This window comes from Glycine soja, chromosome 10, assembly GCF_004193775.1.
Source record: "Glycine soja cultivar W05 chromosome 10, ASM419377v2, whole genome shotgun sequence".
Taxonomy (NCBI): Eukaryota; Viridiplantae; Streptophyta; class Magnoliopsida; order Fabales; family Fabaceae; genus Glycine; species Glycine soja.
This window is the reverse complement of record NC_041011.1, coordinates 2334356-2405671: the sequence shown is the minus strand read 5'-3', so window position 1 is coordinate 2405671 and position 71316 is coordinate 2334356. Positions and strand designations below refer to the sequence as shown.

At 32.6% G+C, this 71316-nt stretch overlaps 8 protein-coding genes and 1 pseudogene across 11 annotated transcripts in view; 6 read left to right on the top strand and 3 right to left on the bottom strand.

Annotated features, from left to right (window-relative positions):
- The window catches only part of LOC114372228 (RAN GTPase-activating protein 1-like), a 2694-nt gene extending 243 nt beyond the window's left edge, over positions 1-2451 (top strand). Inside the window, exons 2-3 of one of the 3 annotated variants that reach the window (XM_028329696.1) lie at positions 137-204; positions 572-2451. In XM_028329696.1, the coding sequence (XP_028185497.1) occupies positions 583-2187 (1605 nt within the window). In that variant the 5' untranslated portion in view covers positions 137-204; positions 572-582 and the 3' untranslated portion in view covers positions 2188-2451. Of the gene's footprint in view, positions 1-130; positions 205-571 lie in introns of all 3 variants that reach the window. The other 2 variants (XM_028329694.1, XM_028329693.1) reach the window with 2 other exon arrangements.
- An 804-nt stretch (positions 2452-3255) lies between these two features.
- LOC114372612 (chloroplast stem-loop binding protein of 41 kDa a, chloroplastic-like) lies at positions 3256-6065 on the bottom strand. The gene is made up of 6 exons (XM_028330268.1): positions 5593-6065; positions 5319-5440; positions 4863-4965; positions 4616-4754; positions 4022-4299; positions 3256-3572 (listed from the first exon to the last, which is right to left on the bottom strand). Exons 1-6 carry the CDS (start codon positions 5980-5982, stop codon positions 3390-3392), a joined length of 1215 nt encoding a protein of 404 aa, XP_028186069.1. The 5' UTR covers positions 5983-6065; the 3' UTR covers positions 3256-3389.
- Positions 6066-6665: 600 nt separating this feature from the next.
- On the top strand, positions 6666-13899 carry LOC114371241 (probable transmembrane GTPase FZO-like, chloroplastic). Its single transcript, XM_028328697.1, has 11 exons — positions 6666-7275; positions 8232-8764; positions 8879-8947; positions 9501-9695; positions 9832-9963; positions 10060-10146; positions 10260-10700; positions 10797-10961; positions 11246-11476; positions 12873-12988; positions 13519-13899. The coding sequence occupies exons 1-11, from the start codon at positions 6780-6782 to the stop codon at positions 13799-13801; spliced, it is 2748 nt and encodes a 915-aa protein (XP_028184498.1). The 5' UTR covers positions 6666-6779; the 3' UTR covers positions 13802-13899.
- An 8546-nt stretch (positions 13900-22445) lies between these two features.
- LOC114370972 (protein FANTASTIC FOUR 2-like) lies at positions 22446-23851 on the top strand. Its single transcript, XM_028328368.1, has one exon. The coding sequence runs from the start codon at positions 22697-22699 to the stop codon at positions 23537-23539; it is 843 nt and encodes a 280-aa protein (XP_028184169.1). The 5' UTR covers positions 22446-22696; the 3' UTR covers positions 23540-23851.
- Positions 23852-37083: 13232 nt separating this feature from the next.
- LOC114369470 (mitochondrial Rho GTPase 2-like) lies at positions 37084-46433 on the bottom strand. Of its 2 annotated transcripts, XM_028326702.1 has the most exons (14): positions 46084-46429; positions 45671-45803; positions 45432-45581; positions 44750-44926; positions 44395-44646; positions 43696-43764; positions 43509-43564; positions 40256-40337; positions 39351-39562; positions 39132-39201; positions 38816-38928; positions 37793-37943; positions 37496-37682; positions 37084-37367 (listed from the first exon to the last, which is right to left on the bottom strand). In XM_028326702.1, the coding sequence occupies exons 1-14, from the start codon at positions 46308-46310 to the stop codon at positions 37294-37296; spliced, it is 1953 nt and encodes a 650-aa protein (XP_028182503.1). In that variant the 5' UTR covers positions 46311-46429; the 3' UTR covers positions 37084-37293. The 2 variants fall into 2 exon arrangements, with proteins under 2 accessions (XP_028182503.1, XP_028182504.1); XM_028326703.1 differs by lacking the exons at positions 37084-37367; positions 37496-37682 and having other exon boundaries at positions 37815-37938; positions 46084-46433.
- A 520-nt stretch (positions 46434-46953) lies between these two features.
- On the top strand, positions 46954-49736 carry LOC114369199 (pentatricopeptide repeat-containing protein At4g02820, mitochondrial). Its single transcript, XM_028326395.1, has 2 exons — positions 46954-47368; positions 48102-49736. The coding sequence occupies exons 1-2, from the start codon at positions 47075-47077 to the stop codon at positions 49356-49358; spliced, it is 1551 nt and encodes a 516-aa protein (XP_028182196.1). The 5' UTR covers positions 46954-47074; the 3' UTR covers positions 49359-49736.
- A 1924-nt stretch (positions 49737-51660) lies between these two features.
- LOC114370760 lies at positions 51661-54465 on the top strand. Its single transcript, XM_028328154.1, has 5 exons — positions 51661-51837; positions 52093-52185; positions 52953-53115; positions 53730-53819; positions 54019-54465. Exons 1-5 carry the CDS (start codon positions 51739-51741, stop codon positions 54171-54173), a joined length of 600 nt encoding a protein of 199 aa, XP_028183955.1. The 5' UTR covers positions 51661-51738; the 3' UTR covers positions 54174-54465.
- A 1044-nt stretch (positions 54466-55509) lies between these two features.
- Positions 55510-65339, bottom strand: LOC114369898 (basic helix-loop-helix protein A-like). The gene is made up of 8 exons (XM_028327174.1): positions 64766-65339; positions 64284-64538; positions 60443-60539; positions 59910-59924; positions 59655-59711; positions 59000-59507; positions 56488-57044; positions 55510-56268 (listed from the first exon to the last, which is right to left on the bottom strand). Exons 1-8 carry the CDS (start codon positions 64867-64869, stop codon positions 55873-55875), a joined length of 1989 nt encoding a protein of 662 aa, XP_028182975.1. The 5' UTR covers positions 64870-65339; the 3' UTR covers positions 55510-55872.
- Positions 65340-66538: 1199 nt separating this feature from the next.
- On the top strand, positions 66539-69096 carry LOC114370978 (annotated as a pseudogene).
- Positions 69097-71316: the final 2220 nt, after the last annotated feature.

The following is a 71316-nucleotide window of genomic DNA, read 5'->3' as shown; positions in this document are numbered from 1 at the left end:
CCGCCTGTTGCTTCTGTCTGTTTGGTTTACTTGTAAATTTTTAGAAAAATAAAACAATGCTCCGTTTCATGGATTTCTCCCCCGAACTTGATCTTTCTAATTTCATTTACTGATCTTTATCCTGATGAAGTAACAGTAATTTATCATGAATGCTCACCTGAGATGTCATAGATGTTCGGAAATGCTGGATCTGTAAATTTTTAGGTTCGTGCTATCTCGTGGATTTCATGTAGTTTGTTCCTTTTGTTTTTAAATGCAAAAGGTCGATGTAGTTTATGTGATATATTTTTTGGATTTTATACCGTAGTTGTTGACTTTGGCAAATGAATGATTGTTAACTTTTTAGGTTTTTTTGTGGCAATTAATAACCGAATTTAACTACAGTGTATCACAATATTCATATTAGGATTCTTTGATTTTGATTTTATATGGTAGTTATTATTATTATTAGTATTTCAAATTCAAGGTTTTCCTTGAGCAGTTTCTGTCTTCTATTCTATTGTTTTCTGGGTGTAGTGAATTGTATGGTTTTGTCAGAAAACTGTAAAATTGCTGTTATACTTGTTTGCAGGTTGCTTTGTAATGGATTCTACATGGCAGGCATACCAACATCGCCCCCTTACGATTAAGTTATGGCCTCCTAGCCAGAGTACTAGGCTAATGCTTGTAGAGCGGATGACCAAGAACCTTACTACTCCGTCAATTTTCTCAAGAAAGTATGGACTGCTTAGCAAAGAAGAGGCTGAGGAGGATGCAAAGCACATTGAGAATGTAGCTTTTGCTACTGCAACCCAACATTTTGAGAAGGAGCCTGATGGTGATGGGAGTTCTGCTGTGCAAATTTATGCCAAGGAATCAAGTAAGCTCATGTTGGAGGCTTTGAAAAGGGGCCCAAAAGCAAAGGAGGATGGAGAGTTGATAAATGAGAAGGCAGCTGGTGCAACTGCTGAAACTGTTTTTGACATATCTGGGGGTCGCAGAGACTTTATTAGTGGGGAGGAAACTGCAGAACTTCTGAAACCATTGACGGGACCAAGCTCTTATAACAAGATATGTTTTAGCAATAGAAGTTTTGGCTTGGATGCTGCCCGTGTTGCTGAGCCCATTCTATTGTCAGTTAAGGATCAATTGAAAGAGGTAGATCTTTCAGATTTCATTGCTGGAAGACCAGAAGCAGAGGCTCTTGAAGTGATGACTATATTTTCTTCTGCCCTGGAAGGTAGTGTTTTGAGATATCTGAACCTGTCAAACAATGCCATGGGTGAAAAGGGGGTTAGAGCTTTTCGGTCACTCCTAAAATCACAAATTAACTTGGAGGAACTTTATTTGATGAATGATGGTATATCAGAGGAAGCTGCAAAAGCAGTTTCTGAATTGCTTCCTTCCACTGAGAAGCTGAGGGTTCTTCATTTCCATAACAACATGACTGGGGATGAAGGGGCAATTGCTATTGCTGAAATTGTGAAACGTTCCCCAGCTTTGGAAGATTTTCGGTGCTCATCTACCAGAGTTGGCTCTGATGGTGGAGTTGCCCTCGTTGAAGCACTTGGGGATTGTAAGCATTTGAGGAAGCTTGACTTGCGTGACAACATGTTTGGTGAAGAAGCTGGAGTTGCTCTAAGTAAAGTTGTACCTGCATTTACAGATCTTACAGAGATATACCTCAGTTATTTGAACTTGGAGGATGATGGTGCAGAAGCCCTTGCTAATGCCCTCAAGGAATCTGCACCATCACTGGAAATTTTGGATTTGGCTGGGAATGACATTACTGCAAAAGCTGCTGCTTCTGTGGCTGCCTGTATATCATCAAAACAATTCCTCACCAAGTTAAATTTATCTGAGAATGAACTGAAGGATGAAGGTGTTGTTTTGATCAGCAAGGCACTGGAAGGAGGTCATGGCCAATTAATTGAAGTTGATTTGAGCACTAACTCGATCACATGGTCAGGAGCTAAGCTGGTGGCTGAAGCTGTTGTGGGAAAACCAGGTTTTAAGTTGCTTAACATTAATGCTAACTTCATTTCTGATGAAGGGATTGATGAGTTGAAAAATATATTCAAAAACTCACCTGATATGCTGGGTCCTTTGGATGAGAATAATCCTGACGGAGAAGACCCTGATGAGGAGGCTGAAGAAGATGCTGATCATGATGAATTGGAATCAAAACTAAAGGGCCTTGACATTTAGGAAGATTCATAGGAACAAACATGCAACCTTTACTCAAGATTAATTTGTAGGCCATTTAATATTTCCGACAGACATACTTGTTTCAAGCACAATAGCTAGCTTTAATCTTGTATTTTAGATATTCTATTCCATGACCTGACATTTTAAAAGCATAATAGATGTATGCTCTTAATATATCTGGCAAAACAAGAAATGTTATTAGCTGCAGAAATTTTTGGGCTCTATTGTGCTTTACTGCTTTTGCTGGCAACTTGTTTTCTTTCATTGCTGGGTCTCTGCTGTCTTTCTATATTTTGGCAATTGATTCCATACGCAGATTATTTGAATAACCGCATCATATTTTTCTGGTCGTGCCTTGTAGGCTCTATAAAAACAACAGACCAATTGCATGCAATGTATCTTTAAGTAATTGGCGTAGGTGTGTAGCTTAACTTGAATGTAGTTGCAGAATCGGTGTGTGCTTTAGTTGGAAATCTGCTGGCAGGCCTAAATATCAACTCTTTATCCATGATTCCTTACATGTGTGTATGTTTTCTTTTTGAAATTTGTACGTTTTGTAATCAATATTACATTGAATGATGGGTTACCAGATCAAGTGCAAGTTGGAACGGAACTGATGTTTTGCGCATTTTACGGAAATTTCACTCAAGTTCCTGTATGAATGCTATCTTGGCCAGTTAGAAAATTATTCTTCATACTTTTCAATAAAAAATACACTACCAATAAAAAATTGTGCTTTTGATTAAGTACACATTTTATTCCTCAAAAAAGTACTCGTTAAAATTAATTCCATAAAAATTAAACTGATAAATCAATCCGGCGCTTAAATTGTTTTGGATTTTATTTTATCGGGTGTATTGTTTTCAAGGGAGAATTTGACTCTAGTTGGTTTAGGTGGTTTATTTGGTTATCCACTTGGCATGGGTCTGGTACTCACCATGCTAATAGAGTTTGGTTGTGTTGAAACGATGGTTTATATCCAATGGTTTTCTTCCTCCTTGCACGGGGTTTAGTGCTTAATTTATAGTTTGAATTTGGAATATTTTAGTCATGATATCCTAACTGAGCTACTTAAGCATCATAAGTTTATTTTGTTTTATTTTAACAAGGAGAGAAGTAACTTTCTTCAATGCACATCATTTGAATTGAGCGACCAAAAAATCTTAAAGTCTTGTCTGATAATTGTTTTGGATATAAATGGATCACACTGACACCGGAACCTTCAATGCCTCCAATATCTTATCATCTAGCTCGAACTGGATGGATTTCTTATCTCTCCCAATCTTTACGTACTCCTCAAACCGTTCTTTTAGGTCTTCAGGGAGGTTTGTGGTTGATTGCCATCCCAATTTAGCTTTGGCTGCTCTAGGTTCTGCATAGAAGTGCTGCATAAAGCATAATACATAAAAGAAGATTGCATAAATTGTTAGGCTATAACCAAGAAGATTGTATAATTGAAAATATTTTAAATGTTCTATCAAGCTGACACATATTGTTAGGGTATAAATTTGTACAACACGGGTCAGCTTGGTTGAGCATTCAAAATAGGTACTTATGTTGCAAGAATTCAAAACAAGGTATTATAACTTTTTTTTAGTATGAGCTTAATCCGTTCAGTGATTTGTGTTAAACAAGACATTCTAAATAGATATTTTTGTTGCAAGAATTCATAACTATGCTTGTGTAATTTTTTTTAGCATTCAAAACAAATCATAAAACTGATTCACCCTGTCCTGTTAATCACTTCAATGATTTGAGTTCAGCATTAGGGCGTTTCCATGCATTATTTGATCAGGTTATAAAGTAGATCAGAAGATAGGGTAATAGTAAGTACATAGGTGCGGAAAGGGAAAGCCTTCTTTGCATCAACTCCAACAGCTTTTGGATCATAATGCACAATGTTAACCGGGCGCCCTGCAGCTTGAGCACATAGTTTGGCTATTCCGTCTAGAGTCACTGCACGGTCACTCACACAGTTGAAAATGGTCTGATTTGCAGCTTCTGGATTCTCAACAGCAAGAGTAAGCATTGAAGATAAGTCCCTAACATGAGCTATGTTACTGAGTTGCAGTCCCGAGCCAGGAATTGGCACAGGTCTATCCCGAACAATCCCTACAAATATGATAATGCACATTTTTTTTTAGTATTGGTCTTCTAGAAAAGAGTATATTTATTGAAGAAAAATGCTAGCAACACATTCTTTAACACACTATTTATGATTGGTTGAAATTTATGGCAAATCACAATTTTTTGCAAGTCCCATTTGTCATTTAATGATTTTCTTTCCTGATCTTATAACTTTCAGTAATTCTAACCAATGATAGAGTGCATGTTAGAGAGTGTGTTGTTAGCACTTCACTTTATTGAAACAAGGCTTCATATGTATTTAAAGTTAATAATAACGTTTGTTTAAGAAAGTTCCCCTTACTGTCAAAAAACCACTCCTCACAGTCTTTGTTGTTGCCAGACCCAATCATGTACTGTGGCCGGAACACTGCCCAACTTCCATAAGTTTCTTCAATGTATTTCTCCACTTCAACATGACCAGCATCTGCTTTAACAACATCCTACACCATAGTGCATTTAACATTTTCACTTCAATTTTATATAATTGCTATTGGGATAGTAGTTTTACAAATGCTAATGGGAGAATATAAGAATATTCTTCAACATACCCCTTCAACATGTGGAGGTTCATCTGTTGGTTTGTAGATTCCAGCACTGCTGATGAACAGGAATTGCTTGACACCTGAACTCTTAGCCCAATCAATCACCGGCCTACAAGTGAATATTGATATTTATGATGTCTGTCTTAGATATTGCATCTAGTAATGTCCACAAGTTCTGTTTCTTTAACAGAATTCTAAGAATTGCATTATGCTAGCATAGTAACATGGAACTAATGCAACAAGTGAAGATTGATATTTATGATGTCTGCCTTAGATATTGCATGTAGTAATGTCCACGAGTTCTGTTTCTTTAACAGAATTCAAAGAATTGCATTATGCTAGCCATAGTAGCATGGAACTAATACAAATTGTATGTGTTACATGCCACTGAAGTTAACAAGAAGGCATGTAAATCAAGTATTATACACAACTAAACAAGAATTAATACAACAGAGAACAAACCTCACAGTCCCAAGATCCTTGCCATTGTTGTCCAAGACCACATCAAACACTTCCCCTCCTACAACACTCCCTACTTGTGCTGGATTTCCCCACACTGTGCGCCCTCCAGCACTCACAATTTCCTATTTGTTTCTCAAATCATACAATTAAATCTTGAATTAAACTTAATGATTGGAATTCGCAACATTTATTCAATGCAAGTAGCTGAATCCATACAAAATGAATAATTGAATGTGTATAACAAGAAAAGAATTAAAATTTAAAGATCACAAACTGAGAATCTGTTGAAAGGAGGTTTCTTCATCTTGTCTGAGCCTTCATCGCCAACAGTGAGTATGGTGACAGAGTGGCCAGCACCAAGAAGCTCCTTTGCAAAGTAAAAGCCAATGATGGCATGCCCGCCGCTGTTGGTATTGACGATGAGCACCTTCTTCTTCTCGGCGGCGCTGGCACTGATGCTGAAGGCAGCATGAGTGGCAAAGTGTGTAGAATTTGAAGAAGTGTATGATAAAAAAGAAGGAGAAATTGATAGAGAAGAGGAGGAGGAGGAAAGGGAAGAAGAGAAAGAAAGGCGCGAAGTAGAAGGGTGTGAAAATGGGAGGAGGTAGGAAGAGGATGCAGAGAAGAGCACAGTGGATGAGGAAGAAGCAATGATGGTGGCCATTGGTTGTTAACTTCTCTGCTTCGAGAGTATGAGAAGTGAGAACCAGCAGTTCCAGATAAAGCTAACTTAACTGATACCTACCATCCTCATTTCTCATTACCAACAACATATGTGGTCATAAACACTACAAAAATTTAGGATGTTAATCAGTTTTCCGGGTCAAAGAGACTAAACTAATATAAAAAACTTTGTATTGCCCAGAGGCTCTTTGCTATGCGAAAGTATGGGGAAGGGATTAATATGAACATAAATAAATTCCACAAATTATGGATGCTTATTGTTTAACTGAAGAGTTGTTTTTAGTTTGTTATAATTAAAACTGATTATAAATTTTAATTAATTTTTTCTTTGACTTTTAGACCATAATTTGAGAATTTAACTGATTAAAATCTTTTTATATATTTTGTGAGGCTAAATTCTTATGCTAAGATTACTTTTTCCAATAAGCACTTTTTTTTATAAAAAAATACTCATTCATTTTTTCTTAAAATGATTTATTTACATTTTTTATAAATGTAATTGTATTAATTAATTTTTAATTTTAACATCTTTATTGAATAAACTAAGAATGAAAAACAATACAAAATATTTGAATTATATATGATTATGTTTTAAATTTTAAAACATTTACTATAATAATATTAAAATTGAAAGGGAAAAGATTGTAAAATAGATTTGACGTAGGTAGTAGATAATGTTGGGCGAGATGAAGTAGTTGGAGAAAGAAAAGATAAACGAGTGAGATTTCAGAGACGGAGGGACATTGGTGTCCGATAACGCAATCCAATCCCGAATCCATGGTACCTTGTTCCGTCACATCCCCTTCGTCACCGTTCACCGCAATCATCCCACGCCACACGCACTCTCGCTCTCCCTCTCTTCCCCTCCGCGTCGCGCGTGCTTTTCCCATCAACTCCCTCTCCAACAATGCTGAATCCTCCGCCCAGTTCAACCAGCAACTCTTCCGCCCCAGCTACCCGCCGCAGCAGCCCCGAACCCTCTTTCCCGGCGGCTACAAGAGGCCCGAGCTCAATGTCCCCACTCTCGTCCTCCAACTCGACCCCGACGAGTTTCTCAGCGCCGACACCGACGCCTTGGCTTTAATTGACAAGGCCGTCTCCAAATGGGTCGGAATCGTCGTCCTCGCTAGCAACCAAGCCAGCGGCGGCAAGCTCTACGAGGCTGCATGCTCGTTGAAGTCCCTGCTTCAAGACCGCGCCTATTTGCTTGTCGCCGAGCGCGTCGATATCGCCGCCGCTGCCGCCGCTAGCGGAGTTTTGCTCTCTGACCAAGGTTCTTTTACTTCTTTAATCTACCAAATTAATGTGTAGTTTCATATTACTGCATGTTCGTGCTTCTGTCTAGGAGTACACACGGGTCCAGGTCTACCCGATGACTCGATCAATCCAAACTAAACCGAACAAGAAAATTCGGGTTGGTTTGGATTTGGAGTTTGGACCATTAGTTTAGTTCAGATTTTTAAATTACAAGCTCAATTATATAAGTTCGGGCATTCGATCTGTGCACATAGGAACGCAAATCTAAACTTAGACCATTTTTAGAAATTTTGTATGTTTTGTAATTTTATAATTATATTACTTTTATGGTGTGTAATTCTATAAGAGTTTAATACTGATGCATTGACAATTTTATATTGGCAAGTGACATCCGATGATAAATCATCATTAATATGACTTTAAAGAAAATTTTGTACAATTCGATTGTGATTAGATGAAAGTGTACAATTAGTTTACAGTCAGTGCTTAACCTTTTTATTTTCTCTCATTCTATAATTCTAAGTTTTGATATTATTCATTAATTTTATTATGATTTCCTATTTTTTTCCTTTATTTTTCTAGTTTTTCCATGTTTTTTTGTTTTTCATTAATAGACACTAGGACCAATCCAAACTAATATGAATATGATCGGTTGATTCGGTTCAGTTGTTAAACAAAATTTAAACCAACCCAAACTGATTAACATTGATCAATTTGGATCTAAATATTTCCTGAACCTGATCCATGTCCATCCCTATCTTTAAGGATGACACGTGTATCTGAGTTTTTCAATTTACAAAAAAAGAATTAATAAAACCCATCTGCATGTCATTAGAAAATAGAAATTGACCTGGACCATGGTCTCATGGTGGTATTGAACATATAATAATTTCTCTTTTTTTCTCTTGGGCATTTGGTCCAACAGCTTAGTCTGATTTAGTGTGAAACGTCTTTGAATATAATTTTATGCAGGCCTTCCTACTGTTGTTGCTAGAAATATGATGTTGGATTCAAAGTCCGAATTGGTGGTTCTTCCCTTGGTTGCTAGGATTGTTCGAACTGTGGATGCTGCGGTGAATGCATCTAAGTCAGAAGGTGCTGATTTTCTTATATATGGTGGTGGTGACCTGAATCGTGTTGGTCAGGAAGTTGGTTCTGTGTATGAGAGCGTGAAGATACCTATTTTTGTCTCGTGTGGGAAAAACATGTCTTATACTGATGCATCGGGTTTGTTTGCCTCTGGTGCTAGTGGTTTTGTTACTAGTTTGGAAAATTTTGGTTTGTTTGGTGATGAGTTTTTGCACAAACTGTTTGGCACTGTGTATGCAAGTGATGATGGTGGGAATATGAGTGAGAATAAACTGAATGTAGATAATGGTTTTCAGAGTGAGACAGAGGTTGTTGCTGGGTTTGTTAAGCTGGAGGATAGGGAAAAACTGTTAATCGAAACAGAGAGATTGGTGTTGAATGAAGCTATTGAAGCTATCAAGAGGGCTGCACCTCTGGTGATCTTTTAATTAAAATATTTGGTATTTGAAGTAATTTTTTTTTTGTTCTTCTGTGTTTTGACCAGTATATTGTTTACTTTGTGTTAAATTGGGATTCGTTTCAAATGACAGATGGAGGAGGTTTCACTTCTTAATGATGCGGTTTCTCAAATTGATGAGCCATTCTTACTGGTTATAGTGGTAATTGTGTGCTGAATCTCAACAAATTCTGGTTCCTGGAATATACATTGGTATTAGCTCTAAATTTCGAAAAGAAATCTTCTTTTAATACATCTAGTTAGAAACTACTTAACTAATAAGTGCTATTTGTTGTGAAACTTTTCTGCATTTAATTCACCTGAATGTCTGATTACCTCCATATGTAAGCATTTACTATATGTTGAACCATGGTTTACTTATGGGGAGTGGTTGGTCTTCTGTCTTTACAAACTTCAGAAACTCTGTTGTCCTCAGTAGAGTCTTTTTTCATATAGTTTGTCTCTGCTCTATGTTCTTATTATTCTACTTGGAACAGTGCTATATGTTTTGCTGGTTTTTTCTGTTTCTCCAGCTCGCCTTTAATTTTTATTCTAATATTTCAATTCTAACTCCAAGAGGGAATTAATTGGGTGAAATTCCAAAATCAGCTGCTTTCTATATAGAGTTCATACAAATGCCAAAGTGCTGAAGTTAATTGACATGATATCATGCCTTTTTATCTTTTTTATTTTATTTTAAATCTTGATATTACCAGGGGGAATTCAACTCTGGTAAATCTACCGTGATTAATGCGCTTCTTGGAGAAAGATATCTCAAAGAGGGAGTTGTTCCAACAACTAATGAGATCACATTTTTACGATATACTGACTTAGATATTGAACAACAACGGTGTGAAAGGCATCCAGATGGCCAATATATTTGCTACATTCCTGCTCCAATTCTTAAAGAGGTAAGTCAATTCCTTATGGTTCCTTCCTGTCTTTTATGTGTATCAAGACTTAGTTTTTTATATTATCCCCTCTAATACCAGTTTCTGTTCGTAATTAGAATGCTCTCAGCAGTTTTCTTTGTTCTTCTGAAAACAGATGACCATTGTTGATACACCTGGAACTAATGTGATTCTTCAGAGGCAGCAGCGTCTTACAGAGGAATTTGTACCCCGTGCAGATTTACTTCTTTTTGTCATTTCTGCTGATCGCCCTTTAACTGGAAGTGAGGTATGGTCATTGTGGATGGGGCATACTCTCTTGTTTTAATTTGTATTGGTTATCATTGACCAGGCAGGGCTATGACATGTTTTATGTTGTTTTCAGATTGCTTTTCTTCGTTATTCTCAGCAGTGGAAAAAGAAAGCGGTCTTTGTCTTGAATAAAGCTGACATATATCAGAATAATCATGAGGTATTGTGTTTTGATTCTTATTAGTTATTGACATACTGATATTTTATCAACGAGTTCTTTTGTAGTGAAATTGCTGAACTAGGTTTACATTATATTTTCACAATTCAATGCAGCTTGAGGAAGCAATGTCATTCATTAAGGACAATATACAGAGATTGCTGAATACTGAAGATGTCATGTTATATCCTGTATCTGCTCGGTCTGCTCTTGAAGCAAAACTTATGGCTACCTCTAATGCTGGGAGGCTAAATGAAGAATTATCAACCTCTTATTCTCATTATGGTGCCAGCAGTTTCTCTGAACTTGAAAACTTCTTGTATAGCTTTCTAGATGGGTCAACAATCCCAGGAATGGACAGAATGAGGCTCAAACTTGAAACACCTGTTGCAATTGCAGATAGACTAATTTCTGCATGTGAAACTCTTGTGACACAAGACTACCGATATGCCAAGCAGGATTTGGCTGCAGTGGAAGACATTGTTAATAATGTAAATGATTTTGCTTTGAATATGGTAACTGAGAGCCTTTCTTGGAGGAGACCAACTCTGTCTTTGGTAAGTTATAAGATGTTTATAACTTTTTAAATTCAGACCAATTTGATTTTCTCTTGATGGATATGTTCTTAAATATGCATTGGTATACATTATCAGATTGAAACTACGAAATCACGCGTTGTAGAGCTTGTTGAAGCTAATCTGCAATTGTCAAATTTTGATATTATTGCTTCATATGCCTTCAAAGGAGAAAAAAATGCACTGCCTACTACCTCAAGGATTCAGAATGACATAATTGGTCCTGCTGTCTCTGCCGTCCAGGTTATTTTCTGACTGTAACCTGTTTAGGATTTTAGTTTTGGTATTGCATTTTTACCATCTTATTTGAGCTGGAAACTAGTGAATCCTGATCATCATATTGCAATGATTTCCACTCTTGCTTATCAGAATGATTTGATTTAACTATTCACTTTAGCCTGCTTTTGATTGGGATAAGCCCCAAGAGGCTCAAGACATCAAATGACATAAATGCTGGATTAAATGAATAATTGTTTATTAGTAAAAGTTAATTGGGTAGGTTATGCTAAAATAGTTTTTATTCATAGAAAATACTTGAAGAATACGAAAATTGGTTATATTCCAAATATACCCAACAAGGGAGACTATACAAGGAATCCTTTGAAAAACGATGGCCTTCCTTGAGCCATGAAAGTAGTCAAATAAATTTTGGGACCGACCAGTTGCTAAAGAAAGTGGATCAAGCTGGCAGCCAGGTGATTGACAATTTCAGCAGCATTGCAGTTTCTAAGTCATTTGAGCAAGAAGTACGGGAAATGGTAAGCTTGAAATTCTTTGTAAAATAATTTATCATTTTTTTTTCTTTAGGTCCTTCAGTGCAATTTGGTTCCCTTGTTTGAGAGAAGTTGAACTTTGTTCCTCTTGTTTCAATTGCTTTAGTTTTGCTCACATGATGCAGTTATGCTCCTTCATCAGATTGCCTTCAATTGAAGGCAATTGGGCTAATGTGGATTTGTTTTATGTGAGCAAGAATACTGCCATGTCATTAAAAGAAACGAGAGAGCTCTTAAATCTCCATATCGGCAAAATAATGGTCATGCCACCTCAATTGAACAACAAACTGATAGAGGAACATAATTGAATCAATTTGAAAATTACATGGGAAATATTGCTTTTACTTGGGGACCATAACCAAGCTTTTGTGGAACTAGGGACTAAGTGTGCAATTAACTTCCCATGAATTTTAAATTGAAATTCAAACAATCCCCAATTAAGTGTGTTTGGATGAGTGTTCGCTAAATTGATTTTAGTTAAACTGATTTTCAAGTGAAGTGATTTATACCTGGATCCTTTTTTCTTGAAAGCAAGTTTACTATAAAACTCAGTAAATTTTTCAACCATATGTAAAAGTTACTTTTCATCACTTCTAGTCAAACTGAGGCTTTTAGGCAAAATCAATTTTGCCCGACAATAGCTGGAATACCGAAACATCTATATTTTGACAAAATCAAGTTTGACTGGAATCAAAATTATTTCTCATGACTCCACCATGAAACCAAACACACTATAAGAAATCTGCAAAAAGTCTTAATTTTCTCATGTAGTGATGATTAATTGGAGAGTAGCATAATTGACTTTGAAGGATGTGAAATATAAATTTGTGGAAGAGCTGAATCAGCTGATAAAAATGAGTTTGAAGGATGTCTAGGCTATTCAGAAAGAGTTATGGTTAAATGTGGTGCTACCGTGCTAGTCAGTTGTTGTAAAAGCTTCCAAACTACATGAATGATTATAGGCATGTTCAAAAGTTGAGAAATAATTCTCTCCACTACATGATTTTGTCAGGGTTGCTGCTTTGTCTTTCTATTTTCTGTTATGTAATAAGTTAATAATGTCTTTTTCTTGTTATTTTTGTCATCTCTGAAAAATTGTTCTATTTAGTCTGTGTTGACCCTGGCAATCCATATGCTAATGTGAATATTGTTTGAACCTTTCCTGTTGACCATGGCAATCCATATGCTAATGTGAATATTGTTTGAACCTTTCCAAGTTGTAAATATTATTATATTTTTACTTTGCCTTTGTGATTTGAAATTTAGCATCAGATTATTATTATTATTATTATTATTATTATTATTATTATTATTATTATTATTATTATTATTATTATTGTGACAAGCAAATCTGATCTAAAATGTTTTCCTTTTAAATTAGATTTTAGGGACTTTTGGTCAACTAGGTGTGGCTGGTTTATCTGCTTCGCTACTGACATCTGTGCTGCAAACCACCTTGGAAGATCTTCTTGCTCTTGGTATTTGTTCAGCTGGCGGGTAATATATTCAATTAGAGTTCCTTTCCTTTCTGATTGCTTAGGTTTTATTTCAAAATGTGTGCACATAATGATTGATGAGACTTCGATCATAGACCCTTATAAAAGGAAAACATATTTAGACTGCACTTTGCTGTAAAAATAAAATTAGCTTGCTTTTATGCTGTAACAATGTAACATGCACCATTACCACAAGAGGAACATGAACATCCATGATTCAACTCAGAATATCAGAGCACTCTTATCCTGCTTCATGATCATTGATTGATCATAACTCCATATTTTTTTGTACTCTATAATTGTTATCAAGCATAGCAGTTCACAAACTGATCAGATTACTTCATTTTTTTGTAATATATATCAATGATTGCTGGTGTTGAAAGCACGTTTAAAAATTCTTTTGCTGTGTTACAGGTTTCTGTGTACTTGACAATGCCTTTGTTTTTTTTTTTTGTTGATTTTTTTGTAATATATATCAATGACTAGCTGCTGATATCTGGAATTCTGGATTGGCATTTCTCTCTGTTGCAGGTATCTAGCTATATCAACTTTTCCAGCTCGTAGGCAGAAGGTGATAGATAAGGTGAAAACAAAAGCAGAGACCTTGGCATATGAACTTGAAGAGGCCATGAAGAAGGATTTGACTGAAGCCATAGAAAATTTGGATACCTTTGTGAAAGTCCTAAGCAAACCTTACCAAGATGAAGCGCAGAATAGACTTAACAGGCTAGTAGAGATTCAAGAAGAATTATCAAATGTTGAGAAAAAACTTAGAACGCTACAAATTGACATTCAAAATCTTCATGTGTCATGACTTTGGACTATCCAATTACGTTATTGAAACAAAGGAAATCCGTCCCTTCTAACAATTGTGTACTTTAATGTCTATCTTAGCATCACAATTTTGGAGTATATTATTGGCAATGCGATTATGCGAGTGGAAAATTGCCAAATCGGACTACGGTTCTCCCATTTGTTTTGTTGTTTTTCTAATGGGTTAAATATATTTTTAATTTTTGAAAATTTGTCTTTACAATTTTTTTGTGTGTTTACTGTGTTTCGGAAAATTTTCAAATGATTGTACTTCTGGGTCCTCTTTTCAGTAGCTATTGAAAAAGCTGATGTGGCTGACAAATTTTCATAAATAGTGTCATTGATTGTCACATCATTTTTATGATGACATTATCAAATGTTATGTCATTCAAAAATGTTACATCATGAGGAATTATTAAGTGTCATGAAAAGAAAGTATATGTACTAAAAAGAGATTTTTATAGTGTCTCATCTAATAAGAAATTGTTACCTAAAATAAGTTTATTGATTTTAAAAAATTTATTTAAAAATAATATTTTCTTCATTTTATTTTTTTAGTTGCTTAAGATTAATGCATATAAATTAAGAAATATTTAATGAAAATAAAACATTATTATAATTGGATTAAAGTGTCCTTAATTAATATACTATTTTTTTATGTTTTCAATACTAATAGTAAATATTAAATAAGAATATATTAAAAAAATGTTAATTAAACTTTAAATTCTAAAACAACAATTCTTTTGAAAAAAATGAGAGACTAAACCATGGGATGGAGAGAATACTTATAATAATTTTTTATTGATTGATAATATATTTTTTTATTATAAATACATAAAAATTAAGTTTTATTTTAATAAGAACTTTGTTAAAAATACTTACTACCTCCATTCTTAATATAAGTCTTTTTTTGCAACTAAATTACACATTAAGAATGCTTATTTAGTTAATATAATTATATTTTTTTTGTTACAAATATTAATAAATTTCGTTTTATTAACAATAATCTGTATTATTTTTTATCCTTACAATTATCAGGACTTATCAATTATCTCACTCTTATCACTTAATTTTTTTTCACCTGATTAATTAATGTTTATTAGTCGTCATTTCCCCAATACTGAAAGAGAAAATAAATTTATCTCATTAATTTATAATATTCATTGTAAAATAATTAAGAATATTTGGATAAAATAATAATCAATATAAAATTTTAAAAGAATTTATATTTTTTTAAAAAATTGTTTTACATACAGAAATGGAGGTAATATGTTTTTAGGAAATATAGATTCAATTCACTTTACTTAGGTTTGAATGAGATAAAATTATTAAGGGTGACAACTCACCATTAATGAATATATAGTAATTATTGGAGTGTTAAAGGAGCTGCAGTTATTCAACTGCAGTCATGAGTGACTTGATAACTAAATGCAGTTGCTGACAATTATCTGTCTTTGTCTTTGTATAAATACCATAGTGTAACATTGAGCAAAGTGGCCAATGAAAATCAATTTTATCTATTTCTCTTTTCTCTGTTATCAATTCTATTAGTAATATAGTAGTGGTGAAACTAAGTGGTCTGTCAATTTGAGTTTCATAATATTAGTTTCAAGTCAGTTTTGGTAGACAAAAACGTGACAACATTAGCATGACGGAATCTCAAAACTAAGTGGTTTTTCAATTTGTAAGAAAAAATAAGAACACTTAATTACATCTCATGTAATAATTAATTAAATACTTCACAGTTCATCAAGATTATCTAATAATTTTCTGTTTGAAAGAGTGTTACTAGCCTTTCTTATCGTCATTCGTCACATACACTCAAGTTGGGATTTGCTCCACAAAATAAGGTAAAGCAACAAACAAATAAACCACTTCTCTAGAATCAGCTTTCTTGGAAATTAAATCCTTAAGACATTAATGTAGTCCCCGTGGGTTAAAGAAGGTAACCCCATCAAGGTAACTTCTTAGAAGAAATTCTAAAGGCTAAGCTTTCAACTATCAAGTGAATGTAAGCAAAAGATAAGACTGGATATTACGTGCATCACAAGTTATCAATATAAGAGAATTTGATACCATATTTTAACTAAAAATCTTTAAACTTAGATTTATGGGTCTTCTTTTCACTTATATGATGTTCAACTTTTTCATTTTTACTTGATGTGGGACTTCACTTCACACTTGTAATTCAACATGTTTTTTCAACACTAACACAAGCCTCCATTCTCTCCTCCAATAAGAACACAAAGAAGTCGATCTCTTATTGACAAAGACCAAATTATTATCCGTGTGCTTGAAATTAGGTCATCACTCTATGTTAACACAAAAACTATACACATAGCTAACATATGATAGCCGTGCGTTTTTTCATGTTTCGAACGTGGGTTCAAACAGTACTCACTATGGCATCTTCATAGTGGATAACAATGAGATTTAAGGAACAATCTCTTTTAGGTATATGAATTAATGAGATGTCATCATATTACTATAATTACTTGGTAGAGATCGACGGCTAGCTAGCATGTCATTTCAATCCATTGTCCTGCATGCCTCTCAAGTATGATTTCCTTTTGTTTTGTTACTTTACATTGTGGATTTTTCATTTTTGTAATAAACTGACTTCTTTAATTATTTATTTTCCCTTCTTATTATGTCAACAAGGGAATTATAATTTATACCAAAATAAATTATATGCATGTACTTTAAAATTACCCTGATTTCCAATACTCGGATAAAATTAAAGTCAGCCATGCAGTTGAAGTACATGTTTTTTTTTTTTCGATCGGCGCAGTTGAAGTACATGTCTCACGGTTTTATAATGATTTAGCTTTGTTAGTTATGTTTAACTTGTAATTAATTTTCAAATATATCCTTATAACGCATTGTGGATAAGAATACATATATGTATTAAAAATGTTTGTTAATAGTTTTAGCATATACACCAAAGTTATATACTCTATAGCAAATATCATTATTGTTTTCATTTTTTATTTTTATGATATGTAACATATTAGTTTTTTCTTTGGGTTCTTCACATGTATTCTCTTTGTAGACAATCATGTTTAAGACATGATTAGGTACAAAATGTAGGTATTTCTCATAATGAAAATTTAAACTTTTGTTTGTCATCATTTGGGGGATTAGTTCCTCTCACTATATATACTCAATTACAAATCTCCAATTGATAGTATAACATGTTAAATTTTAAAAATATTTTAACTAAATAAAATCTAAAATATTTTTGTCGATGAACTGCACTACATCTAGTTGATTCACATGAAAAGAGAATCTATTACCTTTCTTCGTAGAAAAAACCAATGATAAAATACAAACCTGTGCTTTAGTAAACGATACACTAAAATAGAAGGATAGATGATAATGAAATCTATGAAGGTTTAGGGTTCACATACTAAAAAGCAAATTTAGCAAAATTCAAAGTTGCGTATACGGCAAGGCAGTCAAGGCAATTGCCTCATGCCCACAATTCTTGAGACTATATCACTAATTACTATTTCATTTTATTGTAATATAGATTTTTTTTAATGAAAAATTTAAGTGAGTTAGATTCCAATTTTTTTTTATTATGATAGTTGAAATGCAAGAGTGAAATGTCAATTGCATTTTTTTCTGGGAAATAAATAACGAGGAATGGTATTCAAATTGAGATTGAAGTGGAGTGTGGTAAATGGGGCAATGTGCAGGAATTCATAACTGACCCAATGTAATAATCAATTATTTTCAATATGAATTAAAACCTATCTTTTTATTATTTATTATCTATTAAATTTAGTAAACATTTTGATATTGGTGTTTTTACTTTATTTTAAAAATTCAGAGTATTGAGTGGAGTTTTAACAAAATAAATTTATACGTCATAAAGTTATTAAGTTATATTAAAATATTATATTCATTTTGATCATATGTATGGAATATTAATATTGGTATATAATACCTATATAAATTGTAATTATAATTTATTTTTTAAATTTAAAATCATTTAGATCCTACCTTTAGATCTACAATGTTACAATATTTATTGAATAAATTAACTATATTATTCATTGGAAGCCAAATGATAAATTACTTTATTATAAAATTCTCATAAATAATTTTACAACTCAAGAAATTAGAAAAATGATTATTTTTAATAATTTACATTACACTAAAGGGCGTTAATTCTGCCAAAGGCTCCAAAATATCTGAACACAACCCTGGCAAAGGTTTATAATGTTTTCCTATGATTGGTTATTTAGAACCATGAAAGGAGTATCATGTAAGCATATTCGATTATGAAGACTTGAACTTTTGGGGAGAAAGTGTGTATGGCCGCAGATATTCTTGTCCCCTCTTTATTTCCTTACTCATATTAATTTGTTTCCCTTGGGCTCCCCTCATGTTCACATTTAACTTCCCTGTTTTTCGTGCATTAAATTAAATTCTTAATATATATAGAGAGCAACTGGTTAAGAAGACATTGTGAGTATGATGTGCCAAAATCAGCACAGGGTATTCTAGGCCCCTCTCTTCTTGCCTTAATCAATTTCAGCATTTATAAACATAAGTTACTTTAGTATTGGAATAAAATTCCTTTATAGACAGCATTGTTATATGTCTCAAAACTAATCTTGGGTACAGTAAAATTGATGTCTTATGTCCCCCTTTGTCTGACCACTAATGTAGTAGTGTGAAAAAAGTTAAGGGGGGAGCCGCACAATATCAGTCAATTAATCTGTGTTGAGTTGACCTCTAATGAATGCATGTGATTTTGTACTTAACTGCACTTAAATGCTTCTCGTACTATACATGGGTAATGTCTGCAATTTGAGAAGCAAAATGGATATTTGCATGTGTAGAGCCACTGTTATGTCTATATAAAAAAAATTAATGGAGAAAAGGCATTAGGATTAGGATAATGACGAGAAGTTTGTACTTTGCAGAAGTTCTTAAATTCAAATTATTAATTATAATGGATCGAGAAACACCCTAATCACCATTGCAATATCAGTACGGGAGGCCAATCAATATGTAAGAATTAAGATTGTCACAGTACCAAGGGTAAGATGGACATCATATAAATGACCAGACACGAATAGTTAAAGGAAGATTGTTATTATTCCACCTGTGAAAGGAAGATTAATATTGTTTGCAATATTTAGGGTCATGATTTTAGTATAAATTTGAAAATGAGTGTAAAATTATGCATGCTACTTTTTCTTTTTAAATGGGGTGCATTTTACAGTAAAAAGAAAGTGAGGAATTATGCATTTTAGTATAATTTTATATGAAGAATTTATATGAAGATCTAGCTAAATTAGTTGAGTAGGATACAGTAAATTGTTTTAACTTATACATTGTTGTAGCTCATCATATGTATTTCATGCACCCTTATCCGTATCTAGCTACTGATCATGGTACACAACTGTCATTGTTTACACATCATGTGTGGATTTCTCATAGTATATGTCTTTAATTTCAATGGGTAAAAAAATTATGAAGAACTTATCTGTTATTTTTAACACTATTCCCACGGTTTTGCCAAATTCACCATTAGGGTGAACGATTGATTATTCGCAGCAGTGCAGGATAGCATTTGTTTCATTCATTGCATCTGCCATAATGAACTGATGACTCGTCTATTTGTCATTAATTATCGATCATGATACAAGGTGGTGCACGTCTTATGCTAGATTGCATAAGCTCCTGCACAGTATATAAGAGCCACACACAGATACAACTTGGTCCTTTTGTGTGTGTGAGTTCTTGACTTCGCTGGTGCAAGTGGACAACTTATACTCCATGATACTTCGTACACAATAGTGCAGTGTGTGGATGCATTCACACAGTGAATTTGTGACTCTCCTCTCGGTTTGCTGATTCATGCTTTTCACTTAATTAGATTATTATGATGTTAGGGAAGTGATATGTACAGTTAATTAGTGGTATTTACTGTTGCATATCAGAGCCAAAATTTGCCCTAGTTTGCCCGTTTAGGGTGCAATGAAAAATGCCTCAGCAGCCAAATACAACGTGTATGTTTAAGAACGTTTTTTCTTGAATGTTTTAACGAATATAATATACTCTTATGCATTTTCCGTACAATTTTGGCCAATTGCTAAGTCCAGATTTGGCCAATAGAAAACCTAGAAACTAGAAAGGCCAAGGACAAAGAAGGAAAGTAACAGAATGTTTTTTTTTTTCCTCTTATTCATTAGCAATATCTTTTTGGTATATAACCAAGAGATATTGAAACTTTTATTTGACAATGTTAATAAAAATTCTTGAGCTAAGCATATTTTTTATTGGCTTTGGGAGAGCCTGGCGACGTGGTGTATATTGTTTGATTGTAATATGGGCATGTCTTATGTGCTCTTTTTTTTTTTTTGGTGAAAATTATATGCTCTTTTATAACAATAAATTAAACTATTTAGCTTATAAATAAAAAAGACTTAACTGTGATTTTTAAAGAGATTTGTAATAAAATGTTTCCACAAAACCCTTTGAAGAATGGTATTTTAAAAATAATGACTGTTGGAAGAAGTCAAAGAAATTTAAAAATACCTCTGATCTTCATGATGAAAGAAGTGAATAAGAGTAGGAGAGAACTCTCTTCGCTTAGAAGACATGAAAATGAAGATTTTTCAAAGATTTTACTTTTTATATTTCTTATTTATTTAATTTTAAAAATGGTGGTCAAATTAAAAAATATGATTAATATATCACAATTATTATTTTTATTATTACTATTATTTATTATAAATAGATAAAAAAATAGATAAAATAAGAGTATATTTTAAAAGGTAATAATTAATATTTTTTTTAAGTTTTTAAAAGATGTGTAATACAAATTATATTCTGTTAAATAAATAAATAGAAAGCAATTGAGGCACTATTTATATTTATCTGTTTATTCCATTGGTTCCTTTTAGTTTGGTCGGTTTACTTTAAATACTATCTTTTATTCAACGAAAAGCTCAATGGCTTCCCTCAGAATATCAGATGGTTCAGCAAACGTACAGCAGAAAGCCAGAAACGCGTTCACTACCACTTCTTGTATTGCAACTAAGTGGAGACCAGATCAGAAGGACCTACCCAATTTTCAACTCAAATTTGAGAGTGGCTGTTATTTGAATCTTGAAAGGAAAGAAATTATGTAAGTAGTAACAAATTTATTACTAAAGTAACCTGTTTGGTTCGGAGTTAAAATTACTGTCATGATTCTAATATAAATTTAACGGATAAAAGTAAAATAAAAACAAAATTAAAGATTCTGATACTTTTGTCTCAAAATTAATTTTGCATCTGATTTTCATACATGCTCTAAGTTTGTCCACATGTTCATATTTCCCTTCAATTTTCTGTGTCTGACTGTCAGCAAATTGGTATCTCTAATGGGGAATTCAATTTAGTGAATAAAATCGCACTTTGCAAAAGAATGATCGTAAGCTGAATGACCATACTATTATTTTTTAAACTTCTTTTGAATAACAGAACTGTTCAACAGATAGCCTCAACTTCAAACTCCTTGCAATGCAACCATAGTCTATATTTTTCTTTCCCGTGGTGTTACCATAATTTGTCAATACAAACTCATATAGGCTATGTTAAAAATGTACCTATATTTATTAGCATAATCTTACACATGTCCTAGGTTGATTCGCTTGTCTGAACTAAGAAGCTCCCACCCAAGAATTGTGTTCCCCCTCTCCCCCACTTGGTCGACCTTTTTCTTTATTTTATTGCCTGCAATTTGATTTCAGGCGAGTCCTCTAGCTTCTAAAATTTTCAATCAACTAGTACAATATTTTGAGATCTGAATTCCAGTACAGAGTTTACCTTTGGACTGACACTGTTGAAATATTGTTGTGGCCATTGATTTTAGTAGTTTTCGTTTGCCATTATTGATAAATTAGAGTACTACTTCGGATGTATAATTTAAACCTAATCACCTCAATTAAGCACAGGGAGATGTTGGGATGAGACTTTAGTATAGTGATTTTTGCATATATATTGAAAAAATTCTAGCACAAATTATCAAGTAGGAATTTGTCAATTTGATTTCAAATTGAAGTTTCTTTCTTGCAAAACTCTTACATCTTCTTTATGAGTTATAATCACAATTAATTCAAGGGATTTAATGGATACAATTTGAATTACACTGTTACTGCTGTGTAATTATGCAATCAAGCTCATATAACTTTTTCTTCATAACATGTGAAATCAGTAAAATAAGTGTCTCATTTTAGATACAATTCCTTCTATGTTTTAGTATTGTTCTTTTATGAGAATTTAAATTTAACTAACCTAATTAGAAACCTTTGTTAAGGTAATTAGTGATGCATGACTTCAATTCTTAAAACACTAAACCATTATTAAGAAAATTGAAAATATAAGAACCCCAAATCTTAAATACTTTTTTATTTGTGCATAAGAATCGAATACAATATATTAAATTCTATTTTTATTTATTTGTATAAATCAAAGTCTAAAAAAAATTATAATAACTTATGTATAATGTTCAATTAAATCCCTTGATAATCCCAAATACTTAAAACACCAATTAACCTACACCCAAGTTTTGTCCTTTTTTTTAAAGAAAAGAAAAGAAAAGAAAAATCAACTCCTCAGTGTTGTTAGGGACCCCTCTCTCCCACTACACGATAAAAAAGTCACAGAGGGAACATGCGAGCGGCCAACTATATATATCACCCTCGTTCTCTTTCCCATCTTCAGTGTGAGCCAAACCAAATTGATCACTTTATCCAAGCCCCTCTGTTTTCCCCCAACCAAACCCAATTTTTTTCACTCACACCACTAGTCTAAAACAGAACTCCTCTGTTTCTCCCCTGTTCCTTTGGACCCTTCCATTGTGGATAACACAAAAAAAATAAAAAATAAAATGTCTTACTCAAGTGTCTGTCAAGGGTTGCAATCAAGTGTCGAACCCTGGCTCATGGAACCACGTGTGCTTAAACTCAAGTTGGCTCCACCAGGGTCCAAATCCAACAACACTTCCACACACTCTCCAGTGACTCCACCACCCAGCAACACAAACGATGCACATGGAAAAAACTGGAGTTTCTTTCAATCTCTCTCCAACATTTCTCATTGCAAGGAGCCACAAATTGAGAATGTCTACGTCCACCCTTCTGTTAAGAGCTCCTCTTCAATGCTCAGTGCAAAGAGCTTGGAACTATGTACCGAAAGTTTAGGCTGCGAAACTGGTAGCAATTCCAGTGATAACACTGATGACATGTCTTTATTTTTTTCACTTGAAAGTTGCCCTAGTTTAAGGAGCAACAACAACACTCCAGTAATCAACAAAAATTCTGAGTCTAAAAGATTGAATCGAGGTAGTACTTTTCCACCTCCTTTGACTTCAATGGGAGGGGTCAGAGTTAGGTCTCATCGTGAAGACGGTAGGCTTATCTTGGAAGCTGTAACTTCCTCTTCTCCTCAACCCTATTTTCAAGTTGAGCGCGGCGATGGAAGGCTTAGGCTTCGACTTTTCGAGAGTGTGGCCTCAGCTTATTATGAAGATGATGATGGAGTAGCTGATGATGAAGCCTTGAACCAAGAAGATGCTGTGGTAGAAGAGGATTTGGAAGAGTACATTGGAAATGCTGAGGATGAGATTGGTGTGACAAAGTTTGTGAGGCCAAGCAGGTGCAAGGAAAGTGGGAAAAGAGTCATTTTTGGCGATGGATACTTTGAGCATTTCCCTCTTTCTCTTTGTCTCTGATGAGGAAAAATTATTTGATAGTCTCCAAAGTTTCTATGGTATCGATCAATCTTTACATAGCTAGTATCTGAGCATAACTTATTCTACTACTGTTATCTATCTTCTTTTTTTTTCTTTTTGCTGTTAGGGTTTTCGGCTTTATGGATGGAAGTTTGGTGCTTGAAATTTCTGAAGGGTAGTTATTATAGTTATTAGTTATATTGGATGTCGTTCGTCTGTTCTCTCTCTCGCTCGCTTGTTTCTGCTTTTATTTTATTCATTATTATACTCTTTGTGTTTCTAGAAAGCTCCGAGGCATAATTCCTTGAGAGAAGGAAAACACTGATATTCGAACAGACAGAGATACACTTCCAAAAATAATAATAATGAAACAGATGGGAGAAAAAGTTTATCATGGTACAAAATTTACGAACTAAACATTGGGGCCCAAACCTTAATTGTACCGATTTGATTAGATATTTTGTTATGGAACTTGTCGGAAATTCAAATTACATAAGTGAGTGAGCAATCCATTTGCTTCTACCTTTCCATAATTATGCATGGTAGGCACCTTGTTAAGATATACTTAAGCTTAGATAAAATATTTAGAAGAACTTTTTTTTTTGAATTTACAACAATACATTATTTTAATATTCTTTTAAATTTACAATATAAATTCTGATATAATAAGAATATATTAATTGAATGCTTAATTAAGTTATTTAATCAAGGAAAATGTTGAATTGCGCGAAAATGAATATCAAAAGAGACGAATGTTTATGATTGACCAGTCTTTTTATATTTGTTAGTCTTTGTTTAGTGTTAACTATACACGAGTACACGATCATTTGATGTTTTCTTAAGAGTTAACAGACAGGTACTCATTGCTATAGTTTGTGCAAATAAACTTTTGTAAAAGATAGTAGTTCACTTTAATCAAACTTTTGCCAAAAGGAGGTCAATTCTAAGTCATCGTAGTCTAATTAAGTCATATAATGGTCTTAGGTTGAAAACCTTTGATGATTTTGGCCAAGCATGGAGAGAAGGGGTCACACCTAGAGCTATATATATATATATATATGTCAGTTAAAGCAACATGAGTGGGTTAGGAATCTCGGTCATGGAAGGTTAATTGGTTTGCAGTGAGCTAGCTCGATATCAAAATACACGGCTTCTTAATCAGGTAACACATCAAAGACGCGTTTGAAAGCCATTTTTTTTTTCACGTACAATATACACTACTCTCCATCAAGAGCAAGAGCAAGAGAAAACCTAAAAACAAGTTGTGGTGTACGGACTGAGTACTATTGCCTGGTAACTATCAAAAAGGAGGGAGGGACCCCAAAAGAGTAACATGTTACATGGACTGACTTCCTCACGTAGTATCATCCATGTGCTTGCCCAACTATTCCTCAGACACCATCGTGTTATGGCTGTTATCAACGAAAGAAATGTAAATTAAAATATGGTCCTACTGTCTTCCCTTGTTAGGTTATGTCCAGCTTTTACTTAGGGGGTTAATTTCAGGTAGAATTAATTGTTAAAGCTTAAACTTTAGACCACTGACGAAAAACTATTTATTATTACTAGAAATCACATATTATCATTATCAAAAGTTCAAATTACTACTAGAAATCAATAAAAGTAGTCAATTATTGGAAAAAAGAATTTACTCTACTATAAGTAATAAAGGACCACACATGATAACAAGTGCATCATTGACAATATTTAAACATATAATTTAACATAATAAAATAACCAATGCATATGAAATCATATCTTATCATTATCAAAAGTTCAAATTACTACTATAAATCAATAAAAGTAGTTTAAAGGCGCAGTTGAATTCGGTTTAGATCAGTTTTAATAATTGAAAGAAGAAAAAAATCAACTGCAATAAAAAAGTGCAATTTTTTGGTTACTAATTTTTTTGACAGTATAGTATTTGATAACAATTTTTTTTTTTTTTGGATTAGTTTGATAATGTGAAAAGTTTAGTTTAATTCTAAAGACTCCAAGTAATTCTAGAAATGAACTTACACCTCCGATGGAAAGGGGGGGGGGGGGGGGGGGGGGGGAGGGATAAGAAGATAAAAAGGGCCTAAAAGAGAATAATGAGGATGATTGGTAGAATTTGAAATAGCAGCACAATTGGGGAAGATGGTTGGTTAGAGAGGGAAAGCGATGAGGTTGGGCATGACATTCCTTAATAGAGGAAGGCAGTGGCTAATCGTGGAGTCTGGGTATCCATACGTTAACCTGTTTTGATGAGAGGGTTTGGATGACGCCAGTGAAACGCAATTTTCAGCCATCACATGCACCATTTTGTCCCAAACATCATGTGCTTTAGGAACCTTATTTGAGAGGTATATAGGTCCTTTAAGCACATATTCTCTCACCATATCATGTCACAGCAAGAAAAATCTTGGAGGAAATCACCATGTCCCCTAATTTTAATGTCACATGGAGCGTACTAATGCTAATATCTCCAAAAGATAATTTAAAGGGGAAAATGACTCCACCCTCCCCCGTTTTTTTTTTATTACTTATTTATCTTTTTTATTTTTTTTCATCCTCTTCTTCGATTCGGTACTTAGTGTCTTAGCCAATGATTCTTTCTGAAGTTTCATTGTCAATGTCGACCTACATTGTGTACCCAAAAGAAAATAAATGCAACAAACACGCAGCTATTGTTCTTGGTTTTTAATACGATATTAGAAGTTATCAACTAAAGCTTAATTTCATGATTTCACTTTAATTAGTTCCACCAAAAGGATTAATGAAATGAGATTAGCAATAGTGTGTTCTACTCTACAAACCAATTTTATGAATTCTTTTAACATTCATCATAGGCAGACTGAGTGGAATCTTCAGCATGACCACAATAAGCGACACGTGGGACCTTTAATTTTTCACTCGAGAAAGATGAGATTCATGCACAGTTGAGTGATAAAAAAATGGAGGGTTATGCTCTTCCTTTTGTAGCATGACTTCAATTGTCATCACAAATTTTGTCTACACTAAATAAGGTTTAAATTTCGGGATGGTTTTTGCGTACATTTGATAGTGTTTTAGCCTTTGGGAATCATGTTATAGTTCGCACTTTGTACTTGCATCTAGGTTATTAATAAGGAAACGAATTTTACTTTATTATTAAAAAATTAAGTTAAAATGTAATTTTTATCCTTATTTTTTCAAATTGATGATTTTAGTTGTCATATTTTTTAATTAAGACATTTTGTTTCATATTTTTAAGTTTTTATTTTTTTAATTGAGATACTTTGTATTTTACTTTTTAAAAAAATTTATGATTTTAGTTTTTTTTTTTAATTTTAGACTTATGTAATTTTTTTTAATAAATTAAGTTAGTTAGCAAGTAAATAATTAAAAAAATATATTTATCATGCAAATAATAAATAGACACGTATCACTCAATATTTACATAATACATATATTAACATTTAAAATTAACACAATGATTCAAATTATAAATTTTTTAAAAATGAAAGATAAAATGTCTCTATTAAAAAATGAGAGACTAAAATTAATAATTTTTTAATCTTAAGTGATGAATATCTTAATTAAAAAGTATAGAGAATAAAATCATAAACTTAAAAAAATAAGGGAAAAAATTTTTGAAAGAAAAAAAAGTGTAGGACATCAAGGATTAAATTCCTAACAAGTTTTATAGCTACCACTGCATACTTGCATCAATACTACTAGGATTTGATAGAGAATGTTAGACTATTCATGTTTGTACTCATTTCAGTACAATATTATGTTGATAGGCATATCAGAATAAGTTCCTCTTCAATCCGCCAGTTAGGTTTGCCAATGCCCGTAGGTAAACAAAAGGGTTCTAATGTTTGATTTAGGTGTTTTGTGTCTATAAAATTAATTTTTCATTAAAATTAAATTTAAAATAATAAACCACCGGACTGACATGATATTGTTATAGCTTAATTAAAATTCTCATGTTTGAGTTTTAAGTACCCAGTAGCGTTAATTTAGAAAGAAAAAAAAGTCATTAATGTTAAAAAAAACCTTATTATATTAACTTGTTAGTAAAATTTAATGTAAAATTTTTAACTGAAAATAAAAATGTTACATCGAAGTATATCTGAATTACATTCGGGAATGTTTCTCAAACATGGCAAAAATCATGTTGTATGATGTAAAACTGGATTTGTTTGTGACAAATATTAATGTTTGATACGTGATTTCAGTTAATTTTTAATTTTTTTAACTAAAAAATTATTTGACAACAATAATATTTGGTAAACAATTTCTTTGCAGTAACTTGTAATAATTTTTAAGACGTCAGAAATATTTTTTAAAATGTTACCGTGTAGTTTTTCATATATTCTTTTTTTATTTTTAAAATATTTATTAAATTTTCTTTTCATCTTTTCTTGTATATTTTTGTTTCTCTCCTTACACTCATTAGAGTTTTATTATTTTCACCTTTCTTACATAAGCTAAGGCATGATCTTATTATTTTGAGCCTTTTATTACAAATGAAGATAGATAATATATTTATTTTCTTTTATATATTTATATATATATTTTGGATATTTTTACATTACAACAATTTTTATTTTAACCATTATATTATTTACAATATTTATTTTATCACTTCACTATCATACATCAAAATATTATTTATTTTATTTTATTCTATTTTTTTAACCATTTCACTTCTATATTATTTATTCTACTACTTTTAAATTATATTTCAAGATATGACTAGTACACAAATTAACATAGAATAAAATTAAAATTTTTATGAAAGTGTCATAAGTATATCTATTTCTGTCGTTTTATATTAATCACTATTTCTATATATACTTTTAGTAAATATTTATAATTTTTTAAGACCATAAATACTCATAATTTAATAAATTAATTTAACAATTTTTAATTATCAACTACCAAATTTTAGTTATCAATTAATTTTTTTAGCTTTCTATTAAATTTTTAATTATTTTTGTGCCAAACACATGCAATTTGATTCTTAGCAGCATTGATTTTGTACATTAAATCCACAAAAAAAGTATTATTATGCTTTTTTAGAGCATTCACTTATATAAAAAGAAGATACTACTGTAATCTCTTGAAATAGTATTAATTGCGGAAATAGAAATCTCTCACGGACTTCCCAACAATGAATGAGATATAAAGCGAATTTTGAGAGGTTTTTTTTTTTTTTACTTTAAATAAAAAGAACTACATGGTGAGCCTTTTTTATTTATAAAAATTAACAATAAATAATTTTTTATTGATAGATTTAAAGATTGAGTTTTGATAGTCTTGGATCAACCGCGTCTCTCGCAGCAATATTTTGAATGTTATTTTTTTGGTGTATGCATTTTGAATAATATTGTTAGTGTTAATTAAATATATGAGTTTAATATAAAAAAAATGTTTGTCTGCATTATACTTCTATATGGAAATGTAAGGATTCTCTGAAATCTAAGATCTTGTTCTTAGACTCATATTTAAATATTCAAAGTACTGAGATTTGAAACTCCATATCTAGCAAATATTCCCATATATATAACGTAAAGAAAGTCCTAAAAGCATTGCAAGGGTGGTAATGACGTATTGGATCCCCTTGTTTGTATAATTCCCTAACTTGGCATGATAAACTAAATCTCCAGGGTCTATAAAGGTAAGAAGTTAGCATTTAGCAGGTATATTATATGTGACAGATTTATTCTGTGTGGACAAAGTTATGCTCTTCGAATTATTGCGTTCCATACATATATATACCACAATTGATTATTTGGTTACCGTTTGAGAATTTGCATCCGGCAAGTAGGTCACATGATAGGACAACGTTGCTGCTTGCAATTTGGTACTGTTATTTTCATCTGTGCGGATTGCATATTTCTCCCTAGGTTTCATACGTGTCCTTTAAATTTGTCTCAAGATATTTTATATTTATTATTACTATAAAAGTTAATGCAATATTAATTATTTTTAATACTATATTTCAGTATTTTATCTAAAAATGAGAGGTATTTTGTGTTATTGAATTGAACTAATTTTGAAGAAAAAAAATCACTTGATCTAAATACTTTGATTTTTCTAATTTACTGTCCCATAATTTTGCTTTAAAATTTAAATTCATTCCAATTAAATCCAATTTAAAGTAGTTTGAAAGAGATCGTTCATGATTTTAATCTTTTTTATTATTTATTTTCTAAAGAAAAATTATTAAATAAATAACAAGCTATGCAACCAACATAATAATAAAAAATATCAAATATCTCATCTATAAGTGATTATATGACTAATAATAGGTTAATTCTTCAGATATAGACTATTAAAAATAAATTTTCACAACTTAATTATAATTATATTTATATATCTTTATTCAAATAGTTACTCAAATATTATCTTTAATTAAATATGCATTTCATAAATAAGTATAAGTTAAAAAGAAATACAAATATAAACAAGAGATATCATAAATTTATAAATAAAACATATACATTTGCATAAGTTCGGCTTGAATAAAATTGAATCAGTTTTCAAACTCAAATCCAAAGTCTTTTAGAAATAGTAATCTTTTATTAAGTGAGGTTGTTTGATTTTAGAAAAACTTTTATATTTTATTTTAATTTTAAAAAATTTACTTTATCTTCACTTTGATCTGTTTCTTATTTTTAAAAGTTTATATTAAAAATAGTGAAAAAAAGAATACAATAAAAAATACGTTTTTACTTTTTTTATAAACTCATAAAATTATAAAATAAAGTAAAAATAAGGTAATATTTGGTAACTAAAAGTGAAACTAATAAAAAAATTATATAATGGAGTATCCCCTAAAAGTGTGTTTGTTTTGAGGGAAATAAATAATATACAAGAAAAAAAATTATACTTTATTCCAGCGGACCTACACTTTTTATACTTTACTTTAATTTAAAAATATTTTCTATGTCCTCTTAACCAAATACATCCTAAGTCTTATAGGTATGTTTTTTTAGGATATATTCAACAAAACTAGTTGAAAAACTATTTGAAAGTTAAAAAGTTAACTGAAAAGCTGAAAAACTACTTTATTAAATTAGGAGTGTTTAATAAAATTAGTTGTTAAAATAACTAAAAAATATAAAATAATAAAAAAAAATAATATCATAATTTATTTAAAAAATATAACAATAAAATCAATAAATATATTGAGGACAAGAGTAAAAGAAAATATAAAAAGTTAAAAACTAACATGTTAAAAAATTATACTTTAGGTAGTATTTAAAAAATGTTAAAAACTACTAAAAAATTTGTTTATTGAACGGCCAAATAAATTTTTTAACTAGTAAAACAAACTATAAACTAACTAAATATCATGTCGAATTATCAAACATTGAATTCCCATAAATAATATTAAAATATTAGCTTCTTTTTAAATATTCTTTTTAAAGTTTACATTTAAATTCATTGAACATATATATTTATATATATGTGTGTGTGTTTTTTAAATAGATTATTTCTTCTTATTTTCAAACACTTTAGAGACAATGTTAAAATTTGCGAGGCTCACTCTATTTTTAAATCTCTCCATGTTATTTTTAAACGACACTCTTTCTTACCTTTCCTTTCCATGTCATTTCTTACATGCCAAACATAGTTTAAATCAACCTTACTCACCTTTAGGATTTAGGACGTTCACTCAACAAATAAAACAACAACCCCTAGTGACGATTTGCGCAAAATTGACAACTTCTTTTTGTAAGAAAAAAAAAATGGTATTTTCTCCTTGACCTCAGTCCTTTAGCCATGAATCATAGTCATATATGTTGCTCTCACTACATCTCCATCCAAAACTTGTGTCTATTCATAGACAATTAATGGATATATCTTACCCTATAAGGTGGACTTTTCTTCGATGTCCGTGTGTGGATAATACTACCTGAGAATTTGTCACCAATTGAGAACCAAATAAGAGGCACGCAAAACATGAGGTAGTGTTAACGGTGTTAATTAAGGAGAACCGCTTGAACACACATGATACATGTTATCAACTACATATTATTCCACACTTACGTTGAGAAATTAAGTCTTAATTCCAAAACCTAAAAATTAATTGTAGTATCCCCCACCTTCCCAATGTATATATGATTAAATGTGTCCCTCGTCATATGATTTCATGGCTCTTAACCTGTTCTCCTTGTTTGACACGTGTACCCCGAATGGTACGTGCATACTAGCCAGTCCTTTCACTCATTTGATATCAATCCTATTGTTGGATCCATGTCATAGCTGATAGGCCTAATCCTCATTCCATTTGGCTTTGTGATTTCTTCAGGGGTTTTAAGTGCCCTTGAGGGTCAGCATTGAATTCGTTTAATTTCAGTTCCCAAATTTATTAATTTAGATAAAATCCATTACACCAAACATCTCCAAGACATATCCCCAAGTAGCTGGTTTGTTGATTAAACTGAATTGCATGGCCAATATAAGAGGAGTAGACAAGACTATTCCTAGCATTTTTAAAGCTAATATAATTATGTGAGGAGACCACATAACAATAAGTTATGATCAGAGAAAGGAATAAGATGAGAGCCATATATACTTTGCAAGGACAGGACCCATGAAGCAGGGGCTGCCAACCCTGGCCACTAGACTATTATGGTGATCGATCATGCAAAAGCCTAAGTTGGTGGTGGTGATCCAGATTTTCGATCACTACCAAATACAAATTAAACTTTGCGTTTTGAAGGAGATTAATTAATTTTGATGACAGGTTGATGTTATTGATAACTGTTTTGGATTGAGGAAGAAACAGAATTATCCACAGAAAATTTAATTGTGTTTTATTTATATATGTAAGACAATTAAAATTTGAGATACATCCTTAATTAATTAGAGAAATGGGTCATTATCCTAATCTGAATTTTGCATGGAGGCATGCGTATGCCTACCCTACCCTTACCAGCTAGTTGGGAAAACTAATCCAAACACACGTTGCATATGTAGGATATAGATACGACAAGATACCGGTAATGGATGCAACAAAAATTAAAAAAATATAGGATATAACATGATTCAGATACAATATACGAAATTAAATGATAAAAATCTAAATTCTAAAATAAAATAATAGATGTTTCATAAATCAATATTAACCATTATACATATAATAAAGTATTTATATGATCATGGTAGTATCTTACTTGTATTATTAATACAAAACTAATCAATCAAATTTTTCAATAAAAATTAATCATAGATAAAATTAATAAATATTTCATACAATATGATTGATTCAGCAACATTTTGAAGTATCGGACGCTTCTTATGCTGCAACATGATGTTCATGGTCGCTTTATTTGTTTGCCTTTTTTAAGATTTATTGTTATTTGCTATTACTTTGGGGAGCTTAGTATAAGATGAGCAATTTGACGAATCGTAAAGTGGTCTCCCCAACCCAAGTTGACAGGTTCTTTTCCTTTTCTCAGTGGAAGACAAATTGATGCCAACCAAAGAATCTAAAAGGGTATCCATTAAGGCCCTACCACCATCAAAATTCATCCATTGATAAGATTAGAAAAGGTGATAAAAGATAAAATCATCCTTCTAAAATTAGTAATACGGACTGGGCTTAAGGCCCAACCTATTCGATGGATCGCATTATTTCAACAATATTACTTCTCATCTCAAATATAAGTAAAAAATAAAAATAGTTTATAATGATTAAAAAAATTAGTTAATATTATTTAATCGTACCAATTCATTTAAATTTTTTTTTCTTTTTTGAATTATTTCTTCTTGAAACTTGATATCAAGAATAAAAAAAATTATTAAAAATAAAATATCTATTAAATGAATGATATTTTAAGAATGATTCATTAAATAAAGTAAAATTAATTAAAATTTATTTATATTTAAGACTAAAACCCAAGATAATTTTTTATTTATATTTGAAACAAAAGGCATAATTATTGACCAAAATCCAACACCCAAATACAAGGTGCCTAAGATAAGAGCATAGTATTTTGGTTTGAAGTAAACCTTATCACTACATCAATACAGGGTAATAGTGAGGCCATGGGCTATGTGTCAAGAATCCAGTTCATTTCTAACAATGTTATTATGTGATTGTGTATTTTTACACATTCTCTCTATAGTATAGTAAGAGTCAAAGTGTTTTTACATGTGTACACCGATCTTTGGTAGGGTTGTAGTGATACCAATGTGGTAACTAGCTCAAGGAATTTGGATCTTAACTCATTCTACACATCATAGTAATTAGTCTCAGCAGTGTCACTTTATCAAAAATTCATCTCAGACTCGCCAACAATCCATTTTAGATATATCAAGAGTCCACCTTGAATATTTCATCTGTGTCCATCTTGATCAGATCAATTAGTAATAATTTCACTTTATTTAGAAAAAAAACCATTTAATAATTTTTTGGTTTATTTTTATGTTTTCCCATTTATAGGTAGTGGATAAAGTTTTTTTTTTTTTAAATGTGAGCTTGTCTTTCTATAGTTATTAAGATTGTATTAGTTATTTATTTAATTTAAAGTGTGTCATGATAAAAACTCACTAAAATTCAAAAATGGAAATCTCTTGCTTATTTTAAAAATAATTTCACTTTTTGTTTATAAATAACTAATTAAAATATCAACTAAGAAAAACAAAACACCATATAAGGGGTGTTTTACTTGTGTTTTTATTTTATTTTCTGTTTTCAATTTTTAATTACAAAACCAGTCACCTTGTTTTTAATCTGTTTCCTATTTTCAAATGTTTGTACATCAAACACAGGAAAAAAAAGTTGTTTTCAATATTTTTTCTACAAATATTTGAAAATAAGAAATAGATTAAAAATAAAGTGATAATTTTGTAATTAAAAAGTGAAAATAAAAAATAAAAACACAAGCAAAGGTCATAATGCTTGATTTGAGTGTTTTCTATTTTCATTTTCAACGAAAATAAAAAATATAAAAAAAAATATATTTGCTTAAAATTTAAAAATCATTTTCTCTAAAATATTTTAAAAAACAAGTCAAAAACTGAAAATAAATGTTTTCAGTCTTTTTTTAAAAAAGTGAAACACAATGATACCTCAGAATATTTTCTTCACTATACATGTTTTTAAATCTTAAAATTTTAAAAATAAAAATTATTTTAAAAAACTAAAATAAAACAAAAATAAAAAATAAACACTCAAGTATTACCAACATTTTCATTTAGAAATGTCAACTTCTCTATAATGGAAAAGCATTTTTTTTGTGGTAGAAAAAAAAAGCATTTTTATTGGATTCACTTTAATCTCTCAATCAACATACGTGGCCCACTAGTGAATGTACACAAGGAAATCAAATTTGACACTTTTCAATTTAAGGTAAAAAGTAACAAAGGAAGAACCATACAAGAAAACCCCGCCCCTCTTGTCTCCCACCTTGGACTTCTACGAATCGAATTTGCATACTCTATAAAGTTGATATCAATGGTCTGATTGTGTTTTTGCTCTAATTCAAGCCGAAGCATAAATGGGCTAAGCACAAGGAATAGGCATCAACAAACATTTGGCAATTGCTTGCTGTACTCTCCAAATTATTTCTTGCATTTTTCATATTGCTTCCGGAATGAATGATCTGTGATTCTCGTATTGCTTCCGGAATAAGAATAGTCATTCCGAAAGAAATATAAGAAATGCAAGAAGCAATTCCGAAAGTGCAGAAGAAAAAAAACATTTCAAGCATTTGGGTACTTAAAAGTTCCACTCAAGGGTTCAAACATGCTGAAACACAAGCCCACTTTCTATTGCCAAAAACAGGCTTACTACCAAGTAGACGGCATTTTTTCCTGATAGACTCAAAAACCCTTTTATCTTGTCTGTTTGGTGCTAGATTCCCCAAAAGAGAGTTGAATTATGTGGACCAAATATGCCCAGAAACATGAGTGGACATAGAGCACTAATTCCTTATTAAACTCGATCAGGGGACTGGTACAAACTAGTACAGAAATAAAATAAAATAATATGCTACGTGTCGAAAGCCCGGGGTGGCTTGGGGAGATTTTCATCTGGATTATTATCATTTTCTACCAACTGTCTTTATGAAGCACCTTAACAAAACAGGAAAGGGATCGTTTTCCGCAGCCAATATGAATGATTGAACACACTTGTAACCTATACTTTTATATAACGGATGGAAAACATTACCATGATACACTGCATTTGTAATTTTATTATTATTTATTTAGTGCCAACAGTGTACTGTGATATAAAACTGTCCAGTATCATCAAGTGTAATGATCAACCGACGTTAAATGCTTGAAAGAAAAGTTTTATCACTCATAATAATCATATTCAATACTTATGGTTTAGACAAAAAAATAATATACAAAACCTGCATGAAATTACGAGGTAAGCCTGGGACCTAAGGACAAATTCAAGTCAGTTACGCATTGTAGCTTGTAGAGGGGTCACAGAGGGACAGAGAATTTTGAACCCGATCGGGTTAACACTTTGGATATGGGAGACGTCAATATGATCTTGTAGTTTAACTCTTTCAAACTATGTTCGATATCACTTGCTATCTTTCCACATCAACCCGTTGTCTAGTTCTCTAAATTCTTCTCATCACATCTATTAACCCGTTGCCTACATCTTCTCTAAATTCTTCTCATCTATCATTGGGGAATTCACTTTCGGTAATATATTTTACTTCAATAGGTTTACTTTAATGCCCAAGTATAGCTATATATTAAAGGGAAAAAGAAAGTGTAATTGATCGTTGATTTTTAACTATCTACAACAATCTCACTAGTTTGCAGAAGGCTATCTTTCAAGGCAGGGTTTTTAGCTTGGCAAATTCTGGACGATGATAATTTTACTTCGTAAATTACCTTTCTTAAGCTCCTTTTTATAAACATGATAGTTTTGTTTTAGAAAAAGAGTTTAATTTTGATACACTTTACTCATGATGATATGATTTTAAAAATAATTATTATAAAAATCAAATATATATATATATATATATATATATATATATATATATGAGATACAGAATGTATCAAATGAAAATAATATTTATGAATTTGTATCATACCATTATATATAAATAATTAAGATTAAAAGTTAAGTCATATGATTACTTGAAAAAGTCATTAAACTCTAAATTTTAATCTTTCATAATTTGATCTAATAACTTTGGTTCATTGTTCTCACTCTCATAATAAAAGTCTCCTTACTGTGTGCAAGTAACACTAGGTATCAAACTCTTGGCCTTGCACCATTTAATTTGATATTGAATAAACATAAATTAACCAATCCAACTATTGGATATATATCAAATTTTATATAAATTAAATATTTTCTCGTCTTTTATATTACATTTACTAATGTTTTAAATAATATATAATATTCTATACATCAAAATATAGTATGATAAAATATTAATTAGTTTTTATTTAAAAATATATATATAAATTTAATATACTTCATAAAAACTTCCAATTCTACGATTAGATTAGTTAATTTCATATTCTATATAAAGACATTAAGCAGTAGATATGGCAATTAATCTTACATAACTAATTAAAAATCACCATAAATATGACTTCCATCAAAACAAAAAAATTACAGGGCTTGAAATGGTTTGATCTGTTTAAAGTGTCCACAATGAAAACCCAATTGAAAACCAAAAAAATAGATATAAATCATATTAAAGAAGCCCTGTTAAAGCATCCTTACAACAACAATGAATGTGATTATTAATTACTATACATCAAATTGTATAACGGTTGTTTGATTGTTAAGCAGCAGTATTCTTCTTCACTGCACGCACACGACAAGCTGTCAAACCGGCAACCGCCATAGCAGCCCCAACTGTAAATTCAAGATAGAAAGTTATTTAAAAGTTAAACACTTGTAATGGAAAAATGAATATTGTGCAAGTTCGTAGTGTATGCGTCAATCTGCCAAGTTCTGGTGAGAGGTAGATAAAAAAAGCGCACCTAAGGCAAAAATAAGAGAGTGATGAAGAAGCTGGTTGTGTTGCTTCTTTCTCCGTGCAGTCTCAGTTTCTGGAATGCTCAAATGAGGGTGTTCTGCAGCATTAACAATTTTATTATACACATTACTTGAATCACCTAACTTCATACTTACGTGAATAGGTGCCTTTATTCCCAATGCCTGAGTAACCTATACATAAAGATAAAGAGATGATAAATACGGAACTCATAGGTGTAGCTAGAAAATTATAATCATCATGTATGCAACTATATGGTAATCAGGAGCTGAAAACGCATTACCTTAACTGAATCTAGTACTGTCCTTGGGACTGGAGCTAAATCATCCTTAGCAGCGATAAGGAGACAAGGGGTTCTATAACCAGTTAGTTCTCCTTGTCTAACAACCTTCTCAAGCAAATCTCTGGATTTCTTCCATGAATATTCATCTGAGCTGGAAAACAGCGAACAAACATTTTAAATATTTGACACGGGAACGAAGTACAGGAAATAGTTGTACTACAAAACAAAGAATTAACACATAGTACTTCAACTGGGGAAATTTATTCCATCCATGGACCCAACATTAACATCCAGTAGTAGAACCACAAAATCTGATAATGTATGTTTGGTTGAGATTATTTATGAGAAAATAATTGCTTTTTTCTTTCTTCAAAAGTTTTCTTAGGAAGCTGAAAAAGTACAAATACTTCTTCAAGATAAACTAATCTAATACATCAGATTCACTTTAGTAGTGTAAGGTGAATTTTTCTAGAGAAGATAGCCTCACCTTAAAACAACCAGTGCAATATAAAAAATGCATGTAACCCCCCCCCCCCCCCCCCCCCCCCTCACACACACACACACACATAAATTCCTTAATTCTTGGCAGTATACAGCTAACTTTGGCTTCGGCATAAAATAGTGTTTTTCCCAATTTTCAGGATAAATCATATACACTGCCTGTGATGAAATTCAATTGCACTATAAATTTCCAGTAAGTTACTAACCATAAAAATGCAAGCCAAATTAACTTCATATCGATTTTTAATACATTTAAGATTATTCATGGGTCAGAGATTGTAGGCAGGATCTAGTTTCTAATTCAGCAAATTCTGTCAGCATAAATAATTAACCAGCTCTTAGGGGAACATAGCATGCAAGGCAGGCATTTTAAGTGATCATATACAGTTCTAGAAGATCTTATATCACCTATGTTTCCACACTAAAAATAAAAATGCTAGTTAGAAGATCAATAGTGAAAAACAGCAGGTTTACAGCTAACTGTAGCAAAACATTACCACTTAAAATCATTTAGTACCCCACCTGTCATACACAAAAACAGCTACATCACATGCAGCCAAACAATCCTGATTTGACAAAAATTGCAATAGTCCATCCTCAGGTATCTCACGCAATATGAGAATTTTCCTAGTTACCTATATAGCAAACATCAGGATTATGAGTATATGGAATGCATCTTGTACACACTAAACTTCCACGGTTCCACCACATATGGACCTTCCAATAGTGATCAGCAATAGAGTATATTGAGATAAAATGTGAGAGGAAGATAATATTGTTTTACAAAATCATTAAAATGGTAACATGTTTTCTCATCATAACATAATATCACCCTCACCCCTTTTAGTTCAATGACATTTGCCGCATACTGCTCAACTGTTGTTGGAGTATAATTATTTGAGAAAGGCCTATGAAAATGACAGAGTTAATTGTTGTTTTGGAGGAAGACAGCAATAAACAGTGAGTATATCAAATTTTACATGCTGATATAGATTAAAAGAAAGGAAGCAAAATATACTCAGACACAGTGACTATAATAATTGGTTCAGAAGCATACCTTCCCAGTAATGAATACATCAAAGCAGATTTCCCAGCATGTTTCGAACCAAAAACATAGCATTGGAACACATTTCTTTCTGTTGTTTGCTTCTTGCGATCTACTGATCTTCTACGAGTGACACAGAGTGCTTCAGCAGGATTGCCATTATATCCAATGTAAATCAAATTTGCCAAGCTACGTTTTGGATCAAGTAATGTCATGAGGGCCCACTGCAACAAACAATTTTAAAGATATATCAATAAAAAAAAATCAATTTCCAACAAAATGTGAGCAATTGTGAATAAGCACAATTCTTTTCAATTTGCCTGAAATACAAAATATAAATGAAGGAACCAAGTTAGATGGCTAGAGGGAACAACAACCCATCCCATCCAAAAGGTGAAATGAAACAGAGAATATATAATATAATATAAAGAAAGAAAGAAGGGAGGTCCTGCAAGGAAATCACAGGAATAGTTTATTGAGGGTAACAGATGGAATCTAAGGTCCAACATCATCCAGATTATCAGAAAACAGGAGTTTTCTAAACTGAATGATAGTAACCCATGAGTAACTTCCTTTGGTGTACCTTTCCAAGCAATTAAATGAATGTAACTGATAGTGATAGACATGTCAATTCTATAATTATATGAGAAGACATGTTATTGTATCTGTCCTTGTTTTGATTATAATAATCATTGTGAAAACTATTCCAGGAACTGGGTAAATTACTAAATTATGACTCAGGACCTATCTCAAGTCTCAACTTCACAGTCTGTTCACTATTATTAGCAAGGAAAAAGCCATTATAGACCATAGAAATAAATAATGCTGACAATTAGAATTGGGAAGCACAAATCCTTTCAGAGATTTATCCAAGAGTGAAGGTTGAAGAATAAAGGAAAGCAATAAAATAAGCGCACCTGAGACAGAAATCCATTTAGAGAGATATAGCCCATATCAGTCTTCTCTGCTGCATCCTTATATGGAGCATCGTTCCATGGACTGAAATTCAAAAAACAAGTAAAAAATATGAGATGCATAACTTTAGGTGGAAAAACTGAGAGACTGCTATAGATTTATTTCAACATGTGTATGATGCTGTATTCACTATTTAGGGGAAACACGAGAGAATGAACTACTAGAAATTATTTCCACCACTACTCAGAAAGCATTCATTGTTGGAACATCTATTCCATACATCTCCTCGAGCAAAGTTTGTCAAATCCCTTAAGATAAAGGTAACAAAAAACTTGTTCCTCCTGGATATCTCAATTTATATGCCAAAGAATTTTCTGTTGCTACCATATAGTGACTAGGGTGGAAATCTCATATATGAAAGTTTTATTTCTACAATATTAGAGCACAAAAGTCATTTACAAAGAACAACAAATGGATTATATCATTTCATGGTGGATTAGCAAATTCTTGGATTGAGCTGGATTATGGGTGAGTTTGTTTAGGCTTAAAATAAGTGATTATCAAAAAAGTGATTTATTTATAAGTGATTCTTATAAAAGTAGAAACAGTTTTGTGTTTGGTTACAATTATAAAAAAACGCTTTTTTTAATTAAAAGTGATTTTTAGACTGTTTGGGTATGCCAATTGTATAAGTGTTTTTTATTACAAAATTACATAAAAGACCGTATATGTTCAAGACCCAATTCAAGGCACAACATCACCACATGTCAAAGGTCAAAACCAAGTCATATCTGTATTGCTACTAATGTTTCACTCTTCATATTCAACTTTGAAGTTTGAAGAAGTAAACTTAAATAGAGACACATCAGGTTAAATAAAATTAGTAACTACAAACATAAAATAGTATTGCTTTTTATTCATAGTATGCGTTGAATTGATAGGAACTACATAAAATTGCTAACTTCCTAAAATCACTGGAAAATCCAATGGCTTTAAATTGATAGGAACTACAAACACCCAATAACATTCCTTTTCATTCATAGTATGCGTTGACACAAGCTAAGCTAATAATCAGGTAGCTGAAACATACACATTATAGTTCATCAACAACACCAAAGACTTATTACACTTTGTTCATACCTTCCTGTCTGTTTCTTTTCTTGATTAATTCTCACTCTTGATAAGCAAATAAATTCATTAAAAAGAGGATACAAGGTGAAACATAAATGAAATATCCTCTCCCTCACAAAGAATACAAGTAAAAAGTGGTTTATCCTCCAAAATTTCCACCACTATGAATATATGAACAAATTAAATATAGATCACACATCATATGATGCCTACACCATCTAGAGTCCCTCCTCTCAAATAAATCAGCACCACAGAAATATTGTACCATATAACAAACCTGTGAGGATCCCAACCTTGCTATCCACCAAACCGAGGATCCTACAAGAAAGACCCCCACAATGTCAAAGGTAAATCTTGCAGTTGATGCCACGAAGCTCCCAATAGGGCAGCGATTTAACCATAAATACATGGTCCTGGGTTTGATGCATACTGTGGAAACGTATAGTAAAATGGTATCCAACAAATCAATGATTCCTTTTTGTAGACGAAATTGGCACCGACACTTGGTTTCACAGTGAGTGAGGGTGTTCGATGCTCCGCGACGACAAGGATGATCTCTGAGATTTGGGGAAAAATGCGATTGAATTTGAAATCAGATTTTCTCTTCTTCCCCACGCCACCCGCCATCGACGCTGCTGCCAAAGCCACTCACTAACATGATCGCCAGTACAGATCTACCTCTACCTCGCCACGCCAAATCCAAACCTTGCACGATCGAGAATGGCAGGGTGGAGTGCCTCCATGAGGTGCTGGAAGATTTGCACGAAGATTTCGAACCTTTCATGAAGATCCCACACTCCATAAACCTCATTTGAAGAGCAACACTTCTGGAGATAGGTCACGAAGAGAAAGGATGGATATGAAAGAAAGGTGGAAGCGACTGCTGTGTGTAAACTCATCCTTAAAAACAAGGGTAGTTTCATCCAAAATTTCATTAAATCAAGCTCCGTGTTTTCACCAATTCCGCTTCCGCATCTGCTTATTTTCATAAGCAAGAGTAGCTTATCCAAATAAGTTGTATTTAGCTTATTCTCAACTTCTACTTTTTTAAATAAGTTTATACAAACATCTAGAATTTTATAGTAAGCACTTTTTTTATAAAATAAGTGTTTTTTTCTTAAAAAAAGTTTAACCAAACTCATCCTATATCATTGCCAATGAATTTAGAGTCTGTCGGGGCCCAGACTCCACAGTGTTTAGGTACAAGAATGTGTATCGATATTAAAATTTATTTTATAAAAATATTTTTTTTAAAAAATACAAATACTTTAAATGGATGGGTTGAATATTTATCCATAAAAAATGGGTAATGGATGAATTGGATGACTTTTCATTAAATGAATCATGGATGGATTGGATTTTAATGTGTTTTTTTAATATATCAAATGGATTAATGGTTTATTTTTAATACATTCAATACTATTCAATTCAGAATATCCAATCCATCTATTTGACACCCCTAGTTAGATTTTATATCAATTATCAATTAAAGAAATTATGGGGAAACATTTTTTGACAGGCTGCATCAATAATCATCAAGAGCAATGGTATGTACCAAGAAAAAGACAAACACACAAACATATTACTCTAATTGGTTTCAAGTAATCACAACTAAAAAAAAGTAAGCATTGCTTTTTTTTATGTTTAGATTTCTCACTAACTGAAACAATCCATTCAATAGAGACTGTCAATGATAGCTGAATCTTTACAGACAAAAGGAGAATTCTCCTTCCAATCAACAGCTTGGTTCCTTAATGTTAACATTTAGAAAGGATCCCCCTCCTACTATTTAAGATAAGCCCTTGCCTTGCTCCTACAACTCTAACTACCAAACAAATTCCATAAATACTCTTACCACTCAACATATGTAATTACTTTTATTCTGCTGCTAAACTAAGTTTGTAAATCATTATGTCCTCAAGGATCCTATCAATATGTTATTGAGTTTTGAACCTAGGAAGTTATCTAAAGCTCTCCTCTACTGAGTGAAGCAATAAGTCACGCTGTTAGAGGTAGTCAACAACTTCTAGAGTACTTCATCAAGGTAAGAAAGTACAATTATGCAGAATAAACATAAAATTAGGATGATACTACTTTTAAGGGGCAAGTAATGGGAAAGGTCACCTTTCCGGAGCAATATCAAATAGCTTATCAACTTCAGCAGGTCGTAGGTATCGATCCTAGAAAAGCATCAAGTTTCCAAAAGGAATATTAGAAAAAATATTGCTGTTACGCATTGAAAGCCACCTAAAGGGGGTGTTTAAAGCACGTAGTAGTGGTTATCAAGATAATCCAAAAAAGTTATACATACTTTATCTGTATCTAACAATCGAAAGATACCATTCAGAAACTCTACGGCTTCACTTGTCAGCTCCACACTCTGCAAGATAATGTAATGCTTGGTAAAAAGAGGAACTTTGTCTCCTGATTCTAAGAAAATGATCATTTGATTGAACAAGCATGCATCATTAACGTCTACCATCAAATATTTGCATCCTCTTTTCAATTCAACAATGAGCAAAAAGGAATAATATTATATTATGTCAAGTACAAGCTGTAAACTAATTGCAGTCCAAACTGCCATACACTTGTACAAAAGAAAATATTTGGAGTCTGGACAATGAATAACCACACAACATATAAGAGTTATTTTTTAGAACAAATATAAAATCTAGACTCTTCACAATCATCAATCCTAGTGATCTGAGTAGTTCACAGCTGTCAGCTAACATTTCCTACTTGTTTGGTTTTGGGCAATAATCAACATTGAGAAAAACATAGAATTAGTAATTAATGGCTAATGTTACTAGAACATGTACAACCCATATGTAACATTTGAGTTTTCTTCATTTAACAATTACACAAAATTCCTGTTATGGTTAATACAAGTATAGAAATTATAAAAATTAAATGGTTGACCCAACAGTACTCTAACCTCTTCCAATTAAATCAAACAGGAAGATCAAAATGGAACTTCATAAATAGCAGCAACCAAGAAAAAAAGTACAACCTGATCAGAAGCCTGCTTGGATGGAACAGGAAGGAAATCATCCCGGAGTTTTAAATCATTATCATATTCAAACTTTCTTAGAACAGCCCATAATGTCTCTGTTCTCCCTTTCTTTAGAAACAAATTATGGACATAAATAAAGCCTGGAAAGGTAAGACCAATAGAGTTGACTCCTTCAGGTACTTTCTGCTCTACAATTGTTTTGATATTTGCTACTTCAAATGGTTGCAATGGTGCATTGAAGCATCTAACCTGTTGATATATATATTATCAAAACTAAAAGGGATAACACAGACTAAATATTCAAAGTATATATTGAGAGAAAAAAGGGTTGGGAGGGTAATTTATCAAAAACCTGAAACTCATTGAGTTCTTCATCATTGAGGGCACCATCCATGTCATGATCACAAAGAACAAATATTCTTCTTAACGCCCTCACACATCGATCTGTTAAAGCATGTCTTTCATAATCAAACAATGGATCTACTGGATGCAGTACTGCTTTTTGGGCAAAATAAAAAACTTGTGGGACCTAAAAATAATCAAAAATTAATAATTAAATATAAGGCACCTGAGTTTTACAAAATAGGGAGTCAAATTATAATTCCAACATCATCAAGAACATATCCTTATATGCCTAAAGCAAAACAGTTGCACTATTGCATAAATGCTCGAGTTTCTTAGGATTATTGCACTGAATGGTGCTCTAAGAAAACCACATGAATGAGTGATCTTTAAAACAATAAAAAATACAATCCACTCATACATTTTGGCATTGTTCTCTAACCTTATAACAGACTAACTATAAAATTAATTTGCAGGCTAAACAATAGATAGCATGACCAAGGTTTTAAAAAACATCTCCGAGTGCAATTTCACCCACAACGTTGAGGTTTTAGGGGTGTCCACCACTGCAATTGTGACCGCATTTGTCTACAGTTTTCCACAATATCAAGAAACACAATGAAACCGCACCCCTGAACACAACTTAAACCTTAAGCATGAGCAAGTAACAATGACAAAGCAAAGCAGCATACCTGATAAAGTGTAGCTGCAGAGCATTCAACACAGGTGACAACTTCAGTAAACTGTTTCATTATGTGAGTGGTGAGACTCTCTAAGCTCACTAGCTGGTTTTCATCCCGCAGGTCAAGCTTGCAACCGACCACAATCACAGGTGCCTTCACCTGCATCACGATAAACAATGCCATTCATTTCACACTTCATTATTCCTAAACCGAAAACGCCAGTGACTAAAACAAGAAGCAAAACCAACCTCCAACTTGTGCAATTCAGGGAGCCAGTAAGTAGTCACACGCTCAAAGCTCACCGGTTCATCACAAGCATAGGTTAAAACCACTGTATCAGCTAGCTTCAATTCTTCATTGCGTGTGCCTTGTTTTGCCAAGCTAAAAACACAAGAAATCACACGTCCTTATTCAATTAAAATTTGAGAGTAAAAAAAAAAAAAACTGTAAAACAATGCGGATGTCTCAACGAAAGTGTTAATTCAATCAAGAAGGTTCGTATGTAGGTTTTAGGTCAAAGTAAATTGAATCATATACTATTTCAGTTAAATCTAGGGCTTATCTTTGATTAACCAATTGTTTTAGAAAAGGAATACTATTGTTGTTTATTTATTTTGTTTTGGTTTCTTCAATGGTAATGGAATGCTAGTGTGGCAGGGACCTGGAAGGTGTGTCGATGAGGGTAAGAGGAACGGAATCGGGGAAGAGATTGCGGGGCAAGCGAGTGGGGGGAAGCACGGGCGGAACGGACTTGGGGAAAGACTCCGATGCCATTGCGGCTATGAGTGTGGATTTTCCGGTGGCTCCGTCGCCCACGACGGCGATTCTAACTTCCCTACGGCCGCTGGCGCTGGAGGGGCCCACCATTGTAGCGAAGCGGGAAACCATGAAAGATACGAGAAATTTCAGAGTTGTTCGTATGGGAACGCAGTGCGGTGCTGCCCCAGCTGGGTGTTTTTTTGGACAAATGAACGACTCACCTGGAATTTATATCTTCCCAAACAATCAATTTCAAGTTCAAACAGAAATTATGTACTGCAATAATAAAAAAGTAAGCTAAAATATACTAATGCTTGATTAACTTTTTTAAAAAATTAATCTCTTACCTATTTGATTTCAGTTTTTCTTTGAAAATATAATATTTTTTATTTTATTTTTATGAAAAATAAATTTTTAATCTTACACTACATAAATAACGTCATATTTTAATGGATAATTAAGTATAATCGCTATTTATATAAAGTATAATAATTATAAAAACTGAATAAAAATAGCATTATCAAGAATAAAATATAAATTAAGTTAAATATAATAATAATAATAATATAAATAGTTTTTATATCGTCATCTAATAATAATTTATCTCATAATGTTTTTAGAGTTAAATAATTATTTTAAACTTTATGCGTAAAGTAGTTTTTAATTAATGTAATTCATAATATATATTTTTTACATTAATACTGTAAATTTATTTAAAATCAAATTCTAAAAATATACTACTATTTACACCGTGATTGTGTGTGTAGCCAAGGACGGAGTGGGTATTGCAAAAACCGAAAAAGAAACGATAGGGCAAACGAAAATAAAAATAGCCATGGGAAATGGGGACTTATTCCAATTAGGGTTTAAGTGCTAAAATCAACTCAGGAATTATGATGCAGTTGAGGAAAACGGACACGTTGCTTCGTTCCGTTGGAACGTATCTTGCCGTCGTTCGCCACTTTTCCGCTTCGGCGGAGGCAAGAGTAGGCTCCGCCGCCGCCAGTTCCAGCGGCGGTGGAGACACGCTGGGGCGGAGGCTTCTGAGCCTTGTGTACCCGAAACGCAGTGCCGTCGTCGCCATCAACAAGTGGAAGGAAGAGGGTCACGAGCCCCCTCGCAAATACCAGCTCAATCGCATTGTTCGAGAGCTTCGCAAGGACAAGCGTTACAAACACGCACTCGAGGTTCGTTCATCTTCCTTTCGACTCTCTAATCATTGTTAGTTGTAACCTGATTCATGAGACACACACTGCTGGCTTTCCTTTGGTTATTGTCCTCGAAAAGTTTTATGTTGGGTTACTATAACAATGTTCAATTTTGTAATTTAAAAGTCATACATATTAGTGCGTGTTTGGATTCATGTTATTACTGCGTGTTTGGTCTTAGTTGAATGTTCACTTGTTTAGTTCTATGCTGAAGAATTGATTCTTGTTCAAAATTGATTGAGTTGAAATAACTTTAGGTAGTTTTGGCGCTGGATGAAAAATTTTATACTTAGTTTTCTTATTAACCTGCTTTTAGAATAGAAACATGTAAATAAATATCACATTACTTCAAAATCAGTTTAACCAAAATCAATTTTGTAAATGCTCACCCAAACAAACACTTAGTTGATTGTTTAAAAGTTTTTTTTACTGAAAATGCATGAATATTAAACTCTTCTGTTAAAACAATCTGGCTAGAAGAATTGTTATATTATTCGGTGCAGCAAATTTTTTTTTTGGGGGGGGGGGGGGGGGTGTTATTAGACCCTTCTAGGGGAACAGGAGAGGAAAAGGATGTTTCATGAATATTTGTTGAACCCTGCTTACCTGCAAATGTCCCAACCAAGTGATCTAGGCTAAAGGGACTAGTTGGAGTGATTTTTAATTGGCCTAGAATTTAAAAGGGTTGATCCTTTTGTGTGTGCAAATGCAGGTATGTGAATGGATGACCTTACAGAAAGATATGAAGCTGGTGCAAGGTGACTATGCTGTCCACTTGGACTTGATAACTAAAGTTCGTGGTTTGAATAGTGCAGAAAAATTCTTTGAGGATCTTCCTGATAGAATGAGGGGCAAACAAACCTGCTCTGCACTTCTCCATGCCTATGTCCAAAATAATTTGGTTGACAAAGCTGAGGCCCTCATGTTGAAAATGTCAGAATGTGACTTATTGATAAATCCTCTTCCTTATAACCACATGATATCTCTCTATATCTCAAATGGGAAGCTAGAAAAGGTTCCTAAAATTATTCAGGAACTAAAGATGAACACTTCCCCAGATATTGTCACTTTCAATTTATGGTTAGCTGCTTGTGCCTCACAGAATGATGTTGAAACTGCAGAAAGAGTTCTGCTTGAGTTAAAGAAGGCAAAAATAGATCCGGACTGGGTAACATACAGTACATTGACCAATTTATACATAAAAAATGCTAGCCTTGAAAAAGCTGGAGCTACTGTTAAAGAAATGGAGAACAGAACCTCGAGGAAAACCCGAGTTGCATATTCCTCTCTTCTTAGCTTGCATACAAACATGGGGAACAAAGATGACGTTAATCGAATATGGGAGAAAATGAAGGCCTCCTTTCGCAAAATGAATGATAATGAGTATATTTGCATGATATCCTCACTGTTGAAACTTGGAGACTTTGCTGGAGCTGAGGATCTTTATAGGGAGTGGGAGTCTGTTTCCGGTACCAATGATGTCAGAGTTTCAAACATACTTCTTGGTTCATACATTAACCAAGACCAGATGGAAATGGCTGAAGATTTTTGTAATCAGATAGTGCAAAAGGGTGTCATTCCTTGTTACACTACATGGGAGCTATTTACATGGGGTTATTTGAAAAGGAAGGATGTGGAAAAATTTCTGGATTATTTTAGTAAAGCTATTTCTAGTGTGACAAAATGGAGTCCGGATCAAAGGTTAGTACAAGAAGCATTCAAAATCATTGAGGAACAAGCTCACACTAAAGGAGCAGAACAGTTGTTGGTTATCCTTAGGAATGCTGGCCACGTCAATACTAATATATATAATCTATTTCTTAAAACTTATGCAACTGCTGGTAAAATGCCTATGATTGTCGCAGAGAGGATGAGAAAGGATAATGTTAAGTTGGATGAAGAGACTCGTAGACTATTGGATCTAACGAGTAAAATGTGTGTGAGCGATGTTTCAAGGATTTTATCCTAAGCCAAGCACCAATTAAAGGAGTCTTATGTAGCGTTTGGTTTATGTGATAGTACGAGACATGCAAGCACTATTTTACTTAGTATTTTATATTCAGTGCATTCTAAAAATAGGACATAACATGATATGGGGTTGGAAAGCAGCGCATTTAGTTAATATTAAAAGGCATGAAACAAGGAAAACGCTAAGGAATAGTTCCATTTTGTTCTTTTCATGCACCAATGCTACCTGGAAGACTTGAAAGCGTTTTGGCTACGATTTTTCATAGTGCTCGTCCCATTTGTATGTTTGTGAATGTAACAACTCGGCAACTGATACCAATTTTGACTCAACCTTGATTTTGGAGGTATAATCAGTAGATTACCCGGTTGAATACTTCAATCTATTTACGATGTTATCATGTTATTACGTGGGCATCATATCACATTTTTCTTTTTTTTTCTTCACAATTTTGCTGCCCTACAAGTTATAGGACACCCTGTTACTGATCCTTCTTCCATTCCAACCTGGAAGCTTTAGAAATTCATGGAAGTTGGTTAAGTTTGCCAACATTTCTGCACGCTGCAGTTGTTTTCGTTGATTCTCAAATGTGCAGTGGATGACGTACATTTCCCAATTACCATATTTAATACAAATTTTCAGTTAATTTTTCTTTGTGTAGGTATACATTTTCGTTTATAGATTTGGTGGTGTTGCAAATTTGCAATTACTTGCATGGTCTCTCAACCAACCAAAAGGATGGGGGTTTTGTTGACCTAAATCTTGAGTTGATAGCTCGCTCTATTTCCTGATTTGGTGTGTAAATATATCTATTTATTTTGAACATACCGCATACGTACGTAAGAAACTCAACCTTTATTAACTCAAGTACACCAACAAACATTTATCCACAGCATATTAGCGTGACGATGGATCTTCAAATTTTTCATGTATCAACTTTTCTGATGATTTTCTAATTACCTGCTTCACACAAATCCCGTTTGCAACATTATTACAATTATTATATTCTTTCCTGTGATTGAATACACGTGTTTTCATCAATTTATCGTCTCCTCCTAACTCGCCTAATCCGCAATGAACATTTAATTATTTACGTTATTATAGCACCGGAAGTAGTTAATGTTTTTGTGGAGCTAGCTAGGGTCGTTATATAGCTTCTTCTTTTTCTTGTGATATTACCTATATTCTTTAACAACTAATACTCCATACTTTATGCGTGTCCATGTATCTTAGTTTGATATATAAATACATTAAATATATATTTTTATTTATATTTTATGTACTCTTAACGTAAAGAAATTTACATTATTAACTAATAAGAAATTATTTTTGACATCACTTTTATGGTAGCGATGATAAAAATTAATAAATTTATCATATATAATAATTTATGATTAAATAATAATATAAAAACTCTTGACACTGTCGGTGCATAAATAATTTGCTCTTAATTAAGTAAGGTGCGGCTTAGTATTGATTTGTTGATATTCTAATTAAGTAAAAAAAAATATTAAAGAAACTCCATTTCTCCAACTTTGGTGGAAAATAAAATGAAATCTAAAAAAAAAAAGTTCATAAAATGAAAAAGAAAAGGAAAACAAAGCAGAGGATTGCAACTACGTTAGTTACTATTATTTGCAGCTTAGACAATTGTTCCATGCAATAATTTTAAAACGTTGGGAGAATTTGGTATGGTGGTTCAGAAAGTTAGTTGCTAGCATCCACATACGTACAGAAAACTTAGATAACATAGGCATACCATTACCATCTTTTATATTTTTCTTTCGCTCATAAATTATTAATCATTGTCTGCGTTGTACACTTTTTGATAAGTCAAATAGGGATTATTAGCATTTAGCTGCATCTTTTGAGGTTGATCACCAAAATAAACAAGTTGAGTCTCAAAATTAAATTATTTAGAATTTAGAAAGTTCGTGGAGATAGTTAGTGTGACCAAACACATGAGAAGTGCAACAACAACTAGAGATATATGGAGGGGTTTACCGAACTCAACCCACACCCACATATAACCAAGTAGCCAACAACGTTGAGTCCCAATGTTGTTATGAAATGACCAATATCTCCCTATATTTTCACCAAGGGCCCCAACACCAAGAGGACGTTAACCGTACGCGCAACTAAACGACATCGTCGTTTAAGGTTGGGTGGTAGCAGAGAAGAGCATGCATAACGCACGCGCTATCTGAGGAGCGTAGGCATAAACTAGAGATTCTCACCCCACTATTACTAACACCACGTAGTAAGTTTATGTTGCAGGTTAGAAGTTGGAGCTTTAAAAGCCTGTCTGGTCTCAACCGTTCCAGAATAAGGTAGCAATTGAACTGTCTTCGAAATCAACAACAATCTCTCTCTGTCTCTGGCTATGGCTGCTATTCATGTTCATGATGATGGTGAAGTTGGTTTTGAAGAAGGAATGCTATGGTTACCCTCTCATGTTCTGAACGAGGCATGCGGCACTAAGGTCATATTTTCTTTTCTCTTGTTCTCTTTCTTTATGGTCTTCCATGTGAGAACAACTTGGTTGGCATTATTTTGCAAGATTAATTACTCTATAACTTTCTCTATACTAAGAAGCATCAGTTAGTGCTATTTCAGTTAATCGTGTGTGTCTTGCTTTTCTTTATTAGTTTATAGTCATACTCTAATTTCTAGTAATTTGACTACTATTGGATTGGGTTATAATTATTTGCATGCGGTTCAATTTATATATGCTCAGGTATGTTTGAGGAACCGCCACCAAAAGTTCCAAAACCATCAGCAAATGCATCAGCAGCGTCATCATAAATCACCTGGAGAACCAAAATCACAGGTACTGCTTTTGTGTTTGTGTGTGTAAAGGTTTGGTAGGAAAATGCGGGTACGAATTGAAAGAATGAAATTAGGCAGATTAGCTTGTAGGCTTAACCATTGATTAGGTTGTAGTATGGTAGTACTTTAAAAGACGAGTAAGAGGACATATTCCACTTGTCCCACAAGCTAGTGACATTCTGATTTAATCATACATTTTTCCTCATATTCAGGGCATTGTCCAATTCCATATTATTTTTAAGATTTAGCATTATAGGCTCCTTTTTCTTGGAGGACCATTATAGATGCAGTGGAAACGGAAAGAGTACGCCATTTGTATTTTAATTTCTTACCCAAAATTAGTTGGATTTCATTCTTGTTAGTCAAGTCAAAAAGAACAACATAAAAGACACTAAAAAAATTAGGCATACCTACAAAAGCACATAACTTTAGTGGCTTAATTATCAGAAAAGTTCTGAAGCATGCAACATAATAACATTAAATTAGATATATGTTAGGACCGATGCACGTGCTCAGTCTGGTATGGAATTTGTAGGTTTCGAGAGGTGTGTGTGACTGTGTACAAGCTGAGCGAGAAAAACACAGTTTAGAATTGTAACAAGAAAAGGGATCGGTGAAACATGTAAAAAAAGAGAATACGGTATCTATTCACATTTGGATAATGAGGTCTTTATACATTATTCATTGAATGTATTTCACTACTTCCAATTTACAATTTAATTTCCAAATACCTAATAGTTTCTTCTTTTACTTAAATGTGCTCTCCAGTACTCAAAATCTGCCTCAAGATCTTCGTATCAAAGGCCAAAACTTGCCAATGGTGGACCTGGAATGCGAGCTATTTTCTTAGGATCCACGCATAGATCATGTGGCACTGGCGTGTTCTTACCCCAAAGAGCAGGCACAAACTTCCAACCAAGCAAGAGGCCAGGTAGGAGAACTTGTATTTTCTTGCAATGCAATATTAATATGTGCATATGTGCCTAGCACCAATTCCTGCATGAAAAGAGATTTGTGTTATTTTTCTCGATCAATACTGTCTGGGAAATTTTGAAACTCATGTAAACAATTATGTAATCATGATGCATATAGTTTTTTTATTTGTGATCACATAGATTAAATAGATTAAATACTGCAAGTCTTTGATTAAAAATTAAATGCTCAACACTTGCAATTCTACCCCAGAGCTGAGAACTTGGGCCGAAATTCAATTATTTGAATAACATATTTTCTGTTGTTTAAAGATTTTTGGCATACAAATGACGTAATAATAGACTCTGCATCCATCAAGAATTTGTGTTACTGAATGGTAATTACTGATTATTAATTACGTATGCATATTCTAAAATCTATGTTTTAAGAGCAAATGTATCGACTGTGTGGTCTCCAACTATAACTTGAAACATGGTCAGAGTCAAAGTCTTTGTCAAGTTCTGCTTTTTGCTTGACCAACCCTCCCCAAATTAGTGTTTTAGCATACGAATGTCTCAACATGCGGAATTTGAGTTTATATATTTACATCTTACAGTTATATTTGTTTTGCAGCTTGTGCTCCTATCCTAGTTCCAGCTGGAGTTATTCAAGCTCTAAATCTTAATGTGCGTGCATTAGGTCTGCAGATTTCACCCCCGCAAGGTCTTAAATCAAACTTTTAATTCATTGAAATTAATATCATAAATGCATTTAAATTTTATATATTTAATTATAAGTTTATAAGTATCCTGAAATTTTAAATATTTGGTACAGTCAATACCCTTATAAATTTAAGTTTTTTACATTTGATATTAATTGTTGAGAGAAAAGCTAATTACCCTGACCTTTCATCTGGTTGCAGTTCAGAGTTATGACCCAAGATGCAGGGAAGTATACAATAATAATTCAGAAGAAAAGAAAAGTGATCAGAAAGATTCGTCCAAGCAATGTCGTTTTATATCTCAGAATCAATGTTCTACTCCAGAGATATTTCTCCCAAAGGAATGGACTTACTAGCTAGCTTTTCATTTTCAAAGAGAAAATTTAAATTTGGGAAGCACACAAAGGGGAGTTAACATCGGACCGTGTACATACAAATAAATAAAAAATGAAATCATGCTTTATGTAGAATGCTGGGAAAGTTTAAAGTGCAATTAATTTATTGCTAGCTGTACTGTTAGATTCTTTGATCATGTATAGATGTTAGCTTTTGTAATAATAGATTAATGGCAACCCAAGTCTCACGAGGGTCTTGTTTGTAATTGCATGCTTCAGTATTGATATAATTATATTCAGTGGTTCTCAGTTCTCACTGCTATTATACAGTAAGTATTATAGTGATTTTTACTGAAAACAAAGTATTCTCCTAACCAAAAGCTACAAGACTAACACTCAAGCCATATAAATTATCGAAATAAATTTTGTCTTTTCTAATAAAATCTTACCATAGTTGGTCATACCAAATTTAAGCATAAACCTATAGTCATACTATAGTTTTCCATACCAAATTGAAGCATAAAGAAAATTCATTTAAAAAACAAACATTCATTACATATATTATGATGGAAAATCGAGAACCGATAATTATTCTTAACCCCTTTATGCGACTCTACTCCAGGAAGAAAAATACCGAGACTAATGGGCTAAGCCCGTAAAAGCCCAGCAATTCAAAACAAAATGATTATATGATGGTGGTTCTTACTTCCTCCACTTTATTTGTTTACTTGCTGCATCCCTCAAAGGACCTGAATAGACACAAATACCCCTATCTCTCCCAAGCAAGCCCTGTCTCCACTCAATATTACCATTGACCCAAACACCACCACCGCAACCACCTTACACCACCATCCAACCACCCTAATACAGGAAAGAAGGCGTGGAGCCACAAAAGAATGAAAGAGAAATTTAAAAATTGATCTTATTCCAAAAAGGCCTTCTAGAATACATTGATTTTCTTATACTTATAGAAAGGCCTTCCCAAAAGTAGATTAACTAGTGCATCAAAATCCATGCATTGGCCTCGCCCAGCTCATCAGGCTAGGAGGATAACAAAGTAGCCTACTAATAATTAGCTTAACGGCCTATGTGTCACCTAGCCTAGACTAAAAGTAAACACTATTTATGAGTTTATATGTTGATTTCGAATCATTATTTAATTTCTAGTTAATTGTATGAACTATTTAAAAATTATTATGTTTTATATTTCATCTATATGTTCATAGTTTTTTTAAAAAATATTTAAAGAACGATGAGTTTTTAGAAGTTTCCCCACCCCACCCCCCCAAATATGCCCTTAATGATAAATAGTTCCCAAATTATTATTTTTTTGTTCGCAAGCACCATACACTAAATATAAAGTAATTATACATACTTTTTTTTCTATATTAATTTCAATTGTTCTCAACTACATCGATCATTACATCATTACTACACTAAAATTATAGAATGTAAACTATTTTAATTAATCTGCTAAAACTCTAAAGACAACACTAATGTTCCCTAGCTTCTTTCTATTTCATCAGCTAGCCTTCGTGACAATACTTAATTATGGGTTTATTGACTAGACTTCACACCTGGCTTGAATCATAGATACACATTAAGCCATTGTGATTGGAAGTACAAATAGTGTGGATTGCAAGAGAAATAGCCAGTTAATTCTACTTGGAATATTCATCCATAAAGTCAAGCCCTGAAAATTCAAGCATGCACCCCCTCTTTAGTCAACAGCATGGGGTATAATTTGGTTAAGTGCCCTCTTCACTTCCACAATGCTGACCTTCTTCCCGTTTGCATTTTCCTTCACCTTAGCCCTCAACTCCGCCACGAACACCCCATTGTTAAGCGACGACTGCACCCCTATAACTTCTATCCTCACCTCCCTCAGCATCTGCATCACGTCCAGAAGCAACCCTTCTTTGTGACGACACTCGATCTCCAACAGTGCGTCGCTTTCTATGATCGAAACTTGCACCGACGTGGTGGCCTCAGCCTCCACCGCCTTCGCCTTCGCCACCACCCCTTCCACGATCCTCACCTTCCTCTTCTCCGTCATTGTCACCCCACTCCTCTGTTGCTCCTTGCTCGAACTGCTACTTGTTCTCTGAACTGCTATCTGTTAGAGGTTCCACATTGAAGAGTGTTATTGTCTAAATAATACATGAGTTTAATTATTCATCTGGTCTCTATACATATATGTATAATCTCTATTTAAAAATTACTCATTTTAATCCCTACATGCATGTTTTTTTTATTTATAAACTCTAATTAAAGAACACTACTAAAAAAGTGCTATTAGTGGTGTTTTCCAATGAAAACATTTTAATAAAATTACCTCTGGGAGCTTGGAACGTTGTTCCGCCTCCGTCATCTGGCGGTTACGCGCCTCGAGCTCCTGGATCTTCCGCCGCAACTGCTTCACGTACTCGATGGTGTCTCCCAATATCGACGCCTTGTCCATTTTGGTCACGAAGGGGACCAGCGACCGCAGGATTATGAACCTCTCGTTCAGCTTCTCGCGACGGCGGCGCTCGGCCAGCACGTGGTTGGCGCTGAGCTCCTCCTGCGGCGCTCCCTTGCCGCGGAGTTTGGTATCCGCGGCGGTGGTTTGGGGAGAACTCTCGCCGGGGTTCTTGGCGTGGAGGTACGGGACCGTGAAGAGGATGTACTTGAGGATGCACTGGCTGGTGCCGTCCGCCGCCGCCGCCGGGTGGAAGTGGTGGTGGCTGGCGCGGCTGCTCCATTTTGCGAATGCTGATTGCGTGGAGTATGTGACGTATCCAACGGAGGAGGGTGAGGCTGGCCACCGTGTGAACTGGTTTTGGAGGATGTTGGACACTGTTTGAGAGTAGTGAGTGTCCTCTTGTGTCAAGTCTTCCAATGGATGAAGGGCTGCAAAGTAAACACATGCATGCAAACATATTAATTGTATGCAAAGTTAAGAGTTGTATTATACTATTACAACAAATTTAATGAATTTACGAACATATTTTATAATTTTTTTTGCAAAATTATTGATGGACACAGGACACCCATTGTGTCATCAAACACTTAGTGAGAGAGTGATAAAAGAAAGAAAAATATAGATATCAATCATATTATGAATAATATAATGTGACATGAACTTATAAATTATGAGTGTTTATTAATAGGTGTTTGGATATTATTACTCTTTTTTTTTTCACAAGAATTAACTTATTACACTATCTTTTATTGATAACTTTTTCCTTATCTCTTTTTTTTTATATAATGAATCTTTTGTATAGATTTATGTATAAGTACAAAATAATGTTTTGTTCATGCAAGTTTTAATAACACTCCCTTACATAGCATATAAAATAATTTTAGAAATAAAAAGATAAATAATACAAAGAGAGAGTATTTGACACTAGCTTATTTATCTTCCAACTTGTCGAATGCTTAGGTTGGTTGATTTTTGAACTTTTTGATCCAGACAATGCTTATCTAGACACATGCATCTATTCAATAAGCAATGTTTTTTTTTTCTTTCTCTTTGGTTGCAAGTGGAAAGCACCTAGTCTTCTGTTTTCGACACCTGATCAATCTTTCCCCTTCTTCTGCCTATGCTAGACGATATATACTTACCGGCAACTAATTTAAGTTACACAAGGCTCCTACCTAGAGACTCTCAAACCATTATTATTTAACGAGTATTACCTCTGTTTTATTTATTTCCTCATGACATTTAAGATCACATTATACACATATGATCTGAAAATATATAATTAACATTTACTAAAACTATTTGTTTGTATTTAATATGTTTTGATTTGTTTTGCTGTTATTATAATATTGTAATACGGTCATTTTCCATCTTAAAAAAATATTATCATTTACTATCTTTTATATATGTTTAAAGGTAACTAAATATGTAGCTAAAAATAATAATTAATGTGATTTTAAACTTTTGAAACAACAAATAATTAAAAGCACTTTTTCCAAAATCACGAATGAAGAAAAATAATACAAGTTTATAAATCATATATAAGTCCCGTGATATAAGTTAAATGTATCTATTTCTAAAAGGCAATAATAACAGGTTTATTTTATTTTTAAGTCTGGTTAATCGATGTCCTAAGAGTATTTTTAAGAAATTAAAAAAATATAATTTTCTTATTGACATTCATACTAAGGTGTATTAATTAGAAATTCAGAATTATGGTTAAAATGTATAAATTAATATGTTCTAAATAAAACATTACTTTTAATATTTAGTGGTACTGGTAATCATTATATATGATCACTTTCTGCTCTGTTTCTGTTGTCGCAGTCTTTACGTGTGAACATGGGCATGGCATAAAAGAATCTTTATTGTGATTGTGATATATATTTGCATGGGGAGCATGGAAGTTAATTAATTTACGTACATATATATACTGTGCGAGAACTGGTCAGTAAGTGTCTACCTTCGGTGGCTCAGCATTAAACTCAATTGGATGGTTTCGAACTTTAGATGAGGACCCCCACCAAAAGGTCAATACCACTAATTTATTAGGATGGACCACTTGCCTAGTTAGTCAGAAATTATTATGCAATGCAAGATATTATGTTTCTGTAATATCTATCAATGTTCAAATATAGTATATTATAATATATAGTAGTGTGTACTAGCTAGCTAATAATTTCTTCCCTAGTTAGCCGTCCACATAGTGTGGTCCTGTAGCTACTTCAACAACCTACTAGAAGCTACAAGATATTTTCCAAATCTAATGAACTTACTTTGTAGTTTCTTAGGTGTTGAATTTTTGATGAGATGATACAGTGGAAGAACCTCTTGTTATATTATGTGCGAATGTCAAAGTAAATAATTATAACTACCTGATTACCTGAAGTCGGTAGTTGAACTTGCATGGGGTTTTGACTCAGGCCCCACCTCCGAGTTGACTCAGCCTGCCCCGCTGTGTTAACACCCTGACTCACCGCCAGCAAGTGAAAATCTGAGTCTAAGTTGTTTGACCCATCGTTTGGAGACCCAAGCCGGATGTCCTCCGGCATCTCTAGTTGTATCAGCTCGCTGGGCTCTGCCGCCATGGCTGGTGTTGGAGTTTGGCGAGCGATGCCGTATCCGGCTTTGTCTTCGGAACCAGATTCCGGCTCCTCATCTTCCTCTTCCTCCTCCTCTTCCTCCTCAATATCCTCATCCATGTCATCATTTAGGTTGGGATTGGCGGCAAGTGGATCCACGACGGTATACATGACGGCGGGGATGTGTTCAGAGGAGGAGGCGGGGTTTGAGGTTGAGTGCTCCGACAAGGCAGGCTTCGGTGGCAGAGGGTTGAGGTGGTCTATGAAGAAGGTCTCCACGTGTTGGATGAAGCTGAGGTCTTCTTGAACCTAAGCAACAAAATTAACATATATAAGGTGACCAAAGACAAGGTGTTTATACTTCAAGAAAGAAAGAGAAGAAAGACATGGTGGTTAGGTTAGGTTCACGTTGCTACGTAACATTACGAGGTAGTCAAGTGAGGGCTGGTTGGTTACCTTATCCATTGTGCCAAACTCAACCACACCGTCCAATAAAGGAATGCACACCACGGTCTGCAGCTCATATCACACAAATCACAAACCCATCATTTTATATAAAATAAAATATTTATATATTATTTTGATAGTTTTTTGTGTTTTATTTATATCAGCTAAACTTGCATGGATCATAAATAAAAATACGCGTAAAATAAATAAATAAATAAAAGAAGACAGAAATGCATAAATGAGAAAGAAAGAATGGTTGGTTACCTGTATGCGAGCACTCTAGCCGTGGAAATTTTTGCCACAGGAAACCAAAGGGAATACAAGTTAGTAAATAAATTAATCAACAATTAACCTTATTGTCAGTTAATAAATCCAAAAGAAAAAACACCTTCTGTAACTTCCTTTACATGCATGCATGTGAAAGTTTGCAAAACGGTTCATTTAAATAAGCAAAATATTTTATTTCACACAAATTATTTTTATGTGTTTACACCTTTTTTTAACGTGTAAAAGGTTATTGAGTCAATATATCTTTTATTCCTTTGCTATCTTATATTCCGCCCTTCCCTCCCTTGAAGTTATAGAAAATACAATGGCAAATTTTTTTCCATAGTTAAAACTAAAGTCATGTTAATACTTAAGTGAATTGATTAAAAATATTTAATATATCTTATTAAATATTTTTAATTATTTTAAATAATAAATTGTAGATGATAAATATTTTTTAATAAATACTTTCAACTTTTATAACATTTGTCTGAAATTATATATTAATTGTTTGGTAATTGAAGAAGCACCTTGGCTAGAATAGCTCGTGAAAACGTTTTGCTGTCCACCTCGTTTGCACCCGTGAGCCATAGATGCTGCCTCCTCGCATATGCCTTTCCAGGCAACCTTACAGTGAAATTCAGTAACATGCGTCAAATACTAAAAAATTCAAACATTTTTTCGCAAATCATATGCTGCGACAATTAAACTACTACACGTTTATAAATAAAAAAAAAAAATACTAGCTAGTGAAATCAAAGTAGAATCCAATAAATAAAGAATTCATAATTGCCTCTATCGGAACATTTGCACCAAGAGTTGTCTTAGCAATATTATCAGAGCATGATTTAATTGAATTGAATGCCCAATTTGCTCGCACTATAGTTTAACTCAAATGTTTCTCTCCAAAAAAAAAAAAAACTCAAATAATCAGAATATAATATTGGATGAGCATGTCATCATATTGTGAATTTTACCCTTTAACTCACTCTATTGATTATTGTTTTTAAACCTAACTAAGGCTATCTTTCGGTCAACCGTTCCAAACTTATCTTTTTCGAGATATAATAATCATTAAAGTAAGTTTTTATCTCTCTTAATACACTTATTGTAACCTAATTGTTGTAAATTATTTTACTCTTTTACACACTTTATCATTTCACCAAGGATTATTTCTTTTTAAAAATTAAATACTTAAACTATCAAAACTATTAAATTGTTTGTTTAATAAACCAAAAAAAATAATCTAAGCAATCACAAATAATGATTTTTAAAAAGTCAATACTTAAAATTTCCATAATTGTATAAAATCTAAGCAATAACAAATAATGATTTGCTTCGTGCATGCAGACTGATGAAGATCCTGATATGTCAAAAAGGAACATAATAATGTCCTATTATAATATTAGACAAAGATACAAAAACAATTATAGGGATATCTACAATTGTTTGTATATAGTTAATTCATTTATTTTTTTTAGATTTAATTACTTATTTAATTCTTATAGTTTTTAAATTTATTTATTTTAGTTTTTATAGTTAATAAGTGACTTTTTAGTCTTTAAAATTTAATAATTAAATTTTTTAATCTTTGAAATTCATAAAATTTTGTCGTTAAAATTTTTTAACTTCATTAGTTAAAGAATTTTAATAAAAAAGATCCTTTAAAAATTAAAATATAAATATCATGAACTAAAAAAATTACTTATTAACTATAGGATTAAAAGAAATAAGTTTAAAAATTATTAAAATTAAATGGATAATTAAACTTTTTTTATCGTTCAATTCTCTCTTATAGCATCGTGATGTTTTAGCTTCTTCCTGTTTTTTTTTTCTTTTAAAATTATTGATGTTTTAAAGATTCCAAGTTTTGTTAATTATTATCTTTCACATTATATATCTATTTCACATGAAATTATTAGGTAATCTAAGATCACTATGTCATTCATAATCCCGATCAATAATTATCTAACACTTAGATAATTAAAGATATATTAATTAAATTAAAGATATACTTGATAATTATCTAACAATAATTAATTATGTATGTCCCTTAATTTAAAAGATATTAATCAATTTAAAATATAAAACTATTTATATATCACATAATTATTACTTGAAATCATAGATGATATGATGGTCCCGAACTATCTAATAATTTCTCTTATTTGGCATGTCCTAGATTTCAAAATTACTCTCATCATAAACATTAAAAGATAAAATTTTAAACTAAGGCAACTAAGACACTGGATAGGGAACTTAAAATAAAAATAGTTTTATCAAAAGATAAATTGTGTTGTATGTGATTATTTGTATGTTCTTCTATAATTTATATAATAAATATTTTTTAGTTGTTTAACAAATATTTTAAGAGTATTAATTAATAACAGCCTTAAATTAAATATGTAGTTCGTAAATAACATTAAATACTTCTTAAATTATTTGCATTAACTTTAAATATCATAAGTTTTGATCCTGAAAAATTATAACATTGTCATGTTAACATGAAGTAATTTAAATCCCACATAATCCGATAGTGCCATTAAATCATTGCACTATTATTAGAGTCCTAATATAGTGTCATTAAATCATTGCACTATTATTAGAGTCCTAATATAGTGCTACTCCACTAAGCTCTGTTAGACTTTTCATTTGTCCTTCTCCCAACAATAGCGTCTCTTACAGAATATTTATAGATATAGATAAGCAACGCTATCATTATAGCTTTGTGTGTGTGTATATAGACCAGCCTAAATTCACAGCCTACCCTTGCATAATTGACAACTAAATAGCTTACTGCAATATTTGGTAGGAACATGCACCCTCTTATATCAGGACCAATTGATGTTGTATATCCCTTTGATGGGTGCGAAAACGGTATTAGCAATTTGGGAGAAACTAGGAAGCTATAGACGAAAAAACTATATCAACCAAAAACGGATTCCTAATATTATTTTTTTCCCAAATGAAAATATATATTATGGTTGAAAAAAGCTTGATCCTAGAGGAGGGAGAAGGAAAGGAAGATGGAAGTGTGATTGCAAAAAACTTCCGAATGCAGGATGCTAGCAAGTAGTGGCATTTTTTGTGTAGCTATATTTGCTACAAGTTTCGAAGGCATTAATTTGTCTAGTTTCTGAAAATAGGCATCTATAATTAATTCCCTCTAGCAGCACTCCTCTTCATGCATATAATGCGCAACTAAATACTTGACCAACTCAGCAAATTCTATTTTGACAGAATGCGCTTCCGAATATATTCCCCAACACATTCTAACATACTGTAACTCTCAATATCAAATGTTGTCAGTTTGACAGATTTACGTTTGCTAATTGCGCTTCATGCATTTACTCCTGAAAGAAGAGTCTGAGAAACACTCGAATCTTGGAAGAAGAAATTTAAGTCCCTCAGCTACCTTTTACAAATTGATGCTTATACGTGAAAAACTTCTACCAGAAAGTGAATTTGGGAAATGTTTTACCGTCTCTTCTTTTTCAGCAGAAAATTAAGAACAAATTCCTTTCGTTATAGAACCCCCACCAACCTATCCTTTATAGTAACATCTCTCTTTAATACAATATTTTCAATAAAATATTTTTTTATTGACTCAAATGTGTTAGGATTCATAAAATGATCACATGAGTATTACTTCTTATTTATTAAAAGATTTTATTCATAATGTTGTAAAATTCTAATAAATTTCTGTGAATAATAGAAAGGGTAACCCATTAAAGAAGCATGTGATTAGCATTTTTTTTTCAAGTTTGTATATACTATATCTTGCGTCCTAACGCTTCATAAATTCGAAGGTACTCATATTGCATTTAAACTACTATACACTCACAGAAGCCTCTGCGCCACAGTCTGCAAGCCTCAGCAAAATGCACTTGTCACTGAGGGAAATTGCATTGACACTTCATTGATAACTTCTAGCCAAAGCTCTTTTATGAGAAAATGATTTAACGTCTTTAATTTTCTCCAAACAAAGTAAGAAAGGCACTTGTTTGCAAAAGCTAAGTTAGCACAAATGGAAAGTTATTAAATTTCTGCAGCTGCTATATATTGTTGCATTTAAATTCACAAGTCACATTAGCTAGCCTCTCCCTTTCTCTTTCACTATAATATTTCTATTCACACTTTGCTAAAGCTACCGTTCCACTTACCTTCAAAAGGAAACTTGAATTATATATGGACTGAAACTATACATATCTAGAAAAATGGCCAATCAGATAGAAAAAATCATAACATCGAATATATATAGTTCAATATTTAAAAGAAGTTTTAAAGAACCGATAAAGTTAAAGGTAGATAAAATAAGTAAAGACATAACAATTAAAGAGAACTTTATGAGAAATAATGTAACTGACTTACCCAACACCAGGTGGAAAGGAGAATGAGACACACATCAAATAGAACCATTCGGATTCTGTTAAGTCCTCAGGCGACAAGGCGGCACAAGGCCGGCGACAAGGCGGGTTTGTCTCTCCGGCGGACAGTGATTCATAGAGTTCTCTAAGTTGCTGACTTCTTTGGAGAGAAGCCTCTTCAGCACTCACCTCCATTGGTTGCACCGTCTTCCGTGTTTTAATTGCTCCATTGTAGTAACCATCACCCCAAACCAGAATCCTAAATTAACATAAAATAATATATAACATGACCTTAAAATTAACTTGTTAAGGGTCACACTCATATATACTCATACCCAAACATACATCATACAGTACATACATGTGTCCGTTACAGAGACTAATTAATTAAGAAACATTAATTTGAAGAGTAATTGATTAATCATTATCATATGAGGCAACTTGTGTGGATAAAGTTGAATTAATTAATAACTAGCTAGTACGCACCCTTGTTGTGGACAAAGTTGCCAGAAGAGACTATAAGTCCACTGAACAGATTGCACCGCAGCCTGCAACATGCTTTGAAGGCTAGTGCCTAGTGGCGCAGCCATGGTTCCCGACAGGATTTTGAAACAGCAGGCTTTCGGTTAATACTTCTGTGGAACCATATCTATATATCTTCCTTCGGAATAGTTATCCAAAAGTGGGAAAAAGAAAAAGTGGAAAAGTGGAAAAATTTGGCTTCTGGGTTTTGGTGACAAGTAAATAGGCAATGAAAATGAGTGTTGGCGTGGATCTGAGCCGAAAATCAAACCTTTTTATTCTCAATGAAAAGGAAGAGAGGAAATAAGGTAAGGGGAGAGAAGAGAAGAAGGTAAAGAAATTAAGTATAGACCTGCAGATGTGTGTTGGGTGTAGGAGAGAAAGAGACTTTAGAAAGGTGTATGACTTTGAGGTGGATACGCGGGTGATCCAAGAATTACTGTAAGGAAAAGATCTAGGAACGTTTGTTGGGTAAGAAATAGGGTTTTGAAACGCAATACTCAAAAGTGTGGTTTTGACTGGTTGGTCTACCAGACAGTTCTAGCTAGCTAGATTATGCTTTCTGAATGATGAGGCTGAGGAGGCTGCGTGTGTGTGGCTTGTTAGTTGTGTTATATATTGTTAGGATTTTGGTGTTAAGAGAAAAAAGGAATTTTTTTAAAATAAAATATTTGGATATATATAAACTTGATTGAGAAAAAGACTGATAGAAAGGATAAGATGTGTGATAGACGTACGCATAGGCGGTTTCAAGGCCCGGCTACCCTGGGCAATTGCCCAGGCCCAAATTCATTTGGTAAAAAAAAAAAAAGGTAAAAATTAAAAGAAAAATACTAAAGAAAGGGCAAGAAATTGAAAGGGCAAAACAATTGTAAGAGTTAAAAATTAAAAGGGCAAAAATATAGGTAACAGAAACAAAAGAAGTAAAGCTTCGTCACCGCAGCAACACTATAGAAACCTTAAAGCTTCCGCCATCGACACCTACTGGTTCTTTTCCGACTACTGCCTTCCCCTTTTTTTTCGGTTAGTAATTGTTTAATTTCAACTGATTGTGGTTTTAAATTGAAACAATTAACACAAAGGTAGCAGAGAAGAAGAAGAAGAAAAATTTGGGTTTATTTGCACCGCCTAGTAGTAGCAGACACAGAGAAGAAGAAAAATTTGGGTTTGTCTTTGAAAGGTTAAATATTTTATGTTATATAGAAGTACTAACATTGTGAAAATGGGTCCCATATTTTTTAAGTTTATCTAAAATCTCATATGGTGAAATTATAATATTGTATTATACTGATAACTTCAATAAATTTCATTATAAAAAATATTTACTTTATAATATATTTTGTCATTTTGTGTGCTGCTAAGTGTCAGATTAAGCTACTACACAGCAAGATTCATTGATTATAAAAGTTTTATTGATAAGTCAAACTAAAGTGTGTATCTAGTAATATTACAAGCATATAGTATTATTTATAATAGCAGTAAAAAGATCTTTTACAGTGGAATCATACCACTTGTAAATTTGTTTATTGATAGATAAATTATCTACAATAAAGGTTTCTTTTGGTTATCTAATTTTATTAGTTTCTATAATGGTGTTTAATTGAATATAATATAATGCTTGTTCCTACTCTTTATAAATCATAAGAGATTACTTTTATTTTGAAAAACTATTCTTATTTAAATTTTGATTCTTATGATTTTAATTGTTAATTGAGTATTAACTTAAGATCATTTAATTTCAGAGATGAGGAGATTTTTGGTTGATAGAGCAAGTATTGAGAATGTGAATGTTGTACAACAAGAAGCCGAATTAGAACCGCCACCTAATGTGGTTAATGAGTTTAACCCAAATGAGATTGTGCGTGATCCAGGTCATAGGAAACAAATTAATGAGTATGCTTCGGATATTCAAGATCAAGTGAGGAGGGCATATATATTGAAGGGTCCAATGCAACCACATTTGCCAAGCTTTCCTCGTACTCCATTTGGAAGTGTTTCTAGAGCATTTAGTAAATCATGGTATAAGAATTACACATGGTTAGAATACAGTGAGATCAAGGATGCAGCTTATTGTTTTTATTGCTTTCTCTTTAAGCAACCCGGGAGGGCCGAACACTTTGGTTTTGAAGTCTTCACTAAAAGCGGATATAGAGATTGGAAGCATGCATCTCAAGGCTTGAAAGATCATGTTGGTAGTCATAATAGTTTGCACAACTCATGTGTCAAGCACTACGATGATTATAATAATCAAAGACAAAGTGTGACAAGTAAGTTTGCTAAAGCAACCAAGGAATCAGAAGAATTGTATAAGATTCGTTTGACTTGTTCTTTAGATTGTTCAAGATATCTCATAGCACAAGGCATGGCTTTCCGTGGCCATGATGAATCCTCTACTTCGCTAAATAAGGGCAATTTTAGAGAGATGGTAGATTGGGTAAAATCTCAGAATGAACAAGTGAGGGATGCTTTTGACCGTGGTGGAAAAAATTGCACAATGACTTGCGGTGACATTCAAAAGGAGCTTGCAACGTGTTGTGCACATGAAGTTACCAAGGTGATTATGGAAGAGCTTGGTGATAGACAATTCTCCGTGCTTATTGACGAGTCACGTGATATATCCGTCAAAGAGCAAATGGCGGTGATGTTGAGGTTAGTAGTTGTATTTTCCAATTTCCAATTTTCATTACCTATTATTCTCTATGCCGCCAAGTAAACTGGTTGAATTTGTTTTAGGTTTTTGAATGACAAAGGGAATGTTGTGGAACGATTTATTGCTCTACATCATGTCACAGATACTTCATCTAAGTCATTAAAGGATGCTCTTTATGGTATTCTTGATAAGTACACATTATCTATTTCAAGGATACGAGGGCAAGGATATGATGGAGCTTCAAATATGAGAGGTGAATTTAATGGTTTGCAAAGAAAAATTCTAGATGAAAATCCTTATGCTTTCTATGTCCATTGTTATGCTCACCGTTTGCAATTGGTTGTTGTGTCTGTTACTAGTAGTTGCTCATCTATTCATGATTTCTTTGAGTACATCACCTTGATTGTGAATACAACAAGTGCATCTTGTAAGAGGAGGGATGCTTTGACAGAGGCACAACACAAAGATATTTTAAATAAACTTGAGAGTGGTGAGATATCTAGAGGAAGAGGCTTACACCAATCATCTAGTCTCACTAGACCCGGGGATACTAGATGGGGTTCACATCATACTACATTGCTTCGTTTGGATCAAATGTGGTCCTCCGTGTTAAAGGTGCTTAGTATGGTTGATGAAGATGGACGTGGACCATCTCAAGCAGCAGGTTTGATAGAAAAAATGGAGAGCTTTAAATTTGCTTTTATTTTGAGGTTAATGTTAAAGTTGTTTGGTATCACAAACGAGCTTTCAAATATATTGCAAAGAAAAGATCTTAATATTGTGAATGCCATGGAATTAGTTGATGTTGTCAAAGCTCGGTTGGGCACAATGAGAGAGAGTGGCTGGAATAATTTTTTTGCCGATGTCCAAGGATTTTGTGTTGCTAAAAGTATTCTGGTACCAAATATGGATGACGAAATACCAGTTCGGGTCGTTCAAGAGCAGAAGGGAGGACTATCACTAATCTTCATCATTACCGTGCAGAGATTTTTTATGTTGCTATTGATAAAATATGTGTGGAGATGGATCACCGCTTTAGTGAAGGAAGTAACATTATACTTGATTGCTTCTCATGTCTTGACCCCAAGAACTCTTTCTCCAAGTTTGATGTTGATAAGCTTGCTCGTCTTGCTGATATTTATCATGCAGACTTTTCTGATGATGACCGAGGAACAATTAGGGATCAACTTGAAACTTATGTGCTTCAAGTGAGAAGAAATGCTTCTTTTTCCACTTGTGAAGATGTTCAAAGTTTGGCTATGAAGATGGTTCAAACTGAGAAACATTTGGTATTTCCATTGGTTTATAAACTTATTGAGCTAGCTTTGATATTGCCGGTGTCGACAGCATCCGTTGAAAGAGCTTTTTCAGCAATGAAGATTATCAAGTCTAAATTGCGCAATAAGATCAACGATGTGTGGTTCAATGACTTGATGGTATGTTACACCGAGCGGGAGATATTCAAGTCACTTGATGATATTGATATTATTCGAACATTTACCGCAAAGAAGTCTCGGAAAGGACACTTGCCTCGTAATTTTATTTAACCCGCTATTGTAAGATTATGTTTATCTCTTTTATTTTAAACTATATTTTTGTTGACAAAATGACGAGTCTCTTTTATTTTGATTGATTACTATTTACATATTATATACAATGTGAATTTGCTATCTTTAAATTTTTGCCCAGGCTTTATAATTTTTCTGGCTCCGCCACTGGACGTACGTTACAATAAGAAATAGATGTACGAAAATGAAGCACGAGTATATTGTGTCGAAAAAAAACAAGGATCATGTGCTGCCACCAAACACTAATCACAAACACAAGGAGAGAATACTATTATTAACTTTTAAGTTATGGGTTTAATTTTGATATTGGTTTGGTATAAAGATTATGAAAAATGCTAGGAATGCATTTTTACAATACATTTTTTATGATTGATTAAAAATTCATTATAATTAAATTTATTTTACATCTCACATCTTGTTTAATAATAATTTTAATTAATAATAAAATATTTTTTATTCATAGAAATAAAAAATAAATACCAAAAGATCAGATTGGTCATAAACATAATTCAGAAGTGTGACAGTCTCGAGCCCACGGCTAATAGATGCCCTAAAAATTAAGGAGGATTAAGCAAAATTATAAATATTTACTATTTCTTATAATATAAAATTTTAAAATTGTCGTCATAATTTTTTATTTTTAATAGAAATGTTATATATAGAGAGAGGGACAGTTTTAGAATAAAAACAATTAAATATATCATTTTGTACTTATTAGCCATTCTATTAATAATCTCACGAGACACTTTCAATTTAATTAACTAACTTGTAAGCTATCAATTCCTAGTTTTTAATTTATCAACTTTCATTAAACTTATAACTTATCGTCACAGAAAAGTTTAACTTATAAATTTTGCACTATCTTTTAGACTAGTTTTATTAAACAAGCCATAAGAATAAACAGAGTACAATTTGAAAAGAAAAAAGATAAAAATAAAGAATTAATAATTTGAAAAACTTTAAATAAACAAGAAACATCATAGTCAACTTTGATTGGCCTCAAAGTTTATATATATCAAATTTTAAGCAATTAATATTAATAGGATGAAAAAAGTTGATATATTTTAAAACAAAGATACAGAAATGTAAATTTCAGCCTTACCAAGAGGCATAAAAATATAACAAGGTTCAAGAGAAAAAAAAAACAAACACTTTAGAGATAGATAGTGACAACTTATAGAAGTGTGAGGTGGTTGGACTACCAAAAGTATTTTACATGAGTAAATTGCTTAGTTCTTTACACATCTTTCAAAATCTCCTGTTGTTTGTTGTATCAAAACTCTACAAAAGAAGATTAAATTCACTAACTTTAATTTTTTTTAAGCTAAAAATCCAAAAAAAAAACCTAAATTTCTATCTGGTGGATCAAACAAAGTATTAAAAGTTTTTATATAAACGTTCCTCTTAAATAGATAAAATTTACTTCTTACAAAATATTTATTTTAAGTAAAAACAGTTTAGATAAATACATAAAAATTATATAATTATTTATTTTATTTAAAAAATACTTATTTTAAAAAAATAAATTTAAACAAATTAGTCTAGCATATATGAAAATTTATTTATCATATAATGATAAAATTGATATTTTTAAATAAATGTGCAAGTAATTCCTACCTTAATTTACCGTTTGCCGTACTTAAAGAATGGTAAGGTGTGATGAGTCCATAGGATTGATCTATTTGATTTGTTATTTTAAATAAGTTGGGTTGCATATATTACTAATGAGTTGGCTCGAGGAAATTTTTTATTTCCCAATTTAATATATAAAAACTCTAACATAATATATATATATAATTTCTACCCTTATACATTCATATGCTCATGTTACTAAAATGTCTAATTCAATTGGTTAAATAATATTCATAAATTGTTATAAATTTTTTGGTACTTGAATTCAATTTTATGGATAAAAAAACTCTCATATCTGTTTTCTTCTATTTTTGTAGTAATTAATTAAAATTTCTTTATTTATTTATTTGTATTTTTAAATTCATTATGTAAATTAACCCACCAACCCTTTATAAAATGGGTAAATTACTATTCCAAATTCATTTTTTTGTTGTCTAACAAGAGGTATCTTAAGTTCCTTATTTGGAAATCAATAAATCTTTCTCCCATCGGGTTGCTCCATTTTTAGATAAAACGATCCTGTTATTTACAATTTCATACCAAAATCCATGATCAAACCTCAAACCTTGATTAAAGGATTTAAGTGTCAAATCAATTATGTTAACAACTTTTGATGATCCAATTTCATTTTCATATAAGGTGAGTTGGTTTTCATTGTCCTTTAT

Coding starts and splice junctions, on each gene's coding strand:
- LOC114371241 (XM_028328697.1), top strand. CDS start 6,780: ATGGTACCTTGTTCCGTCACATCCCCTTCGTCACCGTTCACCGCAATC. Junction 8,948..9,500: donor CATTCTTACTGGTTATAGTG/GTAATTGTGTGC, acceptor TGATATTACCAG/GGGGAATTCAACTCTGGTAA. Junction 9,696..9,831: donor CTGCTCCAATTCTTAAAGAG/GTAAGTCAATTC, acceptor TTCTGAAAACAG/ATGACCATTGTTGATACACC.
- LOC114370972 (XM_028328368.1), top strand. CDS start 22,697: ATGTCTTACTCAAGTGTCTGTCAAGGGTTGCAATCAAGTGTCGAACCC.
- LOC114369898 (XM_028327174.1), bottom strand. CDS start 64,869: ATGGCTGCGCCACTAGGCACTAGCCTTCAAAGCATGTTGCAGGCTGCG. Junction 64,539..64,765: donor CAACTTTGTCCACAACAAGG/GTGCGTACTAGC, acceptor ATGTTAATTTAG/GATTCTGGTTTGGGGTGATG. Junction 56,269..56,487: donor AACGTTCCAAGCTCCCAGAG/GTAATTTTATTA, acceptor AACCTCTAACAG/ATAGCAGTTCAGAGAACAAG.
- LOC114372612 (XM_028330268.1), bottom strand. CDS start 5,982: ATGGCCACCATCATTGCTTCTTCCTCATCCACTGTGCTCTTCTCTGCA. Junction 4,755..4,862: donor AACCTCCACATGTTGAAGGG/GTATGTTGAAGA, acceptor ACTATGGTGTAG/GATGTTGTTAAAGCAGATGC. Junction 4,300..4,615: donor TGAGGAGTGGTTTTTTGACA/GTAAGGGGAACT, acceptor TCATATTTGTAG/GGATTGTTCGGGATAGACCT.
- LOC114369470 (XM_028326702.1), bottom strand. CDS start 46,310: ATGGTTTCCCGCTTCGCTACAATGGTGGGCCCCTCCAGCGCCAGCGGC. Junction 44,647..44,749: donor AAGAACTCAATGAGTTTCAG/GTTTTTGATAAA, acceptor ATATATCAACAG/GTTAGATGCTTCAATGCACC. Junction 40,338..43,508: donor TTTGATATTGCTCCGGAAAG/GTGACCTTTCCC, acceptor TTTGAATTTCAG/TCCATGGAACGATGCTCCAT.
- LOC114370760 (XM_028328154.1), top strand. CDS start 51,739: ATGGCTGCTATTCATGTTCATGATGATGGTGAAGTTGGTTTTGAAGAA. Junction 51,838..52,092: donor ACGAGGCATGCGGCACTAAG/GTCATATTTTCT, acceptor ATATATGCTCAG/GTATGTTTGAGGAACCGCCA. Junction 53,116..53,729: donor CCAACCAAGCAAGAGGCCAG/GTAGGAGAACTT, acceptor TTTGTTTTGCAG/CTTGTGCTCCTATCCTAGTT.
- LOC114369199 (XM_028326395.1), top strand. CDS start 47,075: ATGATGCAGTTGAGGAAAACGGACACGTTGCTTCGTTCCGTTGGAACG. Junction 47,369..48,101: donor GTTACAAACACGCACTCGAG/GTTCGTTCATCT, acceptor GTGCAAATGCAG/GTATGTGAATGGATGACCTT.